Consider the following 72089-nt stretch of genomic DNA (forward strand, 5'->3'; position numbering starts at 1 on the left):
CAACTATACTTAACAACCCCTTGGTGAATTAAGATTATACGAGCAAGTGCCGGCAGTGATGTTGCTGTGCTGGCCGTGATGCTTCGTTTCTCTCAGTCTTTGCACCTCTGTGGCTGCATCTTTCAATGGAGTTTAGGTATAATTTGTTCATTCTTTATTCTTATTTCTTGTTAATTATGACTTTTAAATTTTACAAGCCTTAGAATTTTTATTTATTGAATTCTGTTTATAAATTGTGTTTACTTGTTGAAACTTGTAAAGTTTTTGTTCTGGTTTCTTAGGATTTTTTTTAGTTTTGTTTGTAAAATTTTTTTATTTGTTGAAATTTGTTGTTATATCATGAAATATTGTATCCTCAAGTTTTGAAATAAGATGTTTAATATGCATGAATTATATATTAGTTTTTAAACAATGTTTTTAAAAAATTAAATTTAAGTTTATTGTCAGATTTACTATCGATTAAATCCGTCAATAGTTATTAATTTAATTATTAATAATATATTACCGTCGGATTTACCGAGAAAAATTTGATGGTAAAAACTACAAGCGAAAATATTCTGACGATAATTAGCGGCAGACGAAAGAATTCGCCATCAGTAAATAATTACTAGCGAGATTTATACCGTCGGATTTATTCCGATGATAAACATATTACCAAAATTTTTTTTGGTAAATTCACTGACAAATCCGACGATATTCAACGTTTTTCTTGTAGTGATATATTAAAAGAGAGACCAAGATCATTTTAGGATTATTCTCTAATAGTTATTTTTTTTCTAAGATGGCATAACCTAGTTTCATTCTTCGTATTACAACTTAGGATTCTTCTTTATTTTTCTTTTCACTCTCGTGACATTTATTTTTCTTTAGATTATTCTTTGATTTTTATATTCTCTTACTCTTTACTTGTTTATAGGGTACTATGTATATGCCTTCAATGTTAATATTATTTTTCTTTTAATAGATATAAATTGAATAATAAAACATAAATAATGCATCTTCTCTTTTCATACTTACTGACTTACTCTCTTTTATATTTACTATATAAAAGTATAACTTAAAATGCTTCTTCATTTTTCTTCTCATGCTCATGACATTTATTTTTTTTAGGTTACTCTATATTTTTTATATTTTTTTACTCTTTACTTTTATATAAGACAATATTAATATTATTTCTCTTTAATAGATATAAACCAAATATTAAAACATAATACATCCTCTCATTTCATATATATTTACTATATAAAACAACATTTACTTCACGCTTATTTTTTATCTTCTCTTTTTTTTCTCTCTATCTATTCTTACTAATACTTATGTGAAGAATATGGTTGATGACTATAGTTTTTCTTTTAATTGGTTAAACTTGTATATTAGATGATAAATTTCTAAAATACTAAAATATATGATGTCTTTTATTCTTTTTTTTAATTCTTATTATATTTTTTTATTTAATTGTATTCATTAGTTATATAATAATCTATATATCACATTTTTTTCTTTTAACAATCTATATTGTTTAATTGTAATATTATTAAAAATATATGATATTATTGTAATTCATGAAAAATAAAATGAAAAAATTGAATATTAATTTTAACTATTGAAAGATTATATTCAAACTTGTATTTTATCTAATAATTTATATTTGTACTATAGTATTTAAATATAATCTAAAAAAATAAAAATAACTACTTAAAGAACAAAAATAAAAAAAATATAATATGAAGTCAAATAAATAAATTTAAATGGATTATTTTTTAAATTTTATTTAAAGTTCAATTTTTATGTATAATTTTTTTAATTTTATAATTATTAAATTTAAAATTAATTTATATATTTTATAAAGTATATCTCGTCTAAATCTAGTACTATTTGTTTTAAAATACATCAATCAATTCACTAATAGAGTAAGTTAACTTATCCGAAAATTCAAACAAAATTTTCAAAACAATTAGATATTTATATAACTTTTTTTAATCTTACTTTCGCAAAACCCAGCATTGCTTATCTAAAACAGAATTTTTTTAATTTTGAATTAAAAAAAATTAAAATTTATATCCAAGCCAGTTAATTTCAAAAATAAAAAAGTAAATAATAATTAGTACCGCCAAATTTAATATGTGATATTCATTTTTTTTAAAGATATATAATTGCATTGCTTTGTAAAAAAAAAGAATATGGATCTTCTCAATTTTGGATTTTTACTTTAAAAAATAAAGTGTGATCTCTTACTTTTTAAATGTTCTCTTTTTTTTTTTCTTTTGGCCTTACCTATAAAATAGATGATAAGAGATCACACTTTATTTTCTAAAGTGAAATTCAAAATTTAGAAAATCTAAATTCAAAAAAAAAAATACATTGTTTATTATAAGAACAAAGACAAAAAAAAAAAAATCTTCCACTTTAGTAAACACCAAATACTAGTAAAAGAAAAATTAACCAAAGAGATTGAAGATTCACAAAATACGATACTCTATAACTTAGTCATCTTTTGTTAGAATTTTCTTGCTATTTCCATAATTATTGTTACTGCTAGTTTTTCACTTTCAATAACCTCTAAATTTCTTGCCTTCTACAATGTCCAATACAAAAATACAAAGATTCCCGTATAACAAATTTTTCGCATTCCACAACGTCCAACAGAGAATTACTTTGATTTTAGAAAAATGTGAAAATTCAGGTGCAGTCAATTTTAAATGAAGTTGATAGTTAAAAACTGTTAGAAGAAATTAAATCATTTAACTCTTGGTCCATGTGGAATTGGTGCCAGAACTTTGTGTTGTTATCTCAATAAAGAATCATCAGAATATGGCTCAACAACAACAACGGCCACATTCAATAACTTGAACTTAATTAGGTTTATATCATTGGAGGATGAACTAGAAGAAGAACATAATTACTCATTGTTTTCGGTGTTTATATTTATTGTTTGTTTCTGTGTTTTAGCGTTGTCTTGCAAAATACTCCTAGCTAGAATATCGGTGTGCTGTCTTGAGGGTGTTATACTCTTATTTAGATTTCAATTATTTTGTCATTTTTATGCCAAACAATTTATCCTAGCTTCATGCTGTACGTTTGTTATTAATTAATATAGTTTGATGCAAGTTTTTTTTATCTGTTACTCGGCCAGACAATGACTCAATGAGAACAATGGAAGATAGAAAGAAAGAATGCTTTTAAGAAAAACGGTAAATTGGATATTTCACACGAGGCAAGTGTGATCTGTCATGTCAAAATTAGGAGTGTTATGTTGTCGGATATTAGAGAAGGTAGGTGTAATTTCCTCTAACATTTATGAATGACTAATTTAGGAAAAGTATAGGTAACCAACAAGATTTTTGAACAATGGATAAACAATGTGAATTAATAAGGTTAAAAGAGTAAATTTAATTAGTAGCATTAAATTAGAGTGTAGTGTATTTTCATTTAATTTGTGGTTGTTCACATTGTTCAAACTTTTCATTGAAAACCAAAGTATGTATGAATGATTTTACATGAACTCACCCTTATTCATTGGACGTAAAACTGTGACAAGTGCTTAGGACTGTTAGTTTTATCTGCAGTCATGAGGGACATGTAAGCGCATTCGTCATGTTGAGTTGTGAACTCATAAGGTAGAGTTATGAACTTGTGTCTATATAAAGAACCCAAGTGTATTCGACTCATCATCCAACGCATATAACAAAACAGATCAAGAAAATCAAGACTCAAGTGTTAAATAATTGGTTTTCTGTTAATTCAATTTTTTGAGTCTGTGACATAGTGTTAGTTAGTACCTTAGGCTATAAATAGCTTACACTATGTAAATGAGAGTGTGTTACATTTATTTTGGAATAGTTCTGTTTACTTCTATTGCAAGTCATTTGTTTTTCTCCTTCTGCACTCTGTTTTTCCTTTCTATTCTTTCTTTCTCCTTCCATTGTGCTTCTGGTTCTTGGTTCAAAGAGAATAGGAATGGATTCTCTCCATTTTTGTTCCTTAATTATTTTATCAAGCGTGATTTTTCACCATATATTTTTTAAGCAGGACTAAGAAAAATACGGGAGGATCCATTCCGAAAGAGAACCGATAAGTATAGCAAGCAACAAAGTAGCGAAGAGAATATTGAAGAATGAGCAGCAGCGACGGCAAGGTGGTGTGTGTCACCGGAGCTTCCGGTTACATCGCTTCATGGATCGTCAAGTTTCTTCTTAATCGCGGTTACACTGTCAGGGCCACTGTTCGTGACACAAGTCTGTTATTCTTACTCTACCATCACTTTTAATTTATTTATTTATTTATGTATTTATCTCTTCAAATGTGTTGCTCTTAACAACTTGCAGATGATCCGAGAAAGGTAGAGCACTTAACTAAGCTTGAAGGTGCCAAGGAGAGACTACAGCTGTTGAAGGCGAATCTTCTAGAAGAAGGTTCGTTCGACTCTGCTGTTCAAGGCTGTGATGGTGTCTTTCATACAGCATCTCCCTTTTATCGTGATGTCAACGATCCACAGGTTCGGTTCGGTTATACATTTCATTTGTATCTTTTATTCTTATCTCCTCTTCATGACGCTGCGTTTCTTTTTGTTTCTTCAGGCTGAGCTTTTGGATCCGGCAGTTAAAGGAACCCTCAATGTTCTTCAAGCATGTGTTAAATCTCAGTCGGTGAAGCGCGTAGTTTTAACTTCTTCAATGGCTGCTGTTACATTTAATGGAAGGCCTCTGACTCCTGAAGTAGTAGTTGATGAGACCTGGTTTTCCGATCCAGAACTCTGTAAGGAGTCGAAGGTATGTGCCCTGTCCCTAAAATTGTTATCATATTCGCCTAATTAGGTCAAATTAGCGGAAGTGGAATTAGTTTTATGTGTTGTTGACTTGATTTTGATTCATATGAATAAGCTCAATCCCTTGTAAATTTGAGACTCTGGCACCACCAATTTTATTTCCCATTTTTTTTTTTCTTTTTCAGTCATGGTACTGGTATGTGCTTTCAAAGACATTGGCTGAAGATGCTGCCTGGAAATTTGCAAAAGAAAACAACATCCGGTTGGTCACTATTAACCCAGCAATGGTGATTGGACCTCTTCTGCAACCAGTACTTAACACAAGTGCTGGTGGTGTTTTGAATGTAATTAATGGTAATTTTTAAAATTCTGTTTTTCGCATGTGGAATGAAAATTGAAATAGTAAATGAGGGTTATAAAAGTACAATATAAATGTGTGAATTTAACCGAAATATTTGTTGACAATATATTCTCTCTTATGATTGTCTAATTGATCTAATTAGATGCATAGCAACCAGAAGATGCAGAATAAGACAACAAAAATATTGAAAAAAAAAAAAAGTATCTATATATTTTGAGTTGTTTGTTTATTTAGTTATTTTATGAATATTAGTTGTTTTTGTGTGATCCAAATATTTTTGGTTTTCCAATTGATAAGACCTCTCCTCGTGCTTAATAGAAGAAAATCATTGACATCCTTGATGCAGGTGCACAAACATTTCCAAATGCTACTTTTGGATGGGTCAATGTGAAAGATGTTGCAAATGCTCATATCCAGGCTTATGAAATTCTTTCAGCTAGTGGGAGATATTGCATGGTAGAAAGAGTAGAACATTTCTCAGGGATTGTGAAACTTTTACGTGATTTATACCCAACATTACCCCTTCCAGAGAAGTAAGTTTCATTATTTGATTACCTTCAAGAATTCATACGAATCCCTATTTGCTGAATCAATTTCTTTTGATACTTCCATTATTTGATTAAAAACTCAATCTACTTAAAAGATTCATCATTGATTTGAATATAGTATTTATTACTTTATTTATTGTCTATCTAAAATGCAATTGGAAATGTCTAGAAAATTTGGTGCAGAAGTTTTACAACTAGACAACTAGTACAACTCTTAGTTCTTATAATGATAATTTCATTGAATTTCTCAGTCCAAACCAAGAGCTGTGTTCTGAAGGGCCTTTGTATTTCCAGATAAGGATTAATCTTGGAAATTAAAATATTGCTAGATTTAGGTTTTATGAACTTTGGATGTGAGAATGATGAAGTTAGTTGTCAAGCATGGGCATAAGAATACTTGTAATATTAGTAGGATACCTCATAAATTTCATTCTAATCTGATCTATTTATCTCTAAGTTTTTGTGATATGGTAATGCACATGTACTTTTTAATTTACTTATAGCTGATTTTTTTTTTCTTCATCTAGGGTTTAGTACTCTTGTTTAATTCAATATTGCTTCAAAATTAAATTTACAATTTGTAGGTCAAGTGATTTATGATATTATTGTTAGCCATTCAGCATGCAGAGTCTCACTCTCAATAGTGGTGTTATAAGTTATAACTCTAATCTCTAAGCATTCAGTTATTTCCTTTTCTTAGCGTGTTCTTTATTATGCAAGCTGAAGGATCTGTATCTCAATTGTCTTCTTCCTTAAAGAAAAACAGACCTTAGTAATGAGTTTATATTTAAAAGAATTTTCTAATTTGTAGACTATTCATACAAAATTCCTTAAGTCGTTACATATATGTTTTATATGATATTTTTTACCACTTTTATTGTTTCACATTTACAAAATTTAAACAATTCTAGTTTTTCTTGTGTTGATTTTTCTTATACCACTTTCATATTGTCATCATTGTTATTAGGTCCGCCGATGATAAGCCGTATGTGCCAACATATCAAGTTTCGAAAGAAAAGACAGAGAGCTTGATACTTGAATTTATTCCTTTGGAAGTGAGCCTCAAGGAGACTGTGGAAAGTTTGAAAGAAAAGAAGTTCACCAACTTTTAATTCATCATATATTAGTAGAGGAGAAAATGTTTAGTCATGAACTTGATTTTTCTTGCTGATGCTACAGAATGAATGTACTGTTAAATAAAACTTGAAATAAAAATTGATTATTGCGTGAATAGTAATTGTAATCGGAGGAGTGCTAGGGGCCAGCAACTTTTGTATTTTGTAATCATCAATTGGCCATCAATAATGTTTTTAATGGTGTGAGATTAAATTCAATGGTGTGGAATCATTCAATTTTTTTTATGGTTAAATGCTGACCAACTTTTAAAAAAGTTGCTGACCCCTAGACTTTCCCAAGTGGAAGTTGTAGTTGAAATATAAATTGGAATGAAGGTTTATGAGTTTGGCAGGATGATGCTCACAATAACTCCCTTTGAATATAATACAATTTTGTGCCTTTTTTAGAGTTGTGCTATATGTATAGCACGCTCTGCCGTCGTATTTGATACTGATTGAGCCTTCAGCAAAAAAATAAACATATTTATATAAATCAATATGAATTAAAAAAAAATCTCGTCGTGTGTTAATACAAAACAATAACTATGATATTCAATTCTGCACGGTGACAAAATTTGAAGAAGATTTTTGGGGATTTGTTTACCAATCTTAATTTATAAAATTAATAATTATTCCAAAGACTGGCTGAATTATCGGTCTCACGAACTTTAGAAAACTTTCTCTTCATCCGGTCTAAAATCAGATAGGGAGGACAATCTACAAAATTCTTTCTATACTAGTGTTTTTATATGTTCAGTGTTTTTTTTATTAATGGATAATAGCTGACCTTTTCCTTAGTTTTTCATCCCCACTTTATACCGATCACCATTGTTATGGTAATAACGGTTTTAGATTAGATTTATATGTAACCTCTTTCTTTATTTGGAGTGGAGAAAGGATACATGGATGAACACTAACTGCTTTCATGTTTTCAAATTGATAAGGAGATGATTTTCAATGCAGCAAATAAAATATGATTTTGCTTTACAAGAGTAGAAGTGCGTTATTTTCTCTTATTGTATGAGTCTGTTGTCATTTTACAATAAAATAATGAGTAAAACTTTAATTTAATCAGGTCTTTTATTGTTTTAGATAACTGTGTTTAGCTGCACTCACACAAATGTTTTCATCTAATTGTGTGCGTATATGTATGTCTGCATTTGTAAATTTGGCATTTGGTCAGTGTTTATCATAAACTATGATGCACGGACACTGACACGGACACGGGACACGACACGACACGGGATACGCCGACACGCAAATTTTAAAATCTTACATGACACGGGGACACGCATATATATAAAATATAAAGTATTTTTTAGATAAACTGTAATGATATTTTAATATTTTATTGATAATAAAATATAAATTAATTTTTTAAATTATTTTTAATGTCTTATTTTATTATATCAAGTATTTAAAATATTTTTTGTTTTAATAAATAATAATATATACTATATCTAAATTTATTTTAAGAATATATATTAAGAATAAGACCGGACACGCAGACACGTGATGGTATTTAGGTGTGTCCAAGTGTGTCCGGAGAAGAATTTTTTATTTTTTATTGAGACACGGTTTGGACACAGCAAACACGCGTGTCGAACGAGTGTCGGTGAGTGTCGTGTTCGAAATGTGTCCGACACGCAGACACGACAACTCAGCAAAGTATTTGTGCTTCATAGATCATAAATCATTGTCATTTCATTCTCGGGTTTAGTTGCCAAACCTTATTGAATCATGACAATAGCCTAAAAGTTTTCCAATGTGAATCTGATGATAAACAATCATGGCCATTTTGTTCTTACTACAATTACTATATGTAGGGAACTTGGTACTTTCAGTGTCAATGAGCTACTTGATCTTCTTTTATATTGGTTTTTGGGACAATATAGATTAGGGTTAGCAATACATACTCTATCTGCAACCCGACCTGGTAAGATAGAGATCGGTCCAGGTATGCCTGCGGGTAGGGTAGAATAGGGTACGGGTTTAGGATGTACTTTACCTTACCCTACCCGCACCCCATTTTATAAAAATTTAGATATATATTGAAGGAGGTGAGAGTTGAAGTCACAATCTCCCTCCTACTCGCAACCCATATATAATACATATTTTATAAAAATTAGGTATATAAATTGAAGGAGGCGAAAGTGAACCCACAACCTCCCTCATGTAATGAATTGCAATAAGTGAGCAACCACTAAACTAGTTAAGGCAATTATATATTTATAAAATTAATATAAAATAAAGAGATAATACTCAATTTGGTCCCTTAACTTGTATCCAATCCACAATTTAGTCCTTGAACATAACTCATGTTAGTCCTTGAAACAATTTTCAACGTACAAACGTTAACGGAACACTGTCGTGAACAGCCGGATGCCACACTAAACCTTGTAAAATGATGTCGTTTTAATTTTGGCACTCAAATAACCTAAAAACAGCATCGTAAATGGTGTTTATTAAAATTTTACCTAACAAAATAAGTGATATGATGCCGTTTTGAACTATTTAAATGCCAAAACCAAAACTGCATCAATTTACAAGTTTTAATGTGACATCTGATAGTCTATAACAGCACTCCATTAACATTTTTATACTAAAAATCGTCTCAGGGACTAATATGAGGCACGTTTATAAACTTTGGGGACTAAATAGAGGCAATTGAAACCTCAAAGACTAAATTGAGACTCACGTGTAAGGTAAGATTAAAGTTGAGAGATTCTCAACTCACAGGTAGAATAGGGTAAAGTTTTAATGAAATTTTCAACCCGCGGATAGGGTTAGGATATGGTCCAAACCCTACACTACCCTACTCATTGCCAGCCCTAATGTAGATAGTGTTAGTGGGAATAGATTGGTTTGGTAAAGCACATTATCTCCTTATTAATATAAGCTACTTTTGAAAAATAAAAGTTTTATCAAACTAAATCATTTGCTTGACCAATCAATTTAATAACTTTGGGTCAATATTTGCTCAATGAACTTTTAGTTTTCAGCATTGAATATCATTTGGTCACTATAATTTTCTTCTATTTTTCAGTGGAAGGGAAATCTGAGCAAGTGATAAGTATTGTATCTTCAGGTCAATCTGAGAACTAGGATATTCAACAGAAACAGTAAAATTTGTATATATCTAAGGCAACATCATTCCTATAAATAAACAATGCTTATAGAGTGGGAAAAGAGGAGGGGGGAGGGGCTAGAAAAGATTACAAAAATGAAAAGCATAAGTATTAGAACATGTAGCATGGATCTCAATGTTGTCCTGCTGGGGATTAGTTGAATCCTGCGCTGATAAATATGTGTTTTGCTGTCAAGATTCAAGAACTTCCTTTCATTATCAAACTATGAAGAGCAGCATCCAGCCTTTTTAACAGCCGAGACATCATCCTTACCACCGACATTGATCGTTTGCCCCTTTGGCAAGGCAGTAGGGTCATCTCCAATCTCAAGAGTTTTCCGACTAACAACGCGATAGATCTGAGTGAGCACTTCTGTGAAAGCATTGTCAACATTCAAGGATTCGAGTGCAGACGTTTCCATGAAGAATGTGCTTTCTCTCTCGGCAAATGCCTTGGCGTCATCAGTGTTCACGGCACGCAGGTGCCGAAGATCCGCCTTGTTTCCTACAAGCATGATTACAATGTTGGCATCTGTGTGATCCCTAAGTTCCTTTAACCATCTTTCCACATTTTCAAAGGTCACGTGTCTGGTAACATCGTACACAAGCAATGCGCCAACAGCTCCTCGATAATATGCACTAGTGATTGCGCGATATCTATGGCAAAGAACAAGAATGAGACTAATGTATACGACATTATGCAATACATCAAACATACCAGATTTACTCAGAAAGGCAATCATGTCAGAGATGAAACGATTGCAACTTCAAAAGCAGGAACTAATTTGTATGCACAATCAGTGTAAGAAAAATTTTACAAAGACATTCAATCCCGTATTACTACATCAGTTAAAGTGTTTGATTCAACCATCTATTAACTTGAAAGCCTTACAATCACGTGCAGTATAAAGCTCTCATAGTATCAATGCATAGCAATCAGACTCAGACTTGCTCTAGTTAGACTCAAAAAATTAAAAGTACCCAAACTAGCTCCCTGTTCCCATTCTCAATGAAGTTGTTCATGCATGTGTCTTCCATTCACGTTGATAGATGAAATAAACCAAAATATCACATTAAAATTAAATCCTGAAATTGAAATGGTCATCCTAATCCTACATTAACTTGTTTCTGATTCAATCATTTGCCTCATTACATTCAAAATAATTCTCTACACCTGAGCAATATAAAAGCAAGCCAAATATTTCTGGAACAACAAACTATCACCCCGGAAAAATAAAAGTAGAAGAAAGAAGTCACGTTCAAAAGATTAAAAGTTTTGCAAAAGTCAATATACATGGAAGAAACAGGCAGTGATCATACTCATTATACATTATTTCACAAGAACAAATATCCTACACTTTGCCCCATTATTCACAAATAGTCTTTACAGAACCATTTCAGCTTCCAAGGCTTGAAAAAGGGAAGAAATTAACATTGGCATTTAACAGGAACATTCTTCAATGTTCAATCCACTGGCCATCTCACAAGTTCATCAATTTGATGAAATTAACAAACCTTCTTTTCATTATGCATGCCTCCATCAAGGTATCAAATAGCAAAATCACCATTGCACTAACCATCCCATCCCAAGAAAAAAAGAAAGAAAAAGTGGTAGATAATCCCCACGCTATGTGACAAAGTTTAGCTAGTTTCAGCAGTGGTAATTCTACTAGGTCAGGTATGCCTCTATTCTTACATATCATCTACCACAGTGGATCTCATATCGAGAGTGAAAATTGAACTTGCATCTTTGTAGGATATGAGGTAGTTCCTTATCAACTAGCATATACACAACCCTATCTACCCATTCTTTTATTTAGTGCTTGGCTTAAGAGACACAACAAGAATACAGGATTGGAACACAATTCTTTTATTTGTCCCTATGTATTGCCGGCTGATTTTTGGTGTGCACATAACATTTTTGTTCAACCATTAATATCAAACAAGATATGAAGACATTAATCTTTTTCTTTTCCCATTTTAATCTCTGTCTCCACTATATCAGTCTCTTTGTCTGTGTTCCTACATTATCCAAACACGACATCAAGGAAACCACTTAAAAAAAAAAAAAAAAAAAAGATTGCTTTTGCAGCATCCTCATCATACATATAAAAAATACTGGACAGCCAAATAAGATACAAAGGCTTTTTTTTTTCATGTCCACGTTCTCTACGGTACCTTATTCTCTGTCCCTACACTATCCAAACACTGTCTTAAGGAAAGGTAATATATATATATATATATATATATATATATATAATATACACACACAGTTACACACACAACGCACATGCACAAAAACATTGATTGGCTGATCAAACAAATCCAAAGAAAGAACCACCAACAGACCAATCCAACCAAGGCAGAGAAAATCGAAGTGAAAACATGAAATCGTAACAAAATTTAAAACGTAAATTCGTCTGACTTAGTATCGGTGAACTCATTTAAAATTGAGATTCTAGCTATTACGAATCCAACACAAAAATGGAAGCAATTAGCACTAAAAAGGGAGCATCTAGAATGAGATCAGAAGAAAAAAGAGTGAGGAATGACCTTTCTTGTCCAGCAGTGTCCCAAATTTGGGCCTTAACGATCTTATCATCGACGTGGATGCTGCGAGTGGCGAATTCAACGCCAATGGTGGATTTGGATTCCAAGCTGAATTCATTTTTTGTGAATCGAGACAAAAGATTCGACTTTCCGACGCCGGAGTCTCCGATCAGCACCACCTTGAACAAGTAATCGTAATCATCGTCCGCTCTGTATGCTCCCATTTTTCTGATTGGAGGAGGGGGAGAAGGGCGTGTTTTGTTCTATCTAGATCCGAATACAATAGAAATTGGGGGTTTTGTTTGAATATGAATTGGTTTTAAGGATTTGAATTTGGAAACTGCGTTTAATGGCTGCAACTTTCGGCATTGGAAGAAGAGAGACGAGTTGTTGCAGAAAGGAGGGAGAAGCATTCAAAGCTCAAAGTGTCTTATTCTATTCTCTTTTTTATTTTATTTTTTTGTTAATTGAATTGCTTATATTATAGTAACTACTTTACTTCACTTTTGGCTTTTAAATACATAAATTTAATTAAATGATCATCTAAAAATTCTTCGTATGGAAATTAAACTTTTTAGATAATTATCTATTTTTTTTTATGTTTTATCTGTTTATAAAAATAAATGACTATTTGAAATTTTAGACATTTATAAAAGGGATAAGTATTGTTTTGGTCCCTCACGTTGAGGGACCCGTCCCTGATCTAATTTTCGATTTAGAATCGTCCTTAATGTTTTTTTTCGTATTAAAATCGTCTTTTTTATTTTTTTGGACAAAAATACCCTTCCCCCCAAAAAAAACCCGGTCTCCCTTTCCCGCCTCCCCCTCCCCTCCCCTCCCCCACCCCCGGTCTTCCCTCACCCTCCCCCTCCCCCTTCTCGCCACCCCCACCCCCACTCCACCCCCGGTCTCCCCTTCCCCCCTCCCCCACCCTCCGGTCTCCCCTTCCCACCACCATCCACCCCCACCCCCACCCCCACCCTCACCCCACCCCCGGTCTCCCCCTCCCTGTCTCCCCCTCCCCTCCCCCCACCCCCACCCCCACCCCCACCCTGTCTCCCCTCCCGCCTCCCGCGCGTTTTATTTATTTATTTTTTTTAAATTTTATTAAAGTAAGGGTAGTTTAGGAATAAAATTAAAAATTTTATTAAAAATGATGATTTTAATACGAAAAAAAACGTTAAGGATGATTCTAAATCGAAAATTAGATCAGGGACGGGTTCGATTCCGACCCTCAACGTGAGAGACCAAAACAATACTTATCCCTTTATAAAACATCTTATTTTAATTACACTCTTAGTTAATAATATGATAGAAAAAGTGAAGAGAGATATTTATAAAATTAATATTTTAAAGAAAATTAAAGTTTAATCTAATTCGGATATTTTTTATCTTCACTTTAATTTTTTTATTTAATTGTTTATAAAATTAATATTTTAAAGAAAATTAAAGTTTAATCTAATTCGGATATTTTTTATCTCCATTTTAATTTTATATATTTTTTCTTCATTTCTATTTTTTATATTAATTTCTTTCGTTCTTTTAAAATTCATAGGAATTTTTTAAAGAAAAAGTTTAAGGGATCAGCAGATTTTATGGCTTTTAGCCATCAATTAACTATCAATAATGTTTTTAATAGTGTGAGATTGCATCTAATGATGTAGAATCATTCAATTTCCTTTTGATGGTTAAGTGCGGACCAGAATTTAACAAAAATGATACCCCTAGCACTCCTCTTTTTTAAATAAGCAAATGTGACCAAAAAAAAAAGTTAGAATGCACGAATTTCCATTTCTCTTATTTCTTTTTTTTTTAAACACAAACACCGATCCCTTTATATAGTAATATAAAACGATAGATTATTCAAATAAATAAAAGAAAGCCTTCATTATCTTTTGGAGGAGCAAGGGAAAAAAGACAACGTATAATTGTTCTATTCCATGCATGTTTTAGTTTGTTTATTAATTGGTGAAGTTATTTTAAACCATACCTTGTGTGAAGTTATTTACAAGGCTAACTAACCCAAGGAAAAGAAAAATAAATAAATAAAGCTGGAAGGTGAGAAGTGGAAAAAGAAAATTACCATACTGTTCATACCCTGGCCCAATAAATAGGACCCAGGATCCAAGCAAAGAAGCCCAACCCAAAGGGGTTGGCCCTCCCTCAGTACCGGCCTTCGTCCCCAGAAGTCGGTACTGAACACGACCTACTCCAAAGAAGTCGGATACGAGGGTTAGCTGGCAGATAACACTCATTCGAATGAGTAACCGCCCCTAGAAACTCTCTAACCACTTCATAGAGCCATATCTTAACCTCCCTAAGATATGGGAACGGTTATCCACCTAAAAAGGTGGCACTACTTCAGCGGTGGTTATTGGTTCACCTCCATAAATACCCTGACATCCCTCAGGTATCACTAAGTCCCAATACATTCTCAACTTGCTCACACTCTTGCTAACTTAGGCATCGGAGTGTCATTGCAGGTACCACCCCCATTCTCCCAGACGCGCAAGTCGAACGGAGGAACACTGAGTTTCAGGTGCACCAGCTGGCCACCTCCCTCACACGTTTGGGTCCATCAACTTCATCCGGCCCACTAATCTCCGGTTACCCATCGTAACATTGGCACCGTTGCCGGGGACCCGAGAGATTGACCAGTGATGGCGGAAAGATCCCCTGAAGAAGGTCATGTGGAGACAGATTCTGATCAAGAGAATTTGAACACCGGAAACAATGAAGCAGATCAGAACCTCCACCAGGAAGCTAATGATCAAAATAAGGAAGGTAAAAATCCGAAGGCAAACTCCTCGGAGGGGCGCGAGTCAGAAAAAGAAGGACCCCCTCTCGCTAGTGAGCTTATGGGGCTAATTCACAGCCGCCTCGAGCAGCTAGAGCAGGAGCGGGAACGACAAAGGGAAGCTGAAAAGAACCTAAAAGAGGAGATGGAGCGACGAAAAGAGTTAGAAAGAAAACTCTTAAAGTTAGAATCCTCCCTCAAGGGTCGGAATTCCCAAGGCGATAGAGAAGACTCTCCCATAGGAGAGAAAGATCCGTTTAGCGAGGACATAATGAGGGCAAAAGTTCCGAGAAACTTTAGAAGCCCCGATATGGACCTCTACGATGGAACCACCGATCCAAAGCATCATCTGAGCAACTTTAAAAGTCGGATGTATCTGACCGACGCTTCAGACGCTACGCGATGCAAAGCTTTCCCGACAACCTTGTCCAAAGCAGCGATGAAGTGGTTCGACAGTCTCCCTCCGAGGTCAATTACCAGTTTTGAAGACCTCTCAAGAAAATTCTTGATGAGGTTCTCCATCCAGAAGGACAAAGTAAAACATGCACCAAGCCTCCTGGGAATAAAACAGGAGGTCGGGGAGTCCTTACGGGCCTATATGGAAAGATTCAACAAAGCATGTTTGGAGATTCAAGACCTGCCCACCGAAGCGGTCATCATGGGGCTAGTCAATGGTCTTAGAGAAGGTCCCTTCTCACAGTCCATATCAAAAAGACACCCCGCCTCTTTAAATGATGTACAGGAAAGAGCTGAAAAGTACATCAATATGGAAGAAAACGCTAGGCTAAGAGACCCGAGTTTGCGAATCGGACCCCCTCCCTCAACGAAAGAAAGGGAGAGGGAAGCGAAGAAGAAGGAAGAGCTCGGCCTTGATAGGCCAAGAAAATATCACTCTTATACTCCATTGAAAGTTCCTGTAGTAGACGTATACAGAGAAATTTGCAATACTGAAAGGCTGCCTTCCCCCAGACCCATCAAGAATAAAAAAGGGGGGAGCCGCAGTGATTACTGCGAGTACCATAAGATATATGGACACTCCACAAACGACTGTTACGACCTTAAAAATGTGATAGAAAAGCTAGCCAGAGAAGGTCGGCTTGACAGATATCTCATAGAAAGGTCGGATGGTCATGGAAAAAGAAAGCGAGAAGATGTGGATAGAAGAGACCCACCGCCACAAACTCCGGAGAGACATATCCATATGATCTCAGGAGGATTCGCGGGAGGGGGACTCACAAAATCCTCCCGAAAAAGACACCTCAAGAGAGTCTACCAGGTCGAAGAGGGGTCCCCCGATCTTCCGACCATTTCATTCACAAAGGAAGACGGGCGAGGAGTAATCCCTGGGCACGATGACCCAGTGGTAATTACTATGATCCTGGCAAATGCCCATCTACACAGAACCCTAGTAGACCAAGGAAGCTCAGCAGACATCCTCTTTAAGCCCGCTTTCGACAAGCTAGGTTTAGATGAGAAAGAGTTAAGAGCCTACCCCGACACCTTATACGGATTAGGCGACACACCGATAAAGCCACTAGGATTTTTACCCCTCCACACCACCTTTGGAAAGGGGGAAAGGTCAAAGACTCTGAGCATAGACTTCATAGTCATCGATGTGGGGTCGGCTTATAATGCTTTAATCGGCAGGGCTACCCTTAACCGACTTGGAGTGGTGGTATCGACGCCCCATCTGTGCATGAAGTTCCCGACCTCGTCGGGAATAGCGACGGTGAGGGGAGATCAGAAGCTGGCAAGGAAGTGCTACAATGAAAGCCTAAACCTGAGAGGAAAAGGCAGAGAAGTCCACACAATAGAACTCGGGGGAGCAAGGGTTAAATAAGAGCTACGACCACAGCCCGGGGGAAAAACTGAGGAAATTCAGGTCGGCGAAGAGGAAGGAAAAAACACTCACATAGGAGCCAACCTAGGGGAAACCCTAAGACAAGGGTTGACTAGGCTCCTAAGAGATAACTCCGATCTCTTCGCCTGGAAGGCCTCCGACATGCCTGGGATAGATCCCGAGCTCATGTCTCACAAGCTCTCGGTCAACTCAGGGTCTCGACCTGTACAGCAAAGAAGACGCAAGCTCGGCCCAGAGCGAGCCCTAGTAGTAGAAGAACAAGTGCAGGCGCTCCTAGAAGCCGGCTTCATCAGAGAAGTCAAATACCCAACATGGCTAGCCAATGTAGTGCTAGTCAAAAAACAAAATGGTAAATGGAGAATGTGCGTCGACTACACCGACTTAAATAAGGCATGTCCCAAGGACCCCTATCCACTACCAAGCATTGACGCCCTAGTGGACTCTAGTTCGGGGTATCAATACCTGTCATTCATGGACGCCTACTCAGGATATAACCAAATCCCGATGTACGAACCAGACCAGGAAAAAATATCATTCATCACGCCCAGAGCCAACTATTGCTACGTGGTCATGCCATTTGGATTGAAAAATGCAGGGGCCACATACCAGAGGCTGATGAATAAGGTGTTTGCCCCCCACTTAGGGAGCTTAATGGAAGCCTATGTCGACGATATGCTGGTAAAAACCAAGGAAGAAGTGGACCTCCTATCCGACCTCTCACAAGTCTTCGATACCATAAGGTTGCACGGGATGAGACTAAACCCTGCAAAGTGCGCCTTCGCAGTAGAGGCAGGAAAATTTCTAGGATTCATGCTAACACAAAGAGGGATCGAAGCCAATCCCGACAAGTGTAGAGCTATCCTAGAGATGAAAAGCCCGACTTGTTTGAGAGAAGTCCAACAGCTGAATGGCCGACTAGCAGCTCTCTCCAGATTTCTGGCAGGATCAGCATTAAGATCCCTTCCACTATTCTTCCTACTAAAAAAGGGGCACCAGTTTGAGTGGACCCCCGAATGCGAGGAGGCGTTCCAGGAGTTCAAAAAGTTTTTGAGCCAGCCTCCTATTTTGACCCGACCTATAGCCGGAAAAGACCTCGTCCTATACCTATCCGTGGCAGACAAAGCTGTCTCAGCAGCCTTGATAAGGGAAGACGAGGTCGGTCAACACCCAATCTACTTCATCAGTAAAGTTCTACAGGGCCCTGAGCTAAGGTATCACAAATTAGAAAAGTTTGCCTACTCCTTAGTAATAGCCTCTCGAAGGCTACGGCCTTACTTCCAAGCTCACACAATAAGAGTCCGCACGAACCAACCCATGAAGCAAATCCTCCAAAAGACGGATGTTGCAGGAAGAATGGTTCAATGGGCAATAGAGCTCTCCGAGTTCGACTTGAAGTACGAAACTCGGACGGCGATTAAAGCCCAATGCCTCGCCGACTTCATTGCAGAATATGCAGGGGATCAAGAGGATAAACCAACCACCTGGGAACTCTACGTGGATGGATCCTCCAATAAAACAGGAAGCGGCGCAGGCATAATATTGGTAGATGAAAGGGGAACCCAGATAGAAGTTTCCCTCAAGTTCGAATTCCCAGCTTCAAATAATCAGGCAGAATACGAAGCCTTGATCGCAGGATTGAAGCTCGCTGAAGAAGTCGGTGCTACGAAAGTGATGGTATACAGCGACTCCCAGGTGGTGACCTCTCAAATAAGTGGGGAGTACCAGGCAAAAGACCCAACTATGAAAAGGTACTTGGAGACAGCCTCGGAGCTCTTGGGGCGCTTTGCAGACACCGAGGTGAAGCACATAACTCGGGATCTAAACAGCAGAGCAGACGCCCTATCCAAGCTAGCAAGTACCAAGCCCGGAGGAAATAACAGAAGCTTGATTCAAGAGACCCTCCAGGAACCCTCAGTGTTAAAAACAGAAGACACACTAGAAGTCTTTGAAGTGGTCGGATTAAACCTCGGATGGATGAACCCCTTAGTCGAATACCTAAAATTCGACATCCTCCCTAAGGAGGAAAAAGAAGCCCAGAAAATCCGAAGGGAAGCACAACATTATACTTTGGTGAAAAATGTTCTCTACAGAAGGGGGATATCAACACCATTGTTAAAGTGTGTACCGACCTTAAAAACCACCGAGGTGTTGGAAGAGGTACATAGCGGAATCTGCGGGAACCATCTCGGAGCCAGGTCATTGGCCAGGAAAGTAATCCGAGCTGGATTTTACTGGCCAACCTTACAGAAAGATGCCACAGAATTTGTGAAAAAGTGCCAGCCATGCCAAATGCATGCAAATTTCCACGTGGCTCCCCCAGAAGAGCTCATTAGTATCACTTCTCCATGGCCCTTTGCAAAATGGGGAATGGGTTTGTTAGGTCCTTTTCCCCAAGCGCCAGGACAAGTTAAATACCTAATAGTGGGAATAGATTACTTCACAAAGTGGATAGAAGCAGAACCACTGGCCACCATCACTGCACAGAGGAGTCGGAGGTTCCTCTACAAAAATATAATCACAAGGTATGGGATACCTTATTCCATTACCACAGATAACGGAACCCAGTTCACCGACTCCACCTTTAGAAGCCTGGTAGCCAGTATGAAAATTAAACACCAGTTCACCTCGGTGGAACACCCACAAGCCAATGGGCAAGCCGAAGCAGCCAACAAAGTCATTCTGGCAGGACTGAAGAAAAGGTTACAAGACGCGAAAGGGGCTTGGGCTGAAGAGCTCCAACAAGTACTATGGGCTTACAGAACAACTCCCCAATCCGCCACTGGAGAAACACCCTTCCGACTAGTCTATGGCGTAGAAGCCATGATCCCAATAGAGGTCAATGAGCAAAGCCCAAGAGTAATTTTCCACGATGAGATCAAGAATATACAGGGACATAAAGAAGAACTCGACTTGCTCCCTGAAGTTCGAGAAGAAGCTCAGATAAGAGAAGCAGCATTGAAACAAAGGATGACTACAAGGTACAACAAAAAAGTCATTCGAAGGAGTTTCACCCCAGGTGACTTAGTCTTAATCAGAAACGACATTGGGGTCAACAAATCTGGGGAGGGAAAGCTCGCCGCCAATTGGAAAGGACCATACAAAATCAAGGAGGTCTTAGGAAAAGGCTATTATAAGGTGACCGACTTAGGCGGCACCGAGTTACCAAGGTCATGGCATGCTTGTAATATGAAAAGGTACTACAGTTAAAAGCAAACCCTACTCCCTGATGTACTCTTTTCCCAGCTTCATGATTTTTTCCCAGAATCAAAGGGTTTTTTCTGAAGAAGGGTTTTTAACGAGGCATCACAGTAGGGGCTAAGGGAAATAAATTAGCAAAAGCCCTTAGTAGCAATAAGGTACCTCCTCAATTAATAAAGAACTCTTCCATTTTAAAAAATCTCTTTCAAAATTCCCTTTTAAATTTTCTTTCTACGAAACGCGCCGATTTAAGCTCGACAAAACGTAAAAATCCCATGAACCGACCTAGATGGTCGTCAGGATAAAACGACGAGGTACAAGTCGGTGTAAAGAGGCTATAGAAGTCGATCATGATAAACTCGGGATCGGTCCGACTCACAGGGCGGAATGCGAAACCGAGTACAATTAAAGTGAATCGCAAAAGTAGCCTAAGTCACGAAAAACTCAATAAAACAAAATTGAGTACTAGGAATACCAAAAGAGATAAGGAAAAACTAAGAAAAAAAAAAAAGGCTGCTTTGAGAATCAAGGGAATTCGGAAAAGCAAGCAGGTCCCAAAGAAAAGGTTTTCTCCACAAAAGATCAAAGAGTCAAATAAACCACGAAAAGCATGCGCGCATAAGGTAACTCAAAACCCTTATCCAAAAAGGGCATTTATTTAACGCTAAATTAAACCCCTATTAAAAGGGGGCATCACTGTTTTGTTTACGGCCTTAAAAGGCCAAAATTGTTCAAAACACCAAACAAATAAATATAAAGAGTTCAAAGAAGAGGGGCCCACAAGCCGGGCCCCGATAGCCAAAAATCACTTTTTTAGATCACCACCAGCAGGATCAGGGGGAACGCCAGGGGTAGGAGTTGAAGAGGAAGTCGGAGGAACGGTAGAAGAACTCGGAGCGTCCTTAGAGCGAGGAGGGGACTCTACGATCCTCTGCCCCCGAGTCTTTAAATCAGACTCAGATTCCACTATGGGGACAGGAGGATCCACGATGGCACCATTAATAACAACCTTATCAGGGTCCAAAGGAGAAAGGTCCAAGTCAGGAGCAATAACCCCGACCTGTTCCTTGAAAATCCTCCAGGCTTCATCAGCACCATCCGCAATAGAGTCCTCCAACTCGGTGTAGGTCTTCCGAGCGTTCAGTAAGTCGTTCTTTACAGACACAAGATCAGCAAATAAACTATTGTAGCTGGCTTGCGCTGCCTTCCTCAACTCCACCTCCATGTTGCATTGGGCTTGCAACTTCTGCCCCTTCTCTCGGAGGCTGTTCCTCTCCCCCTCCAGTTTGGCGACTTTCCCCTCCAACTCCTTCTCATGCTCCTGATATATACAGAGCCTACCCTCCAGCTCCTCGACCCTCGAGGTCGTCCCTAAAGAGCTGATGGGAGTCTTCTCAAATATATCCAAGAGTTTGCCACAAACCCCCGCCGTCTTGAGACTCTCCTCAACCACAGTGGTGAGGTAGTGCCGAACAGAAACATCATCCATACTCATACGAGCATGAGGATAGATGTTCTTTCGGACGAACGCAAGAGCGTCCGCCTCACCAGAAGCGCCAGACTCTAAGGTCTTGCGCTTCTTTGGCTCTGGTTCGGGAGTAGGTCGGACGGAAGGAGGTGGCAGAGAGGAAGCAGAGGAAGAAATTACGATAGGCTGAGAAGGAGTCCCAACGTTCCGAGGAGGAGGAGGAGGAGAGACAACCATCCTAACACCCCCAGACCTGGCTCGAGACTTTGCCTTGGCTTCCTGAACCCTCTGGTAAGACTCTTGAGCGTTTTTCTTTGCCATCTCTGCAAAAAAACAAATTGGTAGCCGAAATCAGACAAAGTCGGTAAAAGAAATTGCAAGTCGGAAACAAGCAAGAAACACAAAAAGCTACCTAATTGTGACTGGACAAAGGACGGCGACCCCTGGAGAAATTTTTTAGTATCCAAGTATGGGGCCCTCCCCCACGCTTCTCGGAGGAACCCCACAATGGCTGCTTCTACCTCAGTTAAATCATCCAGACCATATTTCTCGCAAGGGGAGGCCTCCAGCCAATATAAAGGAAATCGGGGAGAAGAATGATCATCCAGGAAAAAGGGGTGGTGACCCTCTACAGCTTGCACTTTGAAAAAGTAGTTCTTGAAGTCATGAAAGGACTCGTCAAAAAGGGTAAAAAGTCTCCGACCTTGTATGGCTCGGAACGACACCCACTGTTGTTTATTGTTTAGCCCACTGAAGGGTTTTGTCATATGGAAAAGATGGAAGAAAATCTTTAAAGAAGTCGGGAACTCTAAAGCCTGGCTGACAAATTGATAAATTTTCAAAAAACCCCAAGAGTTGGGGTGAAGCTGGGTGGGAGCGACTCGACAGTGACGCAAAACAGATATCTCAAAATCCGAAAAAGGAAGAAAAACACCCAAACGGGTGATCATGCACTCGTACATAAAGAAAAAATGAGGGGCCGCCTCATCGACTCTTCCAAAACAAACCCGGTCTTCAGGACCCGGGACTACCAATTCGTATTTTGGTTCGTCATCCTCAGAAGTACAAATTCTGTGATGAGTGCGAAGGTTGGTAATGAACTCAGAATCGACTGAGGGCTCCTCCCCTAAGACCGTGACATCAACCCAGTGAGAGAGAGCATCTACAGAAGCCATTTCTTTTTATAAAAAAGGGGGGTAACAAACCTACAAGGGGAAAAGAAACGTCACCAACACGGTCTCTAAAGGGAGGAGGATGCGAAACTAAAGTCTACAAATCAAATTTATCTACAAAGGCATATTAAAGAACTAACCTTTATCCGGAAATAAGGGTTGGAAGCAAAAAGCCTTTGAAGACGCAAGAACGCAGCACGAACGAAGGCAAGAAAAATTTGAAAGATCGCAGAAACGAAACAACGAAAGAGAGGGAAAATATTTATAAGAACGTTAGGGGCATAACGGTAAAATCGGGGCAATCATTAATAAGGATGCACCGTTACCAAGGCTATTAAATCCCTACGCACACCCCTAACGGACACGACGCTTGATTAGACATAACTGTCAGAACCAAAAAGTCACGAAAAATCACGTCGGTTTTCAAACCATCACATCGGTCCTCTCACAAATCGGCTACGACCCCGAGTTGAATACTCGAACCCAACTCTTAAAAATAAATTGGGCTCGAGTAGGGGCACTGTTCATACCCTGGCCCAATAAATAGGACCCAGGATCCAAGCAAAGAAGCCCAACCCAAAGGGGTTGGCCCTCCCCCAGTACCGGCCTTCGTCCCCAGAAGTCGGTACTGAACACGACCTACTCCAAAGAAGTCGGATACGAGGGTTAGCTGGCAGATAACACTCATTCGAATGAGTAACCGCCCCTAGAAACTCTCTAACCACTTCATAGAGCCATATCTTAACCTCCCTAAGATATGGGAACGGTTATCCACCTAAAAAGGTGGCACTACTTCAGCGGTGGTTATTGGTTCACCTCCATAAATACCCTGACATCCCTCAGGTATCACTAAGTCCCAATACATTCTCAACTTGCTCACACTCTTGCTAACTTAGGCATCGGAGTGTCATTGCAGGTACCACCCCCATTCTCCCAGACGCGCAAGTCGAACGGAGGAACACTGAGTTTCAGGTGCACCAGCTGGCCACCTCCCTCACACGTTTGGGTCCATCAACTTCATCCGGTCCACTAATCTCCGGTTACCCATCGTAACACATACCTTGTGATATAATTAATATAATATAACTGCACCTCCCTTCTTCATTGGGTAGTTGGCTGGAATAAAAATTCTATTATTCAATTATGATTTATCACGAGGGTTTAGTTTCTCTCTAGACGGCAAAGACGCTCAAGTCATTGATCCCAATGATGTGAACTTGGAAACCACTTGCAATTTATATTACTACTCAACATCACTTGTTCTAAGTAGTTAAGCCTATTTGCACAAGGTCCCCATCACCTATTTGGCTATTTGAACAAACAGCTGATTGGATAAGAGCAACCTCGGTGTATGAGAGTTTAATTCTTATCAAAACGAAAGCTTATAGACTTTGAGATGCCATCAGATAGGATGAGAGATTTACTATGATAATTTCTATCCAAGTTGTATTTCCCATCTACGTCAGCATGATTTGATTCCTGGTTAAACTAAATAATAATTTGAATAGCAAGAACGATTAAAATAATTTGAACTTATTGTGAAATCTTTACCACATTATTATACTTACATGACCGAGGAGTTTAGCTCTCCTCCATATTAAATTCCGACAGTATAAATACATGGACATTGCATTAATCCTAGGAGAAGGAGCAGCGTGACGAATGACACTCACGCACGACGGCACGACTACATTAAAAAATAATATCTCAATATTTAAGAAATTTTAGTAAAATATTTTAATACTTAACAAATTTTAATCGTTAAATTAATTTTTAAATTTTTATTTATTAGACAAATCAATTATCACATCAAATTATTCGTCTATGTAAAAAAAAATCTAAAAACTTATAAAATTTTAACAACTGTTATATCTTTATAAAATAATGACAAATTAATTTATCTAATTTTATACTAAAATTTAACAAAAAAAAATTGATTTGTACAACGAAATAAAAAAATTTAAAAACTAATTCAATGATTAAAATTTGTTAAAAATTAAAATATTCAACTAAAAATTTCTTAAAAATTGATTTACAGTATTACTAAATAAAAAAATAGAGCCCACATACTATAGCATCAAACACACACCACCAACGGCCTAAATGTATATACCCCCAAAAAATAAATAAATAAACATAAATGTCAAGCAAAACCATTAACAAAATATTAAGTAAATAAACTCTCATCTCTGACCACTTCGTATTCATGGCTTTTACACTAACGTATTTTGCTATTACATAACAATTGGCAACTTGTTTTTTGCCAATTATTTGCCTTTTTTATAAAGAAATACAAAATTGAGTTACCTTATCACTAACCATAGAATTTTTCTTTTTGCAGTTCCTGCACTACATTACTTGAATTTAGGTGGAACCTTATATGGTTTGGGGGGGCGGGAGTTTGTAATGACTATACCATACACCGAATAAATTAAATCTTACAAAATTTGATGGAGAGTGAAACTCCTCAATCCTCATTCCTTTGGCTTTTTGCTCATGGCCTTACGCTTGTTAACGTCAAGATATTTCTTCCGTAAACGGATGGCCTTTGGGGTAACCTTCGCAAAAACAAAAGAAAACGCAAGAAAAAATGAACATAAACAAATTCATTTATGAAATTGGAAGAATCAGTGGAATTATAGACACAATTCATCGGACATCGTTGTGAATGAGGTTCAAGGAAAGGGACTTGAGAAAGAAGGACATGCATCTTTTCATAACAAAATACAAGTGAATGGTTTTATGGAAGAGTGAATCACAAGCTAAAACTAACCTCAATAAGCTCATCTGAAGCCACATAACCTATAGCTTCTTCAAGTGTCATCTGCAGCAGCATAAACACAAGATAAGAACAAACATGAAAGGAAATACTTCATATTGCAGCTTTTCCACTAAATACTTCATGTCATGCAGACTCTAAGGAGGTGTGTGGTTCAAGTATTACTTTGTTACTTGGATTCCATTCCCATGGGAATCAAATATACCCAGGGGAAAGGTAGGAATTGAAATGATGGTATTTTGATTCCCTGGAATCAAACTTACTTAGGAATAGCTTTTCAAACTTTGAACCAAACATAGGAATATGATATTCCCATCTTAAAATTTCTAGAAATTATTTATAATTCTCCCAACCACACACCCCCTAAAGGAAACATGAAAGCTGCCGGGTTCCTTGAAACATTCTGGGATAACCAGAACATATTGATAGTTCACTACTTCACCATTTGACATACTCAAAACTAACCCATACAAATAGCACCTTAACAAAATTCTTCACCATTCAGTGGGAATATGAATACCGATTTGAATTTTAAAGTTCCCCATTATTCAGGTCGACACAAGTTCATAAATTCAGCTGTTTATGAGTTGAGAAATTGATGCTTAGGAACATGGAATGAGGAAAGCTATAACTCATTGCCAGACATCTAATGTATGAATGCACAGGAATCCATGCACCCTACAAGGTTATATACTATCAAAATTCTCATTTGTCTTGAAGACATGAGCATAAATTTCTGGCACATAAATACATACGAGACGTGGGGGAGACAGCTTCACATTCTCATCCTTGGTAGCAGCACGAATATTTGTAAGCTCTTTAGCTCTCACCGGATTGATCTGCAATATCAAGTCTGTAAGTGAGTCACTGACTTTGAAATAACACTTAAACTCAGGATAAGAATACTTACATCAAGATCTGTGTCTCGTGAATGTTCTCCCACAATCATCCCATCATATGCCTGTAAAACCAAGAACAATAATTACAGGCAGCATATACAATGAACTTATGGATGCACTACAAGCAAAAGCTAGACTACATCATTAAGCAATGAAAAATCAAGAACCCTTGTATTTTGCAGGAAAAGTAACTGCTAGATTGTTGTCCCAAAACTAAAAATATATAATAACTAACAAGTGAAACTTCTTGTTTAAAGTATACTTATTTGGCTTCCCCAAGCTCCCTTGCGGAATAAAAAGGAGAATGCAGTATAAATTTCTCGCAAGACCATGAACACGAGTAATTACAACAATCCATCTTAGAAATGATACAATTCTGTGTTCAGATAAGTGGGTATCCTAAGTGTAGCTACAGTGAAAACATGGACTCAATGCTTACTCATACTGATATAAAAATAAAATCACATCTCAAATAAACATGCGTAGTGAGCAGATTTCATGATCAGCCCTAGTGGGAAAAACAAAATGACAATAAAGATTGTCATGAACTATCGCTCCCAACAGGTTAAAATGTTAGCCTGTCAGGTGAAATCATTGAATGGTTATTATTATTTTCACAAAAATATGAATGTTTTTATGACACAAGCTCATGCAAGAATCCTTTATAATTCGGACTTAAAAAGTGAACAAGGCATAAGCCAGCCTTATCTTGTGCTAAATATGAACTGTAGAAGAATGAGCATTTAAGGAATGAAACTCAATACCACCTGGTTACAAAGGATCTTGTACCATTTTGTGAAATAACTCTCCCGAAAATCTAAGCTTAGGCAATGGGCACATGAATAATTTATGCATAATAACAAATGTAAACAAAGATAGTTTGTGAGTGAGGGGGGGCATATGTAGTAAGGACCAAGAACATAGCCATAATACATGAAAAACATGGAAAATTCTAACCTCCATTCCAGGAGTTACAAAAAGAATCCCCCGTGCTTCTAAGCTCATCAATGCATGAGCTGTGATTGTACCAAAACCCATTGAGACCTATACAAAAGGCAAAAGACACATGATAAGTGCAGTGTTAAAAATTGGGGCCATACTACCCTCATGAAATGCAGAAGTAGGACAGCAGTAGACAAACTTACCAGTACTCCTTTTCTAACATTGCCAAGAGGTCCTCGAAATTTTTCATATGCTGCAAAATAACAATGAAACATACATAAATAAGCCTGATGCTAAACTAGGCTGCATTATAAACATGGAAATTCTCAACAACAACAAAAAAAAAAAGATATAAGGAGTTAGCAAGATAATCAAGCATATGGAGAATGCTTACAAAGGAAAGCTCGATGCATGAATCCAGTTCCACGAGTGTCACTACTGAACACACTCCTGTAACCAACCAAGCCCCTGAACAAGCAACAATGAAGAAGTTACTTGTTAGACTTGTTGAATGCTGCACATGATTTGATTTCACTATAAGTGTGTTGTGAAAAAACTTATGTCTCAATTGATCACAATGTAAAAATATTTTATTACCAGCCATGGGGCTAAACTCCATGAGCTCAAATTACTCAGTTACATCAATAGGCTGTGATAAAGTTCTAGCCCTCTACCAAAAATATGGACTTCGTTAGTAAGATACGTCCAAGCCTTGTTTGAATCACTGGCAAAAACTATATTTGAGTGGAAATTATAAAAATTAGGTCAGACTATTTAACTGATGTTTAATTATTTAAGAGGCAATTAATAAGAGATTTCTCCCTTACAATATTCTTTCCTGGTCATTTTAGAGCAATATTTAAAAGAAAACCACAAGGATTGCAACATGTTATCCTTATCCGAAGAAAAAGCACAATGGATAAAAAAGAAAGAAAAATGATAGACCAATGTGATTCTATCAAAACCAGGTATGTACAGTCTGATGGACAAAATATTTAGTAAGAGGTGTAGTTTATTATGAATCAGAAGAGTAAACATGGCAAGTATTACCATATATGGATGGTGAATATTAGAAGTCAAATAGTCACTATAGAAAGCCACACAACCCCCTCCCCCCCTTCCTTTCTCCCTTGACCATTGATATAAGATCCAACAATGCAAATTTACTCTTCTCAATCACAATTAACTACTGCTTCTCACTCAATCCTCTCCCCATGGGCTATGGGATAGGGCTAAATACTAAATAAAAATAATTTAAGATATAGATGGATAGATAGAAACAACTGTTCTAACCTTGATGGACAAGTCAAAGTCAGTCTAGTCCGACCAACAGCTCCTGACACAGGACCCATGTCTGTGACCTCGCCTCGCCTGTGAGACAAGCCTTCCATTACCAATCCAACATGCTCATCATTTACCTGTGATAGATCCAACATGAATTTAGCCAACCAAACTCTCGGACTAGAATAATGTGAAAATCAAATTGCTATTACCTCAATTGTGACTTCTTCTATTGGCTCAAGTTTCTGACCATTTTCACTTTTATACCTAATAAAGTAATAGAAAAGAACCTCAACTATTAAGCATGAGAAAATGAAAAACGTGAGCCCTAAAAAATGTATATATTCAGGAAATCAAAATCAGTGGACCACCAACAAGTATACAACATTTGGACAGATAAAATATTTTACATTGGTAGACCCCTCAAGATCAATTTGATGACAAGAAAAAGTTTCATGCATTATGACTGGAGAATACATAAATAAAAGACAAGTTTAAGATAAAAGCAAGGGTGTGTGTAAAGCCTCATGGCACCAAACATTGACCAGCACCAGATCCACCCAAAGACACAAGCACCATGCTAATTCGTTGTTATTCGTGGTGTGGGTTGTTTTGGGACTTACTATGTTAGTCATGTTATTGGGATGGACTTGTACTTGACTTCTTGATCTCAAATACCATTGCAAAAAGGAGTGTTAGGTTAGTGTTTTGCACTTCTCAGGATATGACCACATTAATTACATTTATCTGACATCCTGTTCCATGTTTTCCCTATAATTTCTGATAGGAGATATGAAAAATCATTTGTGAGCATCCTACTTGTGACATCCCAAAAAATGTTGGTCTTTGGTGTGTATTACTCTAATGATCAAGTGCATGTGAGTTTGATTCTAACGGGCCATTAACTTCAGTCTATCATAACCAGACTTGTGTCTTGTTAGTTCAAGGCAAACAAAATCTTGAATGAGGAATTGTATTTGTGATGTCAACCATTACTAGGCATCTACCAAGTAGCTTAAATATTCACAAGAGTTGTTCAACAGTTAAAATCAAAATATCTGAAAGTGCAAGAAAGACTACAGAATTTAGTTGGTTTTTAAACAGCTTGCCAAACCCATATGCGTGTTAAACATGCTAAGTCACACTTGGTCAAGACTGAAAATTAAGGAGGAGGAAAAAGAAAGAAGGTGAATGTTACAGTGGTCCCAAGATATTTGGAGTTTCAAACATCCATATTGAATTGTAAAAATTGTTGAAATATCTATTATATCCTTAGTTATATAGTTATGAATTCCCTATTTTATCCTCCATTTATCCACTACCACTCTTCATCTCTTTCTCCACTAATCCAACACACTGTTTCTGCCTCCACCATTTTCATTCTTCTCTCCTTCATCTTCCAACTTTTTCCAACAACACCATTCACCCTCCACTACCACCACCACTACCACCACCACCGAGCATCATCATCCATCATTCTCCATCATTAACCACCACACACCAAACCATTATCATTTCCCTTGTCAAAGACATCCACCACATCCTAATTTCTTCTCCTTTAGTTTCAATGTTGACTGCTTCAAAGAATGTCAAACTTCTCCAAATCTTAGACATAAAGTTCACTTTCAGCAGTAGCCACACCCTTAAAAGTCTCAGATCAACTACAATAACTCACGCATCAAAAAGGACAAGGGCAGCCATCCTCCTCCCCAAATCGAGTTCTGCCATTGAAGGCCTGATTTGAACTCCATTTTGCACCCATTTTACAGTGTTCTCTATCCATAACCAAAGAGTGCTTCAACAACGAATAAAACCTAGCCTTCAATTCGTGGCTTCTTTATACCTCAAAGACACTATGAACTACTACAATTGGAGTTTTGATTTCACCCAATTTCTCAAATTTCTCGATCGAATTTGGTGTTCTTTCAGTTCATTAGTCTCAATTGATAATAAGCACAAAATAGCCCATGCAAATTTGTATGAATCAGCCAAGAAAAATTTTGCGTTTTTATTGGAGTGGAGTTAGGGCTCCTGTTCTTATTGCTCGTGTTGTTAATGGAGTATTTGTTGGTGTTGGTATTAAGGTCAATGGCAGTGTTGTGTCATGGACGTGTAAAAAAATGTGGATAAATAACAAACAAAAGAAAATAATAGAAAAGAAAAATAACAAACAAATTTTAAAAGAAAACATAAAATAAGTATAAATTAATAACTTTTCTTCAATGTCTTATTTGGAGTTTCAGGGATCCAAACAACTTTGGACCATTTAATCAGGCACCAAGAAAGAAAAAGGAGCATTATTAATAACTTCAATACTCACATGACTTTAGGTGGAGACACAGATAATTCAAATCCCTCGCGTCTCATGTTCTCAATCAGGATACCTGTTAACATACATGCCATCAGAATACAATTGAAACCACAGTAAGGATCACCCCAGTTTAAGAGAAAGGAACAAACCCAGCTGTAGCTCTCCTCTTCCCTGAACCTCAAATGATTCTGATAAGCCAGGAAGCACATTTATGGCAAGGTTGGTTTCAGCTTCAGCCATCAGTCGGTCACCAATTCTTCCTCCAGTCAACTACAAAAATTTCAGCATTAACCTATCTGCTTGATAGACTGATTAACAACTATAAGAACATAAGAACTTATAGCAAAAAACTATAGAATGCTGCTCCAAAGACAATAGAAGGTCTGCTGCATACACTGATCAACAACTACAAGAACATAAGAACTTAGGGCAAAAAACTATAGAATCCTGCTCCAAAGACAATAGAAGGCCAGGTATGCGTTTGGAAACCTCCTCCTTAATAAAACACATTAAACTAAAGGCCACAAAGAAGTTAAAAGTAAAATTACTTACATGAGTACCATCTCGACCGGCCAATGGGGAGTCATTTACACCAAAAGTCATGGAAATTGTAGGAGGATCCAATTCAACTGTGGGTAATACAGACATAACCTAGGACATAAAATCATGATGTTACTCAAGTCATCAATTTCAAGCTAGTAGGATTCTCAAAATGCAGCATACAAAGTTGATGTATAAATCAAATACAAACATAATAAAATATATAAAGCTGATCATTCTTCTCAACCAGTAAAACAAATGGATAGTTAGTTTAAATCATTAAGTTAGTATTTTCATTTGAGAGATCATCCAAAAATAAAGAGCAGATTTTAACATCAAGTAAATTTCCAGTAACATGTTAAAATAAAATGTAAAAATTAAAACTTCAAATTGGTGAAACTAGCATATCTAAAACATTTTCAAAAAAATAACTAGGTTTTTTAATGAATAAACCGATTAATTTAAAATAAAACAATGGCGATTTATGTTTGATGTTCAGTTACATGTTTAGGTCCTTTATATTAAATCTCTTTTGATAATTTCCTCTTGTGTTTTCTTAGGTCTTCCTCTATTGTGAGCCATAGAACTAACTTCCATCTGATCAACTCCCCTAATTGGAACCTCCGCATGCCTTCTCTGAACATGTTCATACCACCTAAAGTGAGATTATACCATCTTCTCTACAATTGGCAGCACCCCAACTCCAGTTGATTTTCAAAAAGATGATGCATTGTCACAAGGTTTATCATTTAGGTTGTAGATGTTGTATCAATCTGAGGATATCTTATCCTCTTTTTCTACATTATCTTCTCATTTAGTAAAACTTCTTTAGGGCCATCAACAACCAATGGCCCTTTTCACACAAAGTTAAATGGTCCTATAAGAAGACATAAGTATAAAAAAAGGGCAATCCAGTGTAAAGCATATGTAGGGTTCGGAGAAGGGATAAGTATGATGAGAACAAAAAAAATATATACCTCTGCTGTTGCCACTGTGTGGCCTATTGATGGACTTGCCAAGCCAGCTATTGAAATTATATCACCAGCTCCAGCACATTCTGTTAGAACCATGTTTGTACCCTTCTTTTTCATCAGTTTCACCACCTAAAAGATGGAAAACAATATAAAACTAAAGCTGGCCTGTTCTGATTCAATGCCAGTAATGTTTCTTTTCATGGAAATACTATTAGACTTATAAAACGTAAATCCGCTTGCTTATATGCAATTGAATTTACAGAAACAATAAAGAAATAAGGAGAATATAAGTGGTACCAGAAGACACCCTAAAAGGAATAAAACATTCCACACTCACATTGTAGCATTAATGCTACTCTAAACAAGATGTAAGTTCTCTTGTTGATAGGTTAGAAGCAACAATAAGAAAACAAGGAGAAGAAGAAAGAACACATTTCTATTTCTAGGAATACACTAACGGAACTGGAAAATAAAATGCTTTCATAGGATGATTTAATAAATTACCCATTAGATGAAAAATAGCTAAGAGAATTTAGATCTTATAATTTACCAATCATAATACCATAACCAATCTAAGAACATCCATCTACAACTATAACTATAGAGATGTAATTCACTCATAGTTGCACAAACCTTTCCATCTTCAATCTTTTCAGCAACAGAGTCCTTATTACGTAATCCATGAATCCTGTCACCAACACGAACAACCCCAGTATATACGCGTCCGGTTAAAATTCGACCAAGATAGAAGTCCTTTTCCATCATTGAAACCTGAAAAACACTATTAAGCATGGTTTTTCACTGATCCCTAGTAAACATCACCAAAGCAACTAGTTCAAAGAGGGTACAAAAGAAAGAAACTGAAACCAAAATTTACTAAAGCTACTGTTCTTTTAACTTGTGGAACCTTGTAATTATTTGTGACTTGTGATGATTTAGACAGGGAATTGAAATTTAACTTTAATAAATTAACAAAATGCAAGGGTAAATCAAATTGAATAGTATGAACCCTCAATAAAATTTCACTTAATGATGAGGAAAGTTCATTGCCAACAAAAAGAAAAGAAAAACCGCATTGTTGAAGATGATAACACCCCAAAAGGAAACTTATCAGTACACAGCCTATAACAATAAACTCGACAAATTTTTTAAAACACCAACCAGCATCTGGAAAGGTGCATCAATGTTTGCATTTGGTGGTGGGACATGTGAAACAATGGCATCAAGCAATTGTGACATATTTTTTGCCTCATCAGGAGGATCCTTGGTAAACGTGGTAGATGCCCATCCTTCTTTAGCAGAAGCATAAAGAACTGGAAAGTCTAGTTGCTCCTCTATAAAAATACAGTAACAATAATAAAATTCAGAAAATGGATTTGAAGTTACAGAACAACCAAGCATCAAAACATCAGATATTTCCATTTACCTGTAGCACCCAAGTTGGCAAATAGATCAAACACCAGGCTCTCAACTTCATCGCACATCTCCTCAGTAACTACAAAATATATGACTTAAAAGAATTAGATCACAAATATAGAGTACCAAAATGGTGCAAATAATAACATATTGGTGAGACAGAAAAAAGATTTCTTGTTTTCCAGTGATAACCAAGATAACAACTGTTTCTGGCTGCTGATGACAATAGGAATCTGAGACTGTCTTAGGGTAACTTGACTGTTTCAGTGTGAAAAATGTGGCATGTGGGAATGCCTACCATTGAACATAGGGCTGACCAAACAAAGAGAAATAGGAAGAGGATGTATGCCACCTCAGAGGAATTCAAAAACAGAGAGAAATATCAAGAGGGATGGATTGCCAAATCAGATGGCATTCAAAATGACAGAAAAATATCTTAGTTCTTTTTCCTTCAACTTTTCTTACTTTATGTATATGCACAGCATCATTACCACATTTAATGATACATAAACTCTACTGGATGTAATGTGACAGCAGAGAACTAGAGGAGTACCTGCAGGGCGGTCTACTTTGTTTAGCAGAAGAATAGGTCGCAACCCATACTTTAAGGCTTTTGCAAGAACGAATTTTGTTTGAGCAAGTGGACCTTCACCAGCATCAACAACCAAAACAGCCCCTTCAACCATACCAACAACACGTTCAACCTACTCATCAAAACAAGAAAATGAGAGAACAGCGCAAGCCCTACAACCAGTATATAGTTTTCAGTGAGATGTTTCACATTCAATAAGAAAGAAAAAAGTTACAAAAAGATTATCTTATTAAATCAGGATGTAAAGGATAATCTTCAGAAACAGAAATGTTTGTCACTCTCATTTTTTCCATGGAATTTATTATTGAATTATCAATTATACCCTTAAATATGTAAAAAGTTGTTAAAATTTATTCTACTATTCTCTTTCGTCATTAATTGAGGATTGTTTATTCCAAGTTTCTTAACAACTGCGGATTCAAGCAAAATGAAAGATAAGAAGGAACCCAGGAGTACCATCTTTACAATGAAAGAAACACTTCAATGACCAAGCAGGTTATATACTAATTGATCACACTCCAAATTCCCATTGCATAAAAACACTTGCTAATTGATTTGGTGAACTATTATAATGTTTAGAACAGTAACCTTTCTAAAAGCCAATTGAATGAAACTAGAGACTTACTTCGCCACCAAAATCAGCATGTCCTGGAGTATCAACCATGTTCAGTTCATTCTCCTTCCACGAAATGGACGTAACCTTCAAAAATAAAAGAAGTTACATTGAAATCAACATAACCTATTCAAACATTGAAAGTGAGAATAGTTCTCACATAACAAGTGAAATCTGCGAAAATGGGAAGTTTCAACTCGACAGTGAAACGAAAATGGCGCCAACCTTGGAAGCGATAGTGATTCCACGCTCGCGCTCAAGCGTGATGGAATCCATGGCGCGCTCGTGGGGGATATCGGCGCCGCACTGGCGGAGAAGGCGATCCATGAGCGTAGTCTTGCCATGGTCGACGTGCGCAATAACGGCGACGTTGCGGAGGCGGCTGGGGTCAAGTGCGCCGCCGGGGGTAGATGCAGATGTGGCGGCGGAAGAGGCCGGTGCGGCGGCAGAGAAGGCGCGTGAGAAGTGATTGAATCGGTAGAGGAAGGATCTAGAAGAAGAAAAGGAAGGAGAAGAGGAACAGTTGAAAGAAGATGCGGATTTTCTTGTGGAGGACCAGAGAGAACGAAGAAGGATAGGACCTGCCATGAGTACCCAGAGTTAAAGTGTGTTGTTCTCTCTGAACTCGGTGGTTTTGGTGTCACTTACTCTGAGACATGGAATAGTGATGAAAGAGGTTTTGCTGAGAGAGGGTTTTAGGAAGCCTTAGTTTTTTAGAGTTGCATCACTAACAATTGGAGATGGATATCTCGTAAGGTAGCCTCTTAAAAAAAAAAAGTTAAAACATCGCGCCAGGTAGGGGTCGAACCTACGACTTTCTGCTTAGGAAACAGACGCTCTATCCACTGAGCTACAGGCGCTAATAATTTTCCGATTGTGTTTTTCTTATATCAGAGAAATGTTAAGTTGTTTGTCGTAACCCTTCCCGTTTCCGGATTTCAATTTTCAACGGCATTTTTGCCTCTTCGGCGTACTTAACGAAACTGAACCGTAATCAATCTAGTCAGATTACGGAATTTGGTGATTGATGGATCCAATTATAATTAAATAGTTATACAAAATTTTAATTTTTATTCTCAAAAAAATATTTTTTATTTTATTTTTGTATTAAATTATATTTTTCATATTTCAATAATTTATTAATTAATTTATATCCATTATATTTTTTAAGTATTTATTAAAAAATATTAATAAATATCTTTTTTTTCTTTTAATAAGAGAGCTCAACACAACACAGTGGAGAGACAAAAACTAACAAACATGTAAATCCAAAATAGAAAACTATCCTTAATGTCATTTCTGGCATTGCCATCAAGAAGGAATCCAAACTACTCCACTCTCTATAACTGATTACAGATTTCTGGAACACCTACTCTGACCCCTTCTTTTTTGTTGAAAATCCACCCGTTTTTCTCTAGTCACACGTTCCAAATAACAAAAAAAAAGCATATGAGCCACTTATTGCGCTCTCCCTTCTTGTTAGCAACACCTGTCCAGCTCTCAAAGTGTTCTTTTAATGAACCCGGAATAGATCACAATCTTCCAAAGTCAGATAGCCATTGACACCACACCTGCCAAGTAAACTCACAGCCCCAAAAACAAGTGGTGAATATGTTCAATGTCTTTTTTACACAAAACACATATGTTATAACCATGACTAATAATGTCTAGCCTATGCAGTCTTTCTTTTGTATTTACTCTTCCTATCAAAGTAAACCAAATAAATAACTCCACTCGTAGCGGAACCAAACCTTTAATTTTCAAATGGTTCTGGTGAAGCTGTTAACTGGTTATTTAGTCCGGGAGGGTTTCTGACTGCATCACATGCACAAAAGAGTTAGTTGAAAATATACCTTCCTTGTCGAACTTCCAAACAATTCTGTCTTGCTTATCATATGCTAGCTTAATAGGCCTCAAAGTCTCATGCAATTGATCCACTAATTCCATCTCTCATTGGTATAACTCTCGCCTCCATTGGAAGTTCCAGATCCACTCTACCCCGTCCCAAAACCCACAATCCCCTATGACAGATCCTTTTTTATTTGAAATGGAGAAAAGTCTCGAAAAACTCATCTTTAGCGAACCACTTTGTAGCCAAACATCCTCCTAGAATCGAGTCCTCCTTCCGTCACCCACCTTCATAGTCAACCCCGCAATCATCTTATCTCTCACATTACTATCCCTAATCTGTAGTTGATAGATATCCTTCCATGGACCCCCTCTAGTAGGTAATATCTGAGCCGATAACATCACATTTGGGTTAAAGTCATAGCAAGAGCACACGACCTTCTTCTATAATGGGCACTCTTCTCTTGAAAACCGCCACCACCACTTGAATAGAAGTGCAGTGTTTCTAATCACGGCATCACCTACCCCTAACCCACCCTCCTTTTTAGGGGCTTGAACCACCTCCCACTTAACTAGCGCCAACCCATTTCTACCTTCCTCCTTGCTCCACAGGAACCTCCTCTACAGCAATATCAACTTTTTTGCCACTGTCTTTGGCATCTTATACAGGCTCAAGTAGTACACCGGCAAGCTATTTAACACAGATTTAATAAGAACAAGCTTACCCGCTTCATTGAGCACTTTTGCTTTCCACAAGCTGAGCTTCTCCTCAACCTTGTCAATTATCGATTTCCAAGTCCTAACCAGTCTTAGGTTCACTCATAAAAAAATGCCAAGATATCTGACTAGAAGGCTGGCCTCCTTGCATCCCAATAAGTTGCACATGTTGTGAGTCCTCTACTGTTCACAGTTGATTGGGATTAAACTTAATTTATCAAAGTTAATAGATAACCCTGACATCATCTCAAAGCACCTTAGCAACCTGGCATAGTTTCTGATGGTTTCCTCCTCTGGTGTACAGAACAAAATAGTGTCATCTGCAAATTGTAGGTGTGATAACTCTATATTGTCCTTTCCAACCAGTAGTGGCAAAATACATTTGTTCCTGACTGCCTCCCTTATCATCCTATACAGAATATCAACAACCAGAACAAACAAAAATGGGGATAGAGGATCACCTTGTCTCAATCCCCTCTCCATCTTAAAAGGTTTATATGGTGAGCCATTTATCAGGATTGACATAGACGCTATACCAACACACTCCTTCACCCATGCCCTCCATCTCCAACCAAAGCCCATCTTCTGTAGGACAATATCTACAGAACTCCATTTCACCCGGTCATAAGCCTTCTGAAAGTCTAATTTAATGATTGCTGCTTTCTTCTTTCTCGTCTTTAACTAGTGCACTGTTTCGCATGGAATAAGAGCACCATCATGTATTTTTTGACCCTTCACAAATGCGCTTTGAGTCTCCCCAACTAGACCTGGCATGGCCGATCTCATTCTCCTAACCATCACTTTGGAGATTACCTTGTAAACACAACCTACTAAGCTGATCGGCCGAAGGTCCTTGATCTCCTTGGCTCTGGTGAACTTCGGTGCAAGGGCCACCCAAATAATATTGGAATCAGAAGGCAGCCTTAACGATCAAAAAAAATCCAGAACAGCTATCATGAACTCTGTGCCAATCTCATCCCAGCACTTGTTAATGAAATTCATGTTATACCCATCACTTCCTGGAGTTTTGGATGATTCACAATCCCAAATAGCTTCTCTTATCTCCTCCATTGTCGGTATTCTCTCCAGAGCTATCGAATCTTCTTTATCAATCCGATTTATTATATCGTCCCTAAAACCCACAACCGGAAATCTCTCCTGGTGAATAGAGAAAATATGCCATGATTAATAAAAATATTTCTGTTTTATTTTTAAAATTTAGATGCTCAATAAAATTTATGTTTATTATAATAATTTTATATAATTAAAAATATAATTAATTTAAAAAAAGGTGAGAGATGCTATTAAAATATAATTAATTTTAATTATAATTAATCAATCCCTAATCCATTACCACGACCACCCAAATCTTTCTTCATGATTTCTCATCCCCAACTACCATCATCATTGCCTTATTCTCTTTGTCGAATTGTCTAGGTTGTGGCTCTAAAATAATCGAGCAATGATTCAGACATGGACAAAATCATCCTCTTCAAGCTCACTATGTCACAGACCTTCCCCATCTATCTCAATACATCTCAACTATCCAAGCCACTTGAACCCCCTTGGATCACGAACCCTATTTCATTTTCATACTAATCAACACTATTATGCATCTCAATCCAATGTTGTTTTTTGCCCGATCGCCTACGACTTCTTTGGAACCTTTGCAACTCCTACCTCTCTCTTCATTTATCATCATGTCGGCCCCCTACAAGGAAGTCTTCTTCCATTTTCTTTGAGGTGCACATTGCCATTGTCACATGCAGGGTCCTGTGCTCTGGCCTTAACACCGTCATCAATGACTCTTTATTAGGTTCAATGGAAAGATCACTTGAGAGAGCACAAAGACAAATAAGGTGAAATTGTGAGTGATTGGTGAACTTAATTTTGAAGAACTGAGATGGTGGATTGATTATTGAAGAAGAATAAGTGAAGGAAAGTGAATGAGAGTGCGGAGATAGGTTAAATTTTGTTTGTGGGGGAGAAAAGTGTATGGAATAAAAAGGAGAGATGAATGTATTCAATGATTGCTCATTATAATGAATGGTAAAAGAGAAAAAAGTTTACGGCAAAAAAGAACAAATAAGAATGATGAAATATAGATTATAGAAGTGAGAGGGAGTGGAAGGAATGGTTAGAGATTCGGGATGGATAGATTAGGTTAGAATAAGTAATTTATAAATTTTGAATAATTTTTTAGGGTTTAGGTAATTTTGTCAATCAAAACCTATTTTCGATGCATACGATGGCAATTTTGTTTTCTATAAATAGATTTATCATTATTTTGAATATTTATGAGTACAAATAGGGATAGAAAACAAGCTAGGCCAGACTAGATTTTACTCTTAACAGGACAGACCTATCATATAGTTAATTGGCCTAAGTCTGACTTGCAATTTACTATAGATTTTTTTAAGTACTAAGTCTAGCCTGTTATTGAGTTTGACCTAGCTTAAAGCTTGTTAAAAGGCCTGAAAATTTTTGTTTTTCACAAAAAATAAAAAGCTAAAAATATTATTTATAAAAATTATTTTTAAATAAAAATTACTTATATGTAATATGTCAAATTTAATGTTTACAAGAATTTCTAAATTTTTAAAATATTTAAAATACACAAAAGTATTTATAATAAAATATAATAAATTTAAAATATCTAATAATTTTGTTAATAATAAAAATTATTTATATATTTATTTATGTATTAACATGTCCAAACAAGTTTGATAGGCCAATAAGACTAATTAGTAAGATCTGACCTATTAACATATTAAAACTTTATAATAATTTAAATTTGAGTCTATTTTATAAGAGGTCGGGCCATGCGGCGGCTAGGTGTGGCGTTGTTATTCGTTTGCCTTTTAGCGGCAGTTATGCTCTAATCGCCGCTAAATTAACCTGATTGTGAAAAAATAGTTGCTGATTCAATATTTACTTTTAGCGGCGGTTTCATCCCAACCGCCGCAATTTTTGTTAAAAACCTCAACTTTAATATTTCGATGTAGTCTCTTTTTGAAGACAAACAGAGTATAAATTACTTAAGTTCTTACTAATTTCTTCATTGTTGTAATAGAAAAATGTTATATTTCATAAAATTAGAATTTTTTATTAGTAATTAATTTGAGTTTGGCCGTATTTTAATTTTTGATACATTCTAATAAGTTTATTTTGACAAATATGTTTGAGTCGCTGTTATTTAAACCGTAACACTATTTTTGGATTTATTTTACGTAAAAAAATTAATCAATTTAAAAATATATTTATTTAATCACGTGAACAAATTTATAAATTAAATTTTCTCGTTTACTATAAGATTTTTTAAGTTTGCATTCAAGTATAAATCTAAAAGAAATATATAAAATATGTATAAATTAATGCTAATTTCAATTGAGCATACATTAATAGTAGGCTTCTTCGAAGTTATACCTTACTAAACCTAAATCATAGAGGCCTGCTACACATACAAGCCTTTTTGGCTTACAAGTTATACAAGTTGCTCCAAGTCTAAGAAAAAAACACGCGCTCATTCAACAACACATTTACTCTTCGTCTTCTTCCTCAATCAAAACGCAAACCATAAAAAAAAAACACGCGCTCTTTCCACCCACGTTCACTCTTCCTCTTCTTCCTCAATCAAAACGCAAACCATCAAGATTCAAAACAAACTACTACAATTCTGCAGAAACGTTCCAACTCTTCGCGAAGAGTAGAAGAAATCAAGAAGAAAAGATACAAATCTCCATAAAAAATCACCAGAAAAAAGGAAGAAACATTATTCAAAGTACTATTTTACTGTTCTTCTAGGTTTTTCTTCTAGATTGTCTCTGTCATATGCCTCATCCTTAACCAGCAAAACATTAAAAAATTTCAAGAAGAAATATACTGTCTCCCCCTATTTTGGGTGTATTTCTTAAATCCTTTGGGTGTATTTCTGTAATCTTTTGGGTGTATTTCTGTGATACACCCAAACGATTACAGAAATACACCCAAATGGTTACAGGAATTCACCCAAACGATTATAGAAATACACCCAAAGGATTGCAGAAATACACCAAAACGATTACAGAAATACACCCAAAGGATTGCAGAAATTCACCCAAACGATTATAAAAATACACCCAAAGGATTACAGAAATACACCCAAAGGATTACAAAAATACACCTAAAGGATTTAAGAAATACATCCAAAATTCGTTGAAGTACACCTCATGCATATTTCAGAACTCTTTCTCTTTCTCCTCCTCATCTTCTGCTACTTCTTCTTCTTCAAAAACGATTTCAGAGCTTGATGTAAAAAAACAATGAAAATCGAGAATAACGAAGAAAGAAAACAGAGAGAAAAGCACGTAAATGAAAAAGAAGAACAGAAAGAGGAAGAAGAACGTGTAGCAAGAAGAAGAAGAAGGAGAAAGAGAAGGGAAGAAACGAGAAAAAAGAAGAAGAAGAGGAAGAGGAAGAAGAACGTGCAAGAAGAAGAAGAACAAGAAAGAGAAAGCAAGAAACGAAAGAGAAGAGGAAGAAGAATGTGCAGTAAGAAGAAGAAGGAGGAGAAAGAGAAGGCAAGAAACGAAAGAAAAGAAGAAGAAGAAGAGGAAGAGGAAGAAGAAGAAGAACGTACCTTGCATCGCGTTTTGGAGGGTTTATTCGTTAATTAACTTGTAAAGCATACAAGCCCTAATGACTTGTATGCAGAGCTTTTCTCAATCAATAAATTCTTAAAGTAGTGAAATATGTAATACCGCAACCCAAACTATTAAATTAAGGGAAATAATGTAAGTCTTAAAATAAAAGGTCAAATTTTCTCTTCAACATCGTATTGACCTGGCAAAAAATATTCTGTCAAGAATCTATTGGCTTCACGTGATAGAGGATCTAATATGTCATTTTCCAACCATAGTTTTTTGTTCAGATTGAAACCCCTTTTGCAACGTATACGTCATCTTCTCTTTGTTGGTCATCTAAAGTTTTATTGTCTTCTTCCGGAACCTTATTCAGATCAAACTACATAGAGATGTCAATTCCAACAGAGGAGATATCATCTAAATTGTCTTCTAAATCAGTCTTTGCCACATCTAGACTGTCATTAACTATTTCGCCTGAATATTCAGCTAACACTAAAATTATCAACCCGCATACAAAAATCTTAGTATAATTAGATGAAACCAACAATCCCCAAGTCATTAGATGGTAAATTAGAAAAAAAAAATAGGTACGTTAATATGGTAAGACAAGTTTCAAAAGTAAATAAAAATAAACAATGATTACCATCTCCCTTGTTGATAGTTTGGGCAGATTTCTCTGAAAGGATCTCTGTAATGGGTAATTCTATAAATTTTATTTCCTCATGTGATGCAATATCCAACTCAATCGCATGCTTGTTTGTAAAGCGCATCTATATAATAAAAAATATAGTTCATCATCCTTTTTGTAAAACACTGTTTCTTTATGATGAACTTTCTATGTTATATATATTTTTTTAGTTATGATACGTCTACACCAAAATCAGCCACTAAAATTAGCCACCAATATAAAATACATGCTGAAATACAAATACACATTGAAAATAAATTAAACCACACATATATTTATATACAAATACATTGGTGGCTGATTTTAGTGTACAAATAGCATTTTTGATTTTTTTTACCTTTAATTCAGCGAGTATGTCTTTAGAGCTCTTCCCAAATGCATATATCATAAAAATATATCCAAATTTCTTCTCATACATTGATCCCTATTCATAAAGCAAATATTATTGCAGCAAGTATGTTCGCATATGACAACTTAAAATATGTACTAATCAAATATAGTTTAAGACAAGTTTAATAGGGTATGCTTGATAAACAAACCTGCATGATAGATTCGTTAGCCGTATCCAAGTATTGGTTGAAACAAGAGTGTCCTGATATAGCCTCCAACCAACACCTAACATTCACTTTATGAAACCATATGTCTCTAGCAACAGAAATTGCATATTCCAATGAAGAGAATAGAGAGACCATAGCCATCGCTTTCGTGAATGTTGTGCTTGCACAGCATGATGAAAAGTCTTCCGTTTTCATTTTCCATGTTAAGCAATTATTTTACGTTCTCTAATATTTATTACTGATAACAATTTTAGCGTCGATTATAACAAATAGATAGCATGATTATCATAACAACGATATTAAGAACATCAACAATAATAACGAAATTAATACTTCATTGTAAGCTAACTATTTCTAAAAAAAATCATATAAAAAATAGGACACGACTTTTATTTATTAAAACCAACAATTTAGTAAAGATTTAATTGAATTTTGAAACTACCAATCGTGATATAACTATCAAACTACATACACCATTAACATTATTAAACACATTAATTATAAAAAGACCCTTGTTAACAATCATTAACTTTAATCCTGCTTCCATTATGCAACCTCGTCGATATTTTCAGATGCATTGTCGGCAGGGTCTTCTATATCATCATCTCTTGTCAACTGTGTATGTCTAAATAACCTTGATTGTAAATTGAACTGAGGGAATGATCCTTCGGTAAGGGAAGGAGACCCCAAAGACAAGATATCAATATGATCCTTCGGTAAGGGAAGGTGATTGCCAAAACATTTGGGATAAGAACCTTCTGTAAGGGAAGGGGACTCCCACCTTTTATACCGGTTTGAGCTCAATACCTTCCATAAAAGTTACGAGAAAAAGTAATGAAAAGTACAATGAAAAGAGTGATTATGATTGTTCTTCTTTTATCTTTTTTTTTTTATTTATGATTATGTTTATTATTGCATTTAAAGATCCTTCTTTTTCCAAAGTTCCTTTTTGTATGATGTATGATATTATTTAAGATCTTTATTTTATTCAGATCTATTCTGTTTGACTTATCTATGGCAATGTTACTATTCTTCTCTTATTTATTATTTATTTCGTCTTGTTTTATGGCCTATGAGAACATCATACCAAGGTTTATGAGTTACCTTTATATGTTTTAACGCTATAGGCATTTTGTATGCATTACACATGTCATGACATAAGTAAATGAGAAGCATCTAAAAGTCACACCACTCCGACTAATCAAGACTTTTGAAAATAATAATTGAACAACATTGCATCATCACTATTTTTATTTTAAAACTCGGAATGGCTGGGGATGGATACGATGACACCATATAGATAAACTACTGAGAAACTTTTGTTTCTCACCCCTCTCTTCGTACCATCTTCAGGAACGATGCAGTACGAAGCAATACAGTTGAGGTGAAAAGACAGGTGCACTAATGGGAGCAAGCTATCGAGGACATAGATACAAAACATTAAACGTTTACCTTAAGAAGGAAGAATATGCAATTGCTTTAGCCATAGTTAAACAAATTAAGAGAATTAGGATTTCCTATGTGTCTTGTTTTATCCTTATTGACTGATTGCAATTGTAACTATTATGTTTCCTTTTTTATTTGGTATGAGTAAAGCTTGTCATTATTGTGCCTTCATAGTTTAGCACACCGGTTTTTCATGTTAGTATTTTCAAATCCACTTATATTTTTCAACTAGTAACTATTCTAATAAAAACTAATTATTCAATATTTTTATCTATAAATTATTTTATATAAATATTTCACATTTGTTTAAAAGAAAAATTTCGCAAGGTTTTGAATATCAGCTACTAAATATAATCCGAATAAAGCTTAACTCAGTTTAAAAGTATTAGGGTGTTACATTATCATTTAGTTATAATTAGTTATAATTAGTGTACAAATAGCATTTTTGATTTTTTTTACCTTTAATTCAGCGAGTATGTCTTCAGAGCTCTTCCCAAATGCATATATCATAAAAACATATCCAAATTTCTTCTCATACATTGATCCCTATTCATAAAATTCCTACAAATATGAATATTGACATTGCAAATATTATTGCAGCAAGTATGTTCGCATATGACAACTTAAAATATGTATTAATCAAATATAGTTTAAGACAAGTTTAATAGGGTATGCTTGATAAACAAACCTGCATGATAGATTCGTTAGCCGTATCCAAGTATTGGTTGAAACAAGAGTGTCCTGATATAGCCTCCAACCAACACCTAACATTCACTTTATGAAACCATATGTCTCTAGCAACAGAAATTGCATATTCCAATGAAGAGAATAGAGAGACCATAGCCATCGCTTTCGTGAATGTTGTGCTTGCACAGCATGATGAAAAGTCTTCCGTTTTTATTTTCCATGTTAAGCAATTATTTTACGTTCTCTAATATTTATTACTGATAACAATTTTAGCATCGATTATAACAAATAGATAGCATGATTATCATAACAATGATATTAAGAATATCAACAATAATAACGAAATTAATACTTCATTGTAAGCTAACTATTTCTAAAAAAATCATATAAAAAAATAGGACACGACTTTTATTTATTAAAACCAACAATTCAGTAAAGATTTAATTGAGTTTTGAAACTACCAATCGTGATATAACTATCAAACTACATACACCATTAACATTATTAAACACATTAATTATAAAAAGACCCTTGTTAACAATCATTAACTTTAATCCTGTTTCCATTATGCAACCTCGTCGATATTTTCAGATGCATTGTCGGCAGGGTCTTCTATAACATCATCTCTTGTCAACTGCAAGTCTCCAAAGTCATTTGCCGCTGAGATGTTCAACCCTAGCTATGGAGAAAAACTAACTTCAACTTCTTCATTATCTTCTCCCATATCATACAAGTCTCGTGGCTTGACATGAACCACTACACTCCAATCTTTATCTACTTCATCATCCACATAGTATTCGAGATGAGCCTTTGATGTCAATATGTACGGTTCATGGTCTTCTCGAACATCGGTGTGTATCGAATGAGAGAAGTTATCACTAGTAAGACCCAAATGATCTTGTTTTATACCTTTACTAGTAGTCGTGTCCTCCCAAACACACTTGAACAACACGACTGAGAACCGACAACTGTAATTCAATTCAATTATGTCTACTATTTTGTCATAGTATGGGACGTTACCAACAACCACTTTTTTGCCATGCATGCTTGCATAACTTCGTGTATTAGACAAGACATATACTCCACTATTTTCGGTTTTCATCTCTTCCTCCTTCGTCATAGTTCTAAACTTATACCCATTGATATTGTATGCCTCATAACATGTTGCTTGAAGTATGGGTCCACATGCAAGTCATTTAAGTTCATTTGAATACTGAGTGCTATCCATTAGAACCTGCTACCATATAACAACTATTCTTAATTTCATAAAAAGTAGAATATCGTAGTATATGTTTTATGCTATCAAAGCAATTGGTATAACGCCATACTCTATGCTAACCTCTTGCTTGAACCACTAAACAAATTCCTTGTGCACAATGTTGTCTATTTTCGATGCTGACCTTGTTTGATCTCGTAACCTTCTCTTTGTTTTTTGAACTATATGAAATAGTAGAACGTTATTCGCAAATAGTGACCGGGTGTAAAGATTTATATTTGAGATTTGAAATATAACATAAGATTACTTACTCAATAAATTCAGAAACAGCCTCGTAGTTGACTAGCACGTGATAATATGCTTGATGTCATTCCATTTGAGTTAGCTTAAAATGTGTTGCAACCCCTAACGCATTTCCAACTTTTGGGAACATAGTTTCACATGCATTAAGGATTACTCCACTAGGTTGATCGTCAACTTGCACCGGCCGATTCATTTTAGTCTCAATGTTATTCATATATCTAGGGCAGAAAGTTAGAATTTCCTCTGATAAGTAGCCCTCCGCAATTGAGCCTTCTGTTTGAGCCCTGTTGCGCACATATTGCTTCATACAACCCATATATCTTTAAAAAAAACAATTCATACACTTAGCATAAATTAATTATTGAACCGCATGTTGTAAACAGGGTTGTATAAAAACTAATCTCTCTATTGGATACATTCACCGATAATGTGCTGGGCCACCAAGTTTTACTTCAACAAGATGCACGATAAGGTGTACCATGACTATGAAGAACGATGGAAGAAAAATCATTTCCATACGACATAGGGTATGAACATGATTTTGGAGTTCATCAAGCTATAGAGGGTTAATGGCTTTCCCGCACAGTGCTCGAAAAAATGATGACAGATCGGCAATTACGCTAGCCATGGGGGCAAGCAGTTCATTCTTGACCAGAATTAGAAGTAAATGTTCGATCAAAATGTGACAATCATGACTTTTCAACCCAGTTAACTTACGCTGTTGCAAGTCAACACAACGCGTAATATTGCTGGAATAACCATCTAGAAAGACAACTTTTTGAAGAGTCTTTAGAAATATATCATTCTGTGAATTTGACATGGTAAATATTGAAGAATATTTTCCACCATCGCACGGCCACAACTCTGGCCTTATGCTCATGCATTGTAAATCCTTTCGCGGTTTCAGATTGTCCTTTGACTTTCCACTATCATTTAATATAGTGAACACTACGTTATCGCATAAATTTTTCTATGTGCATTACATCAATGTTATGACGCATCATACTTTCTTCCCAATATGGGAGATCAAAGAAAACACTCTTCTTCTTCCAATTTGAGTCACACTGGTTGTCATCTTCACCACTGCGTCTTTTTTGTCCTATCACATTTGTCATCTTTACGAATGACACGTGAAAATTTGATTATTGCCTCAAGATATCTGTTCTAGACAACGTCTTTGGGGGATCCATGTTCTCTACTTGGCCATCAAATCTCACCTGGTCCAGTCTAAATTTATGTCCCTGACTTAGAAAACGACAATGACCCATAAAACACCATTTTTTACTAAACGTGAGTCGCTATGCCTTATCATCCAAATTATAGGTAGGACATGCCAACCTGCTATGCATATTCCACCCATATAAGTTTTCCAATTCTGGAAAATTGCTAATAGTCCACATCAATGCTACAAACATCTTGAAAGTGCATTTCTTATTAGCATTGTACGTTTCAACGCCATCCCATAATTGCTTCAACTCAACAACCAAGGGCTGCAGATAAATATCTATGTCATTACCTGAAATTTTAGGCTCAGGAATAATCTTAGGTAGAATGAAAGAGGTATGATTCATACAAAGCCATGGAGGAAAGTTGTACAGGATAAGAATCACCAGCTAAATGGAATACTTTGTGCTCATGTTCCCGAAAGTATTAAATCCATTAGCGAACACTACGCGGATCCAATGAAAAATAATTATTCTTCGCATCAAACTTTTTCCATGCTTCAGCATCCCTTGGATGCCTTAAAAAATCGTCGTTGTTGTGACCCTCTTTATGCCATAACATGTCTTTAGATGTTTTGTTACACATGAATAACCGTTGCAATCGCGAGATGAGAGGAAAGTACCGAAGAGTCTTTGCTGGTATTGGTTTTTCATTTCTCTTGACATGAGTTTTCAGCTTGAGAATAGAACATTCCCGCACCTTTTGTTTTCATCTTGAAGTCCCGCATTGTTTGCACTTGGTCAAGTCTTCATCATCACTCCGATATAACATGCAATCATTTGGACAAGCATATATTTTTTTGTATTCAATTCCCAGTTTCCTAATCGTCTTCTTAGCCTCATAGAATGTCCTCGAAAGTTTAGTGTGGTCAAATGTATCTCGCAACAAATCTAGGATCATTGACATTGCCTTGTCACTAACACCACATATACACTTTATATGGTAAAGCTTCACTAGAAATGATAGCTTTGAGTATTTTGAGCATCCGGGATATAATTTTTGTTCTCCATCAGCAACTAAATCATTAAAATCCCTTGCCACACGACTTGCCCGCCGTATAAATTCGAAAATTCTTGTTCATCATCCTCAACATGTTCATCTATTGCGGTGTCATCGCCCCCCTCTTGCACTAAGAGATCGAATGCCTCATTAACCATTTGCGTTATTGGATTTGGTTGGGATTTCGGATTATCAGTTATGCGCTTAAACCTTGTGCCCTCGTCACAAGGTTTCTTACCATGCTGAATCCAAATAGTGTACTCGGGGGGAAACGACCTCAGCAATAGGTGGTCGTACACATCTTCTCTTATTTATATAAGTTGGAACCCACACTTTGGACATAGACATTTAATCATTCCATCTGACCATGCATTAACAAATGCAAAGTCTAAGAAATTATTCAATTCTTGCTTATATTCTGTACTACCTCATGTCTCTAAAATCTATCTTTTATCCATATCTAATATAAAATTAAAATATTTTACAGTAATTAACAATTACATACCAATTATTGAAGAAATAAATATTTACTTAAATAATGACAACACATTATACATGCACATAATGTTTTTCCAAATATAATGTTTATTTTTAATATTTGACAAACTAATTGTGAAAAATATCTACATTATATTATTATTATTGTAAATAATAATCTAAAAATCTAATTATATAATATTTATTTCCAAACGTAAAAAATATAATAATAAAAGAATCTAAATTACATTAATATTCAAAATAAATACCTATTAAAAATTTTTAATTATAACATTATATTATTTAATATATTATTAATATTAAAATTTATTCACTAATGAAACTCCTAACTACTTTTTTTATACAAAATACTTACATTGCGTATTAACATCACTTTCTTACATAGGACGTTCTATTTAATTTCCTCCTCCCATGATTCTTGTCATTTTTTATTTTTGATAAATTATTTAGAATTTTATTTTTAAAATATTAAAATGAATTAAATTAATTTTTTAATTGACCTTATTTAATTAGGACTTTCATATAATTTTTTAATAATTAGTCGTTGTGTAAAATTAAAATTAAAATATCAGTAATTATAAAATAATAAAAATTAAAAAATTTAAATTAACAATGATTAAAATTTTGATTTAATTTAAACAAATAAAATTTTTAATTTAATTTTATCAATAAAACAACTTAATTACATAGAACAACGTTTTAAATAAGTTTTATTATATGTATATTAGTTTCACAATAACCCTAACTCTCCAGCGTCGCACGCTTACCCTCAATCACACTAGCCCACACCTCAGAGTTCCCCTCCCATTCCCCTGCACAACGTTGTCTCTGATATTGGAGCGTCGTCTGTTGGCTTCACAGGTTGCATGTTGCAGCGTCGTCTCCTGCAATCATTCTCCACTACTCTACCATTCGTCTCAGTCCAATTCAGGAGCGTTGTCGTTCGCCTAAGTCCAACCCCGTCACCTCCTTAGCAGCCGCCGACCTGCCGTGTCTCACGAACCAGCATCTCTATCGTCTCTCTTTTTTTTGTGTTGTTTCCCTTTTGTGACTGATGTAGTGCTCTGCGCTTCTACTATCCACCGCGCCATGCCGTACGCCACACACTATCGTTCGACACGCACTGCTGTTGTTTGCCACTGCTATTACTTCCGATCTGGTTTGCATCTTCATTTCTCAGTCTCTAACGCTCTTTTCTTCTTTGTGCCTTGATCTTTACTCCGCACGACTGTGTCACTGCTCTGTTTCTTGCCGTCATTCTCCGTTGCAGCTGGCTGTCGCTGGTTGATACCTGCGTCGGCATTGCTGTATTCAAGACCTTGAGCCCCCTGATTCGAGCTTGTAATTGGTAGCAGCAGCCAACATGTTTACACTCATTGAGCCCCAATTTCAAGCTACAATTTTGCCTCTCAAACTTCAAAGTTTAAGACTTCAGGTAACCTTCTTTAAGATTCTATTGCTTTCACCTTTAGCCTATTATAGATTTGGATTTTAGTATTTCCAATTTTTTGTTCAAGCAAATTTCTTGTGTTACTTATGGGAATTTTAATATTCGTTGGTTGGTGAGCTGATTGGAAATTAAATGGCAATGTTGAATTGAAAGGTTGAAATTTTGAAATAGTTGTATTGGTTTTGGAATGTTTTTTATTGAAGTTTGAATTAGTTTATAAATTACTGAATTACTAAATTTATGAGTTTGCTGAATTGCTGAAAATTTTGGGTTATTATTGTGGGTTTTATTGTTGATTGGTTTATAAGCTGTTTAGAAATAACTGTGATTAGAAATAACTATAGAAGTATTTGAATTTGTTGAAGGTATAAACAAAGATAATCAAACAATATATGTAGTATCATGTGGGTGATGACTTACCGTATTCGATAACGATGGATGAGCGGTCTATGCAAATATATCAATCTCTTTACTTTGTATCCCCAATTTTGAGTATTTTCACTCCTTCAAAAATAAAGATAAAATGTTACCTTTCATAAGCTGAAACATGTTTTTGTGTTTTTCAAAATGCGTAGTAAGTCAATTTCACGCCCTTGATTAGTTAATTCTGACTTTCTTATTGATGACTTCTGTAAAACCCCAAATAAACGAACATTAAATAAATAATAAATTAAATATGAGTGAATATGGTTAGAAAAATTAGCAATCAGAATTTGATAATTTAAATATGATATTTAGACTCAGTTGATTTTTCTGAGTCTGAAAACATAGTTTTCAGTATAAAAATGCGAAGTAGCATTTTTGCCGGCAGTATCAGCTTACGTCCGTCCGGTACTGTGTCTAAGAAAATTAATTTTGAGTAAAGAGGGTAAGAAGATAAAAGTTAGTTTGGGAAAGTAAAAATATTTAAGTATGGATTTAAGCTCTAACTTTAAAGGTTTTGGCCCAAAATTGGGCTAACGGGCTAAGTAAATAGACCTGGGCCACGATTGGGCCCAGGGCCCACTCACTCAACCCACAAAAGCACCAACATTCAACATTTCACCCCTCATTTGAGGTGAAACACGTTGAGAGGAAGAGAGAAAAGAAGATGAACACCAAACTCTAACTCACCAACATTCAAACCACCGTAACTTTAGCTACGGAGCTCTGATTGATGAGCCATTTGTGGCCACGCATCGCTCTTTTCCTCCTCTTCGATTCTATTTAAGTTTTGTGGTAAGTATTTCGAAACTCAAAGCCCAGTTTTATTTTTTCTTTTTGAATTCGAATTTGGTTAAGTGTATGTTGAGATATTGTGATTTTGGTTATTTAGGAGTGTTATAATATGAGCTACTGATGAGTTTCATTAACCAATTCCATAGGAAAAGGTAAGAAATTCCCAAACACCTAGTGATTTATCAATTTCATTAACCCTAGGTTGATTATAAGTGTGAAAACTGGTTATGTTAGAGTATTGGGTGATTTTGGTACACAATTGGGAGATTGATATTGCTTGTGGGGTTTTAGTAAGGCTTGGAGCTAAGGTTTGGTGGAGATTTTCAAAGAAGAGGCTCAATTATTTTAGCTCCAAGAGGTACGATTTAAGTTTCATTTAAGTACCGTGTGATATGATGTGAATTTCTAGCACTACAAGAAAAAGCAATATTTGTAACAAAAAAATTGTTACAAAAAATCAAAATTTTGAAACAAAAGGTTTTTGTAACAAAATAAGGTCCGTTGCAGTATGTCCCGTTACAAAATGTTTTTGTAACAAAAAATGGAACTGTTATAATTCAAAGTGGTATTTTGTAACAAATTTTTCTGATACAAAAAACCGGAAGCCATTACAAAAGTGGTAACAAATTTTGATCTTCAAGGTATTTTTGATGACAATCTTTTTTTTTCCTATCATAAAATTTTGTTACAAAATATTACTTGATTTTTTAACGTTATTTTTTTTAGTTACAAAAGCAAATTAATTATTTTGTAACAATTTTTTTTAGGTTTAATTACTCTGTTGGTCCCTATAGTTTCACCAAATTTTTAATTAGGTCCCTATACTTTTTTTCCTTTCAATTGGGTCCCTACACTGCTTTTAATTTTGTAATTACGTCCTTTTCATGTTAAAAATATTAAAATTAATATAATATTTTTACCAAAATACATGCGGTTAAAGATTTAATTAAGTTTTTAATTATAAATACCTTCAATTTGCTAAGAAATATTCAGTTAACTCTAATATTTTTTACACTAGGAAGAACTTAATTACAAAATTAAAGAAATATAGGGACCAAATTGAAAGAAAAAAAAGTATAGGGACCTAATTAAAAATTTGGTAAAACTATAAGGACCAATAGAGTAATTAAACCTTTTTTTTAATACAACTTGCATGCATAATTTACTAAATTATTTTTTAAATTAACTAATATATTAACTATTCTAATAAGCAAGTCTACATTCATATAATATGCAAAAATATACATAATTCAAACATGCCTCATTTAGCTAAAGTTGTTTTAAAACAAAATAACATTAGTGAGTACATTGATTAGTTCTACAAGTTATATGTCTTGCATAAGTTCAACCTAAAGTTAAAAGTTCTAACATAGATTAGTCTCTCTATGAATCAAATATTCTTCCCTCAAGGTAGCATGTGGTCACCATTTCAACACTCCTGTAGATAAGAAAAATCAAAACAAAAGATTAGAAACAAGATATAACACTAACTATAATTTTATCCATTAAGTTTTATCCAAAATGTTTAGAAAATTTTTGACAGAACCTCCCTAAAACTTGGATATTTCCACCGTCTACGGTTCCAACAAAAACAACCAATTCACAACTTATGTCCAGCCAATACACAACCAAATTTATCAAACCAAATAATAGGACATTTATCATTTTTCAACTATGACACAAGTAAAATGTGATAAATAGATCCATATACAAATTAAACTATACTAATAAAATAGGAATCATCTAGGAAAATGTATTAAAACCATAAGCAATTTTAAGAGTACCTTTAGGACCTAGTTTCCTTAGGGGCAACTTACATTCCTTTTCATTTTTTAAGTTTGTCTAATCTAAACCCATGTTGGTAAGGTAACTCTAGAGATATTAATCTTTAATTTAAGTTAGGTTTTACTGAATTTGGATTAGAATTGAATTTTATACAAACTTTAAAATTCTGCTGTTGCATGTACGAAAATTCGGAAAACAGACAGTAGCCATGTTTTTTTATAAATTCCATAATAATTTTAATTCTAATCCGTTGCTTCTAAATTTTGGTGAGATTACAGCCAACATCCCTAAGTTTCAGAATTCACAAGTTTTAGGTTCATATCACTTCATTTGATTAATTAATTATCAATTGGAAGTGGAGCCCTGTTTTCATAAACCAGTTCAGAGTTTCCAGCAAACAACCGACCTTCCAAGTGACTTATCTAAGTCTACAAAATATATATGAACATGAAAATTGTACTCAGTTAAAATAGACTGATAGATCTTTAAAATCCTTTTGAAATCAACTCTTAATTCTATTTAAATTAAAAGTTATAGCGTCTGAAAGTTGGTACTGCAGAACCAGAAAACCAGAAAAATCTGCAGCAACTACTAAACTTCAAAAAATCATATCTTCCAAACCATTTGGCCAAATTCCATGAAATTTTTATGGAATTTTTAGGACACACTAAAGTTTTACACAAAAATAATTTTATCTAAAAATTAGGTCTGGAATGCTCCCAAAAAGTCCTTCATTCTGCTGCCAATTATGCAGATTTCTACAGAAATTCTGCACAAAGTATTTCCAACAACCTCATATACCAAATCCTATATTCAAGCTAGGATTCATCTAAAACCACATTTCTAACTTTCTTTTGACTAACCAAAGTTGCCCAAGAACTCTTAATTCAATATATCACAATTTCATATCATAGGTGCAACGTAACCATATTATCACAACATCTATTCTTCAGCATCTCATCTATAACAACATATCTCAAATTCTGATTCATCAAATCAATTTCCAGCAGCCATAGCAACATTCCATACACAAAATCAACATCAACAAGTAGTAGCATGAGCTAACTTCAAAATACAGAACGTCGTCAATAATTACTACATTAAATCATTAAACCAATCACCAACTACAGCCATGATTCAACTCAATTCCAACAATTATTCACACAAAGCAACCATAAATCATTTGCAGTTACTCATTTAATTTTATTGGCATTCATAACTTAAAACATTTATTTTTCAAAACAAATCCCCTACCTCATCTAGTCGAACTCAGAAATTAAACATGACAAACCCTCTTTTGTTCTAAATTTGCAGCAGCGGCGGCATTCCAACATAACCAGAACAGCAGCAGTGTCAATTTCCTAAGGCAGCAACGATGGTTGCACCAGGACAAAGGATTCGAATTGAATAGAAATCAAGAGCAAACACAACTCTAGAAATTTAGGACAAGGAATATACTAAATCAAATCGTTCACAAGCATGGCAGTGACAAATTGAAGTGTGTAAATGAAACAGAATTAAATAAAAGAATAGACCAGAACCAGAACAGTAATAGTGCTACCGGCAACAACAGCAATGACGTCCTCCTTCAAGTTTGACGATGGCAGAACAACAACTCTAATAGCGGCTAACTCCGGCGGCAACAGGACATGACGGAGTCAAACCCTAGTAGTGGCGGTGGTGGTTTGACGGCGTGAAGGCATGGCGGCGCGGAACAGGGCCTCGCTCCTACCCTGGTCCTTCGCGTTCGTCTCTCTCTCTTCGCGAAGCCCGCACACCGCGACAACCACGGCGGCGACAATGAAGCTCCAGCGAGGATGGAGGCAAGGTGGCGGCGCAGGCAGCAACGCTTCCCTCCTCTGCGCTACCTCTTCTCCCTCGACGACTCCTCCCTCTCTCGCGCGCGGTTCCTTGCATCGATGGCGGCTCAGCAGCAGCAGTGACAAGCCCAATTCGACGGTGACAGCACGAACGGCTTCCCCTACGGCGGACCAGACGTGAGCAGAAGGAAGCTGAACGGCGGTGAGGCGCGACGCCGGTGTAGCAGCCTTCTCCTTCCTCTGTTCCCCTCACTCTCGTATCTCGCTGGTGGTGATGGAAGGCTGAACGTGGCTAATTGAAGATTGAACAACTAGTGGGCTGGGGGTGGGTTAGGTGTGTGTGGGTTGGGTAGAAGGGATTAGGGTTTCAATTCGGGAATTAGGGTTTCAGGTACGAAATTAGAAATTTCAGATAATTTAGTAATTTTAATAAAATTAGGGTAATAGAGTAATTGAAAATTAATTTTAATCTAATACTAATATTTACAAAAATATTTATTTAATTATGAACTTAATTTATTTTCAAATAAATACTTTAATTCAATAATTAGTAGGGGTGACAATGGGTAGGGTAGGGTAGGGTTTGAAGCCAATCCTAACCCTATCCGCAGATTGAGATTTTTATATAAACACAACCCTATTCTACTTGTGGGTTGAGAATATCTCAATCCTAACCCTATCCGTTTTTAACCCGCGGGTTACAAAAAAGATATAAAATTATTATATAACTTCATGATAATTTAAAATAGAATTGACTTTTATGTAAAACAAAAGTATTAAATTATCAATTAATGATTTTTTTTAGTGGCTAAGGATCTTTTATATTTAGTGAGAGGTCTTTGGTTTAATATCCACTTAAAACATATTTTTATATAAATATATAACATATACATATATAGGGTGTGGGTTGGTCGGGTAGGGTTGAGGCTCAACCTGCATCCTACCCGACCCGCACAAAAACCCAACCCACACCCTACCCTACCAGCTGCGGATCGGGTTGACAACCCTACCCGATCGGCTGGGGTCGGGTTGGATACCCGCGGGTAGGGTACATGTTGCCACCCCTAATAATTAAAGATAATTAAATTAATTTTTTTTTTAAATTATAAAATAATATTCAAAAGATAATTATTTAAATTAGCGCATATAAAATTCTCATTGTTTTTAAATCACTGAAGCTTTAAATCAATAATAAGAAAGTACTTAATTAATACAAAAATTTTTAAAAATATGCTCTCAAATAAATAAAATAAATCATAAATAATTTATTATTAATTTTTCAAAATCTAAGGTCTTACCACTGCACTACTAAGCTTCTTTTTACCTTCAGCATTGAGTAATGTAGTTTTTTTCTTTTATATTTATTTACTTTTATTTATATTTATAATTTAACTTAAAATTTCTTTAAGTTACATGAATTAAATTTTAATTAATTTTAAAATTTGATTATTAATAAAAATTGTATATTACTTTTTTAGAAGAATCTAAAATAATATTTATAATTTTTAAAATTTTATTTTTTGAAACAAAATGAAATTATTTTGAAAAAAAAATATATACACAATTTTTTTATTCTTAAAGTGTTTAACATTTTGAAAAAAATTGTCGTAAAATATACTTATATTTTGTGACAAATAATTAACTTGTTACAAATAATATTAAATTTTGTGACAAATTAAATTTTTGTTACAAAACAATTAAAGTTTTTGAAACAGAAAGTTGTTTTGTTACAAAACAATTGGAGTTTTTGAAACAAAAAAAATATTTTGTTACAAAATATTCTGAATTTTTGCAATTTGTTTTTTTTTTGTTACAAAATATTACAATATTTTGTAACAAAACACCATCTCGTTACAAAAACTAACATTATTTGTAACAAAATAAAACAGGTTGTTACAAAATATTATCATGTTTTGTAACAACTTGTTTCTTTTGTTACAAAACATTATCCTTTTGTAACAATCACTAATTATTGTTATAAAATACTATTTTTTTGTAATAATTTTAAATTTGATACAAATTTTTTGTTACAAATGTTTCATTTTAAGCTTGAATGGTATGATTGATTGGTATTATATGTGTATTAGATGTACGGATAAAGATTGATGTTGGTATGGATGATATTGATATTGGATAAGGATTGTGGAATTTTGCATAGTTGATGTGTGGATAGAAATTGGTATTGGATAGTGAATTATGTGGTTGTAAGTTTATTTGATGAAATATTGAGCCGGAGGCCGTGAATTTGGGCTGGAGGCCGGAAAGAGGTAAGAATGATAAGTGATGGTTAATGATTAGTGATTTGATGATGATTAATGAACATATGAGGTCTTGTTGTTAGTGTTATTGAGCTGAGTGGTTGGATTGTATGTTGTATGAATGATGCGTTTAATATTATATGTGAAGATTGGTAAATAATAATGATGATGTTATTGGAATGTCGATGAAGTGGATTGATGTAGTGATGATATTAATGATGTGTGAATTAGTATTGTTGGTATGTTGAAGAATAAGGTTGTAATGAGTGAAATAGTTGGTATTGGTGTTAATGATTTTGTGTAAAGGATGTCTTGATATGAGAATGAAGAATTGATGTGTAATTGATGTGCTTTGGGCTGTATATGGTTGAAGTAGTTTGTTAGGAAAGTGTAACTTTTGTGAAAAAAGAAGTTGAAGATGTTTTGTGAAAAAAATTTAATTTTTGGCCGAACTTCGGAGAGCCATAACTCAGCTTTCGGAGTTTACATCGTTAGAAGAACGAATGAAAAATGTTTTAAAACGAAAAAGTTATGCGCGTCGGAAGTTTGGAGTGCAAAACTGAAATTCTGCAGCATTCAGTATTTTTGCCACTATGCATATCTTGCGTACGCGACCACCTGCACGCGACATGACCAACCCTTTCGAGTTGGGCATCTTGCGTACGTGAGCAAGGTGCATGCGTACGCGAGCAAGAAAAACACGCCCACGCGCACGCGTGACTCTTGAAATCAGCAAAGTGAGTTTTGTGTTTTAAAAGGTAATTTTGAACTTCTAAACCTCTATTTTTACTCTCCAATGTCCTAAACTTAAATTTAATTATAGGGAGGGAGTTGAACATTGAAAGGATAATAACTTGCAAGTGAAGGAAGATTGTAAAGAGGTGATATAAGTTGAAAAATGTAACGGGAATGCTGGTTTGTAAATAAATGTGATTATGGCCCCAGGTAGTAGGCAGTGGCGATATTCACTTGCTCCGGGTATGAGATATAGAAGAAGAATTATGAAAAATGAGTTTAATTATAGAGAATAAATGGACGTAATGATGGTATTGATGTGTTGGATGTGGGGAAGGCGGTAGGGCGCTAATTCCTCGATCTTTTTCCCCTACATTCTCTGTGATTGTGAGGTGTTGGATGTGGAGAAGGTAGTAGGGCACTAATCCCTCGATTCTTTTCCCCCGCATTCACTTTGATTGGATTATGTTAGAAACTATCACGATGATTAAAATGAGATTATGATTTTTGGATGTGGGGAAGGCAGTAGGGCGCTAATCCCTCGATTCTTTTCCCCCGTATTCCTTGTGGTTGTGTTTTGTGGGATGTAAGGAAGGTAGTAGGTCACTAATCCCCCAATGTTTTTTCCTCACATTCTTTCTCTCTCTGTCAGCAAGGTGGTAGGGTACTAATTCCTCGATTGATATGGCACGACCTCACTAGGGGAAGGTGGTAGGGCACTAATCTCCCGATTTATTTCTCCCTGGTGTATGCCTCCAAGAGAAGGTGGTAGGGAACTAATCCCCCGATTTTATGCCTCCTGGAGATGCGTAGTTGAGTGATGATATCCAGGCAAGATTAGACATACATCATATGCATATGTTTGAATTGTTTGGGTTTGCTTAATTGCTTTGGTTTGCCTAATTGTACATGTTTCATGATTATTTGCTAATTGTCTTACTTGCCTTACTTGCGCATTACTTGTTTGTATTGTTTGTCTTTGTAAAAAAGTTGAATTACGATGAAGGATGGTTCGGTTCTCGGATTATTCGGATGGAAGATAGTGAACGTTTGAAGGATATTGTGTTAGAATTAGAATCCCCTATGATGGTTACCAAGTTATGGATTAGCGAGGACTTAGGATGAATATGACGAGGTAAGAAGTTTAAGATGCTTAGGGAATTTATGTTATAGTGCATTGTATTTATTTGGCACTTTTACCGTACTGAGAACCCATGGGTCGGAGTTCTCATTCCGTATATATTCTCTATTTTTTAGATGCAAGTCCTGGTGCTCAGTAGTGAGCTGGATTCGTCTGGAAGGCGGCAAAGTTCATTTGATTCTGTTTTGTACTTTTAGAATCTCTCCTGTTTATTTTGATAAACCTTCAATATGATGTACGTAAATGTTTATTTTGCAACTTGCCTATAGATGCAATGATGTATCTTGAGAGAGATAGGAAATACTGTTGTAAAACTAGTTTTAAATTCTGTACCCTAGTCGGCCTAAACTTCACAGGTCGTGACTAGTGACTATTTACTTATGTTACTTATATATATATATCTACGTCTTGTCCTTATCTTATTCTTATTGCTTTCCGAAGCGCACTTTACTTTTCGTCGGTTATCTATATACGAGAGTGTTGTTCGTTCGTGATTTTATTTTATTCCTTTCAGGCTTCTCGTTTACTAATTCTTTCATTTAAATACATATATATTTACTTACTATTATTCCACCTTGATTCGTACCACCGTAATATTGATTCTGATAAATTTTTTTATTATTGGAAAAATGAAAAAATACCTTCGTGGGTGTTATTGATGTTCTTAATAAAACTTCCTCTCCTAACAGAATATCAAAACAATCCAATAGTCGGTTAAATTATAAAATTAATAGCACAATTTAATCTTAAAAAGGAGTGTAAACATAAATAAAAGAAAAAAATCATAAAATTAATCACACAGTATAATCTTGAAAAGGATTGTCAACATAAATAAACGGAAAAAAAATGTAAGTGTGTAGTAAATATCATTTTACACATTCAGTGTCGAACTACTTGAATCATTTTATCCGATAGCTAATTAATTCAACAACTAAAAATTAAAATCAATCATCGAATAAAGACTAAAACGTGTTATACAGTAATTATAGTTTACAAGAACGATACATGCAGAGCATGAAATTAAATTCCGTTGGATGTAATTAAATCTTAATAGCATAAAAAATAAATGGGATTATTTATGTGTATAGTAAAATTAAATAAATCCTCTCGCCAGCATGTAATACTTACATAAATTAAATAGGAAAAATACAAACAAAATTTATAAATTTTTGCATTATGAATTGTAAAAAAGTATAGAATTAATGTCCACATTAATCATTTAAATAACATTATTAAATCCAAAGAAAGTTTTTATATAGAACACTAACATAACAGAAAGAGAAGGATAAAGGAGAAAATAAAAAATTCAATACATTAATTTTTGTGTTAGTAATAATCGTGATGGGAATAAACTTACCTGACACATTTCTTCACATTGGAAATTGAGAATTTTGAAAAATGGCAAAATACAAGTCTTTATATTAGCCTTAAGAAATGCAAAATTTTCTAACCGTTGAAAGTCAAATTTGAATAATAGATAGGTACTATTTTAACCGCATGTTAATATCATGATAACAAAATATAGGAAAATTAGTTTGTGCAAAATTAAGATAATAGTTTGGTAGCGAAATTAACTATTTAAAATTTAAATTGGGTTCTTATCAGATATGAATTGTTAGAAAAAGTAGCAATGTTATCGTATACAAATTTTAATTTAAAATTTAAAAACATTTTCATCAAATATGGTTTGTTATGCAATTTTCAAAATATAAAACTTAATTAATTTAAAAATTAAAATTTTAAATATTTAGTTAAATATTAAATAAAGTTATACTGGCTTCACTTAATAAATTGACCTAAACACAATAATCAAAAAGTATTTTGTTTAGAATCATTATTTAGACCATAAAAGATTTAGACCACCAATTTTCACAAGGAAACCTCAACAAAGGCCAATGAGAAATGCATAATTCAACCATGCATAACGTCGTTTCACAACGACCTAACAAAAATAAGTGGAAGGAAAATTATAATATCCTCTTATATTATGGGTTTTTAATTATTTTCTCTTCTTTTAATTTACTTGAACCGTTACACTAGATTTCAATTACCTTAAAAAAATCAAATTAATCAGAATTTGAAAATTTTTTGTCTAACGATGTCAACAAAGTATTGTAATTAGATTACCTCGTGTACTATAAGATCTTCTATATTTGCATTCAATCATAAATATACAAGAAAAGACAATGATACGGGTGAATTAGGAAAATTAAAAACAACTTCGATCTTAGAATTCTTTATATTCCTCTGAGACTTTGTTGAGATCAGAATGCATGGCAAAGTTAATTCTTTGGTTGGTGACCTCAACTAAGTCGGATTCCGGTTTTAAGAGCTTTTCTTCCAATCCCATTTGTCGTTGTACCTCCCTTCTCAGGGTTTTTTCGGATTCTCGTTATCGTTTTAGTACTTGTTCGAGTTCTTCCAACTGGCCTTGATGTCCGTAGACAAGTCCCATGATCTTTGTGGAATTTCTTGGCCTGGATGCTTCAAGTCAGTGTACTTGTGAGCTTATTCTGTGTCTTTTTGGAATCGAAAGGATGCGCATCTCTGACCGCACTTTTTTTCCTATCAGCTCGGGAACGTATGACTAATGCACACTCGTTGATATGTCACTCATCTTCTACGGCTTAAGAGTTAGAAACTATGTACAAACCTTTAGGGATGTCGTCCACCATGGTACGGTTTTGACTTCAAAGACTTCGGCAAAGGCACCAATGTTTATTTTAAATGTAGGGTGCACATTTGCAAAATTTAGTTAAACAAATGATAATTTATTAAGCACGAGAATCATTATTAAACATTGACCTCATAAACATTGTTTTATAATTAAGATTTATATTCATTAAGAGGGAATAAATAGATCAATCTCCTAATTAAAATTAAAATAATAATAATGTGGTCTGCCAAATAAGGTTTAACTTTATTTTTGAAAAACTTTTTTATTTTCAAAAATTGAAATTCAGGGTTCATAATTCTAAATTAAAAACAGATACATTAGTATTCATTCAATTTTTTAAATACAACATAAATAATTGAAAAATAAGTTAAAACAATAATTATGTGTTAAATAATATATTAGTGACTATCGTTTATCAAATTTAATTATACTTTATGTCATGGTGGTAAAGTAGTAATTGTAAGTACACTACAAGAAACATCGTTAAAATCGATGGCCAAATCGACGGCTAAGCCGTCGATAACATTGAAATTCGACGGCAAAATAGACGGCGCAGTTGGTCGCTATAAAGCTTGTTGATTTTTCAAAATGCTAATAAAATCGACGGCTTTCATGGCCGTCGATAATAATTTAATAAAATCGACGTTCGTTCCGTCTGTAATATGGGTGTGAGAATTTTACATTCTTAATAAAATCGACAACATTGCCGTCGATATTATAATTTAAAATTGACGTCTTCTTTGTCGATAATTGATTCAATAAAATCGACAGCCTTTGTGTCGATATTTAACATAATAAAATCCACAATACTTTTGTCTATAATATGTTTAATAAAATCGACGACAGCGCCGTTGATATGTGATTGAATAAAAGCGACACAGTTGCCGTCGATTTAATTATTTAGATTTGTCTATTTTCTTATAAAAGCGACAACTTTGCCGTCGATTTTAATAGTTATATGTTTTCATTATTTTTTATTTGAAAAATAGTAAACCGTTAATACAAATAAACTTTTAAATATAAAAATAAATTTTATACAGAATATTAGATAACAAGACAAATAAATTTTTAAATATAAAAATAAAATTTATACTAAATATTAAATAATGAGTTTACAAACTTATCAAAATAATAAATAACCCTCTAACATAAAGATTTAAGACAAATAAATTTTCACAGTAGCCCTTTTTTATTAGTCAACTTAATTCTTAATGAAAGCACTAAAATATTAAACTACAAAACTTTAAAAGAATCATTATTACAAAAATTAACTATTATAGTTGAAGGATCAAATTCCTCTAAAGTAAAAAGGTTAATAAAATGATAAAATAATACTTTAATTATCTTGGAATACCCTTTGCTGGCATCATTTACTTGTCCAAGTAACTCAAATAGATAACAGCGGTAAATCCTGTATAATAGACTACAGTCACACAATGCCAGTTACAAACACCAACCCAAAAGTAAGTCAACTAATTAACTGAATTATCAAATTCTAACCATGAAAAACTACCGTTCCATTGCAAGAAAATTGGTACAAACTAAGAACTGTTACCCTCCATGAAAATGATCCTATCAAACCATGTTAGGTCTTTGTAGTAGAAGGAGATTATAAAACTTATCATGCAAGAAGAAATTCTTTCCCTTGCTATCAACAGCTTTCTTCCACCCACACCATACACCATTAACGATCTTTTTCAGCCTTCTTTGCCTAGGGCTCAGCATATGTTGTCCAGTTAGAACAGAAAAACCAAAGGTTAACGTTTAATCAATTAGCATTTAATTAACCTAAAGGTTAATGTTACAAAATACGGAACATAGTGAAAATTGAATGGTAAAGGATGACTTGCCTTGTAACCTTGAAGGCCCTCTAAGCTGCTTGGCTTAAGTTTTGCATCATACCAATCACCTTTTTTATTAGCAATGAGTGGCCACATGACACCCCATGAGAGAATTCCACCAATCAGCAGGGATACATTGATTATATATGGGCAAATCATCCCAATCCCAACATAAGTAGCGGAAAAATCAAAGTAGAACCTGTTATGCACAAGAAAATAACAAATAGATAAGCAAGTGGTTAAAGGAAATGAAAAACAAAGTACAAATCTATTATTATATAACAATAAACAATTAATAAAAAAAGGCATTATTTCATTGAGGATCAATAAGTGCTACCCCATCAAGCTAAGACTAACACTAGAAGGTGAAATGCTTCATCTTAGTTTTTCTTTTATTGGTTTATTATTATTACAATACAAAGTTGGCTAATATTTGACATTCAAGAAGCATATTTTTTAGAGGATAGAGGTTTTGCGAATATATTTACATGTCCTTTATTGAAATAAGTGTTTTAAACACTTCTTCTGTTTGATACTTTGATTCATCAACAAGATATAGAGTGAGTCACATACTTGTTCTTATAGGCCTGTAGACCAACTGTAGGGAAGCTTGAAAATCCGCAATCATCACCAGCAGTGAAAAACCATTGGAAGAAACTCCATAAGAAGCTAATGGAGAAAATCTTCCCAGCTTTGATACTTGCTTCCTAAAAATGAAAAGATCAAGAAGAAATTAGGAGAAAATATGCCAATAAAAGTGGAAACTCTGCTGTTCAAAGCCCTGAATGCTCACTTAGCTAGCTCTGCGCCTTCTGAAGTATGGAAACCATTGATAAGATTGGCTGTAAATCTGAAGAGAAAATACAGAAATAAGCTAAGATTAAATTACTTCTAAGAAATATTAAAATGAAATGACATATCCCCTAGTAACAAAATCCATCCTTAAGATGAGGCAAACTGAAAATACCTATGAGAAGAAACCTCTATAGATGAGTAGTTTTGGAGTCTGAACCATGAAATGATAGTCTGGAGAGAGCGATAAGCACAACCCCATCCCTATAAGATCAAAGTAAGTGATTTAATTTGTGATACTACAAAGAAATAGAGTTAAGAGCCATTTTGCTTTAATTATATTCAATTTCAAGAAGTGATTTACAACTGCATAAAACCAGATTATCTTTGTCTGATAATTTAAAACCAGTTACTCAGTAATTGTTTTCTTTAGTGCAAGACATTATTAGTTGTAACTTGTAACAATTGTGTCTGTGTTATGATGTGTTAAGAAGAATAAAAGATGAAGAAACTACCGTTGGAATGATGAACTTTCCAGAGAGAAGGCAAATTGCTGGCAAGGAACAATAAGCAACAAGAAACTACCGTTGGAATGATAATGACCCTTTGAATGCTGGCCTTAATGGCATGCACTAAATTGATCTCCATCCTCTACAGTGCATCTTGAATCCAGTTAAGATATCCTCTATCACTGATCTATAAATCCAACCAATCTGAATGAATACACAACAAGAACAACACATTTTAGTTAGTAAACAAGTCAACAACACATGAATGAAACGTTTAAGCCTCACCTCTTTTCCCCATTCAGTATTCTCTTCATATCCATAGCCAATTACATGAATGGCCTCCTTGATCAATCCATTAACCAATATATGAATGCATTGCCTCACCTGCGGGTGTTGTCCCAAAAGGTTAGGCAACATTGAATCTGCAATGCATTTAACTGATCAGCTAAACCAGGGATGGTTAATCTTGAAACTGCATGCCTCAAGGGGAGCTTCTTAGAAGCATAGCAGAGTACATCTAGTTTAATATCCACAACAAGGAGCCTGACTTCATCCTGGGCTGAAGGTAATAATTCAACTTCAGTTAAAAAAATACCCAAAAAAAATCATGCTAACATATAGGATTTAGGACATTAATTTGATCCTAACTCCTGATTCCTGACTTGGAATGTACTCTGCAACAGGCACAGCAGACGCTGATAATGGCCCTAAGCTGTTAAAGAGAACACTAACTTGGATGGTATCTGCATTCTAAGATGAAGAAAATATCACAAAATGGATGATTGAAGTCATTTCACAATTCACAATGCGCATGATTCATGGTAGCAGGCCAAAAAAATAAATAACCACTAAAAATAAATCACAAATACTATCATATAACATCAGCAGCAATTAAACAATTAAAATGAAGAATATCATAATCAACCATTTTACTTGGAGCTAAAGTTTTCATTGCATCTCATAAGTCCTGTGCTCTATAACTTTCATCATCAAAGTATTATCAATTAATGCTACTAGCTCACAAACCCTGATTTCCAATCCCTAGATTGCTTTATTACATGGCAATGCAAAAACAATGAATTGATTGAAGTTAATTTCAAAATACAACCCCAGCAGAACATACAAAGCAAAATTAACACCAATCCAAACTAACACTTAGAGATCAGAAGAAACAAAAATTGAATAAAACTAACCACTCGTATTCTTGAGAGGATAATATACTGGCAACTTGATCGGAAGCTCACAACGAATCAAGCAACCATCCATTTAATTTAAAAAGTACTACTTTTTTTAAAATATGGTAATGGCAATAGCAATGGGCATGCACTGAAATATTTATTTTTATTATTATAACAATATGAATACTATTTTTGTTTAGAAAAAAAAAGAGAGAATCAGAAATCACATAAGTATATTGCTAGCTATCCTATTAGCTATCCTATTAGTAGTGAATATAAGTAGTGAAATCTCTTTTTGTCTTTATTTCATTATTGCTAGCTATCCTATTAGCTGCCACACTCACTACTACTTAGCAAATAAATAGTAATGCTGTGACGTTGAGTAATGCTGATCCAGTCACGAGGAAGTTGTGAAGTTAGCATTAGCAGTATCACTTTTTGTTTTTACAAAGCAGCAGTAGCACTGTTTGTCGGTTCCCATTCCCTTTAAGTCATTAAAATATTTCTAACGTGCATATCAAAGAAACTTTGGCAAATTAAACTTTAATTCTTACAACTCAAGCAAGACACCATAAGCTAATTAAACTTGAAGACTTAAAGGGAGAGAAATCAACCTGAAAGTAGTAGCTAGCAAGAGGCTTTTATATTATGTACTTTTCTGTTCTGCCGAAAGTAGTAGTTGTAGTGTAGTGTGCTGTGTGGCAAAATAAGCTTTCGTAAGAGATTGTGTAGCATATTAGTTAATGTCAAAATAATAATTATCTTGATACTTTAATTAAGCTAAGTGTTCGATAATGTAAAGCCTATGCTGATCAGACATAGAAATTAAATCAAAAATTCCATTCAGGCATTTCTCCGAACATGTGGTGTGCAGAGTTCAAAACAGTAAATTTCAATTCAATATAAGCAGCATTCAACCCAGTAATTTCAGAAAGATACAGCCAACAACAATTTCAGTCCAGAAACACATGTTTTAACAAACCTAAGCCTAACCAAAATTTCTAAAAATAGAATTAAAAAGTAGTGAAAATAAAGAAAAGAAAGACAGGGAACAGGGGAAGGGAACCTGCATTCATGAAAGGAGGAAGAAGAACGGAGAGGCGGTGAGGTGGTGGTGATGTCGCGGTGGCACAGAAGGTCACTGCCGCTGGTGGTTTCTTGTCAGTGCTTGAAGACGCGGACAGAGGGTGACTCCACGAACAGGGGTGTCACACGCAGGAATGAAGAAATGGAGAAATGGGGAAGAAAGAGAAGAAGGAAGAAAGAGAGGGTAGGCGATGGTGGTCGCCGGTGGTGGTGTCGGACGGAGGCGGTGGGAAGAGAAAGCGAAGTCAATCAAAGGATACCTAACTTGAAGAATACCTAGCGAAGTCAACCAAAGAATACCTAGCTTGAATTTGGGGAAGTTTGCGTTTCTGAACTTTGGAAGCGGGAGTTGACGCAAGAACATGTGGTTTTAGTGAAAAAATCGACGGCATATTTGTCGATTTTATTTAAAAAAAACATCACATATAGCGTCTATTTTATAGATTAAATTTATATCGTCCATTCCATTTTAGAAAGCAATTAAGACTGTTCAAATTTATCGACGGCAAAGGTGTCGATATTTTAAATAATAAAATAGACGTCATATTCGTCGATTTTAATATAAAAAAAACAACACATATAACGTCTATTATATAGATTAAATTTAGACCGTCCATTCCATTTTAGAAAGTAATCTAGACTGTTCAAATTTATCGACAGCAAAATTGTCGATATTTAAAATAATAAAATCGACGCCATATTCGTCGATTTTATTTTCGACTTCTGGTTCGCCTATGATATGACGATAATAGGGAAATAAATTAATGCATTATAAAAATATCGACGACTAGGCCGTCGATTTTAATATTTTTATTTTTAATTATTTTTTTAGTGATATCGACAGCAGGCCGTCGAAAATTATCGACGGCAGAAATAGCCGTCGATTTTTGGCGTTGATAAACACGCTTTTTCTTGTAGTGGTATATATAATAAATTATATTTTTTTGATAGCGAAATAATTAAATTATAAAAATTATGAACTTTTAATTTTAAAATTAAAAGGAATTAGTTAAAAACAAAAAAACATTAAAATGGCACATAAAGTAAATAGACATGAACATAATCATTGGAGGTCTTTTGTTTATAATCATTAGTTAGAATGCAAAAAATTTGTACCACCAATGTTAACGAGAAATCCTGAAGAAGATAATCAAAACATTTTCAAATGGGTCAGTGAAATATAAAAAAATATTATGGCAAAAATTAATTTTTTCATAAAGATATTTGCATAAGTTAGGAGTGAAGATTATTGGATGCACATGCAGAAATGATTTTAGTATTGAGAACTAAAACAGAGACCTAGGGGAATATGATAATGAAACAAAAAATAAATAAATGAAAAGAAATAGATATTGATTTTAGAGAATAAAATTGGAGAAGAAGATTTCATAATAAGAATCCGTCTGTGTTAGTAGAAGAGAATAGGAGTATTTATATAGCCTTTCAATAACAAAAAATTATAACTATTCAAATTTGATTTGAAATTCAAATGAAATAATAATATATCTACTCCAACCGAATTATACTACACTATCACCGTTTAAGAACTAGTTTTAAATTTGTTGTTTAAGCAGAAAAAAATAATAAATATAACAAACGAACAATTCAATTCATATTAATAGAAGTTTAACGTTATATGCAGCTTAATTAACAACTTAAATTGCATTATTATGATTAAGGATCAATTTACACAAATATAATTTATAAAAGTTTGATTTAATTTAACGGTACAAATTAGGCCCAAAATTACATAGTAGATTTTTGAAATACAACCAAACTTTTAGCTTTTTGTTTCACCCATGTCTATATTCCTCATCAGCCACTATTTTACCCAAAACCCTAATCTAAGCCAAACACCTTCACATCACATTCAGACATCGTCTGTTGGGGCTACAAGCCTCCCACTCTTGCCGTACCTTTGCGTCACTCTCTCCTCTAAAGTCTCTGCTGCACGCTTCTGTTGTTTTTTTCTCCTATGCTGCAAGTTGGTTTCGTGTTGTGACCAGTTTCATACGCGGTTTGTGCTCGTGATCCCCTTGGTTGGAAGTTGTATACGGTCTTCCACTGTCTTTGGGTGGCTCTGGTCCTTGTTGAGATCACTGCTCTACTGTGTTTGTGGTGAGTTTTTCTATTTTATTAACTTGGTTATTAATTGTTTTTGCTTTCTTTCAATATCTTATATTATTTGCCTCTGATTTTGAACTCTTACTCTGCTCTACCACTTAAATATAAAATGAAAATAGGGGTGCATTGGTGCAAAGTGCTGCTGCTCTGGGTGTAGGTGCAAGGTGTTTCACTGTAGCTGGTGGTGGATTTTGGATAGCTAGTAGGTTACACTTAATTTTTTGTCTTTACTTTTCTCTTTTCTTTGTATTCTTCTCCGTTATTTAAACAATTATACAAATATGCAAAACAGAATTTTGATGAAATTAGGAATGATCTACTTCTGTTTGCACAATGAGCGGAGATTGTGAACTATATATTAGAAGGGACCAAACTAGCTAGTTCAAGAGTGCCAGAATAAAAATGTTATAAGCAGCACTTTTCAATTACACTTTGGATTTGGATTGCTAACATATTTGAGTCTAAATATTTCATAACAATAAGAATAAATATAAGGAATCAATTTTTAATTAGATAATATTAACTATTTTTTTGTAAATCCTTATTTTTAGGGGTTTTATGATTTAGAATTAGGACTTAAAGTTTCAAATCTGAAATTTAGAATTTAGAGTTTAAGATTTAGTATTTAGAATTTAAGATAAAATTAAAAGAAATTAAAAAAAATAATTAATATTGACTGAAAAATAATCAATTCATTAGATGTTCAAAAATAATTTATATTATTATAGGTAAAAGAAGTAGAAATTAACGGACCACAATAATTAGCTTGATATTGGAATTTTTGCTAATAAAATTATGCCTTGTAATTAATTAAATTTTTTATTATTAGTATATCTTTCATGATAAAAACTTTCTATGTGTGAGTTGTTTTTTGAGGTAGTGGCTACATAAAAATCTAATTGATCAAGAATTTTTAGTATTAGTATGTCTTCCAGCTCCTAATTAGTGATTTGTGAGCCAATTAGGTTAAGGGATGGTCCATAAAACTTAATGTCTCATGTGAACTTCTGTTATGTGAATTTATTTTTTGTAATTTCTAGTTTGTTATGGAAGAGTTATGCATGTTATGATTTATGTCAACCATTTATGTTTTGATTTATTGTAAAACTCATGTACAACTTAGATTTAATTTATTTTATTTAAGACTTATTTATGACTAGTAAAGACCTAATACAAGAAACAAGTTCAATGAAGACCTTAGTTATTTTTCTCAAAATGTGTCATGAAAATTGTGATGTGATATGTTATTATCCTTAATTTTTAACTATAACTTTGTTAAAACCTTATTCAAGTTTGATGGACTTTAATTATATTTTATTGAGTGATTAGTAAGCTTGTTAACCGTTGTAGTTGGGAGTAAC

At 34.9% G+C, this 72089-nt stretch overlaps 6 protein-coding genes and 1 non-coding gene across 7 annotated transcripts; 1 reads left to right on the top strand and 6 right to left on the bottom strand.

The window, feature by feature from the left end:
* The first annotated feature begins 3817 nt into the window (after window positions 1-3817).
* On the top strand, window positions 3818-7008 carry LOC107629800 (cinnamoyl-CoA reductase CAD2-like). Its single transcript, XM_016332693.3, has 6 exons — window positions 3818-4235; window positions 4326-4495; window positions 4578-4769; window positions 4951-5119; window positions 5473-5659; window positions 6642-7008. The coding sequence occupies exons 1-6, from the start codon at window positions 4115-4117 to the stop codon at window positions 6784-6786; spliced, it is 984 nt and encodes a 327-aa protein (XP_016188179.1). The 5' UTR covers window positions 3818-4114; the 3' UTR covers window positions 6787-7008.
* A 2855-nt stretch (window positions 7009-9863) lies between these two features.
* Window positions 9864-12941, bottom strand: LOC107629801 (ras-related protein RABA1f). The gene is made up of 2 exons (XM_016332694.3): window positions 12470-12941; window positions 9864-10573 (listed from the first exon to the last, which is right to left on the bottom strand). Exons 1-2 carry the CDS (start codon window positions 12688-12690, stop codon window positions 10141-10143), a joined length of 654 nt encoding a protein of 217 aa, XP_016188180.1. The 5' UTR covers window positions 12691-12941; the 3' UTR covers window positions 9864-10140.
* Window positions 12942-21127: 8186 nt separating this feature from the next.
* On the bottom strand, window positions 21128-22111 carry LOC148570073 (uncharacterized). The gene has a single exon (XM_088507976.1). It carries the CDS (start codon window positions 22109-22111, stop codon window positions 21128-21130), a length of 984 nt encoding a protein of 327 aa, XP_088364102.1.
* Window positions 22112-25103: 2992 nt separating this feature from the next.
* On the bottom strand, window positions 25104-36075 carry EMB2785 (elongation factor family protein). The gene is made up of 19 exons (XM_016332692.3): window positions 35535-36075; window positions 35322-35396; window positions 34658-34808; window positions 34115-34183; window positions 33850-34022; window positions 33322-33459; window positions 32692-32817; window positions 31727-31825; window positions 31324-31444; window positions 31184-31247; window positions 29076-29130; window positions 28876-29000; window positions 27977-28050; window positions 27786-27835; window positions 27598-27684; window positions 26652-26702; window positions 26497-26580; window positions 25736-25786; window positions 25104-25520 (listed from the first exon to the last, which is right to left on the bottom strand). The coding sequence occupies exons 1-19, from the start codon at window positions 35895-35897 to the stop codon at window positions 25437-25439; spliced, it is 2040 nt and encodes a 679-aa protein (XP_016188178.1). The 5' UTR covers window positions 35898-36075; the 3' UTR covers window positions 25104-25436.
* Window positions 36076-36096: 21 nt separating this feature from the next.
* On the bottom strand, window positions 36097-36169 carry TRNAR-CCU (transfer RNA arginine (anticodon CCU)). The gene has a single exon. It is a non-coding gene; the product is annotated as a tRNA-Arg (tRNA).
* Window positions 36170-42875: 6706 nt separating this feature from the next.
* On the bottom strand, window positions 42876-43882 carry LOC107632595 (uric acid degradation bifunctional protein TTL-like). Its single transcript, XM_016336261.1, has 4 exons — window positions 43724-43882; window positions 43522-43608; window positions 43140-43266; window positions 42876-42988 (listed from the first exon to the last, which is right to left on the bottom strand). The coding sequence occupies exons 1-4, from the start codon at window positions 43880-43882 to the stop codon at window positions 42876-42878; spliced, it is 486 nt and encodes a 161-aa protein (XP_016191747.1).
* Window positions 43883-44287: 405 nt separating this feature from the next.
* LOC148570074 (uric acid degradation bifunctional protein TTL-like) lies at window positions 44288-46034 on the bottom strand. The gene is made up of 3 exons (XM_088506822.1): window positions 45876-46034; window positions 45647-45733; window positions 44288-44356 (listed from the first exon to the last, which is right to left on the bottom strand). The coding sequence occupies exons 1-3, from the start codon at window positions 46032-46034 to the stop codon at window positions 44288-44290; spliced, it is 315 nt and encodes a 104-aa protein (XP_088362948.1).
* Between the last annotated feature and the right edge of the window lie 26055 nt (window positions 46035-72089).

The sequence above is a fragment of the Arachis ipaensis genome, chromosome B3 (genome assembly GCF_059453495.1).
Source record: "Arachis ipaensis isolate K30076 ecotype BB chromosome B3, ASM5945349v1, whole genome shotgun sequence".
In the NCBI taxonomy this organism is placed as follows: domain Eukaryota; kingdom Viridiplantae; phylum Streptophyta; class Magnoliopsida; order Fabales; family Fabaceae; genus Arachis; species Arachis ipaensis.

Coding starts and splice junctions, on each gene's coding strand:
- LOC107632595 (XM_016336261.1), bottom strand. CDS start 43,882: ATGGCTATGGTCTCTCTATTCTCTTCATTGGAATATGCAATTTCTGTT. Junction 43,267..43,521: donor ACATACTCGCTGAATTAAAG/GTAAAAAAAATC, acceptor TTTATTATATAG/ATGCGCTTTACAAACAAGCA. Junction 42,989..43,139: donor AACTATCAACAAGGGAGATG/GTAATCATTGTT, acceptor TGATAATTTTAG/TGTTAGCTGAATATTCAGGC.
- LOC148570074 (XM_088506822.1), bottom strand. CDS start 46,034: ATGGCTATGGTCTCTCTATTCTCTTCATTGGAATATGCAATTTCTGTT. Junction 45,734..45,875: donor CTAACGAATCTATCATGCAG/GTTTGTTTATCA, acceptor TTTTATGAATAG/GGATCAATGTATGAGAAGAA. Junction 44,357..45,646: donor ACATACTCGCTGAATTAAAG/GTAAAAAAAATC, acceptor AGACATACACAG/TTGACAAGAGATGATGATAT.
- LOC107629801 (XM_016332694.3), bottom strand. CDS start 12,690: ATGGGAGCATACAGAGCGGACGATGATTACGATTACTTGTTCAAGGTG. Junction 10,574..12,469: donor GACACTGCTGGACAAGAAAG/GTCATTCCTCAC, acceptor TCTTTGCCATAG/ATATCGCGCAATCACTAGTG.
- LOC148570073 (XM_088507976.1), bottom strand. CDS start 22,111: ATGGCAAAGAAAAACGCTCAAGAGTCTTACCAGAGGGTTCAGGAAGCC.
- LOC107629800 (XM_016332693.3), top strand. CDS start 4,115: ATGAGCAGCAGCGACGGCAAGGTGGTGTGTGTCACCGGAGCTTCCGGT. Junction 4,496..4,577: donor GTGATGTCAACGATCCACAG/GTTCGGTTCGGT, acceptor TTGTTTCTTCAG/GCTGAGCTTTTGGATCCGGC. Junction 4,770..4,950: donor AACTCTGTAAGGAGTCGAAG/GTATGTGCCCTG, acceptor TTTCTTTTTCAG/TCATGGTACTGGTATGTGCT.
- EMB2785 (XM_016332692.3), bottom strand. CDS start 35,897: ATGGCAGGTCCTATCCTTCTTCGTTCTCTCTGGTCCTCCACAAGAAAA. Junction 31,248..31,323: donor AAGAGGAGAGCTACAGCTGG/GTTTGTTCCTTT, acceptor GTATGTTAACAG/GTATCCTGATTGAGAACATG. Junction 26,703..27,597: donor TTGTAACTCCTGGAATGGAG/GTTAGAATTTTC, acceptor TTGGTTTTACAG/GCATATGATGGGATGATTGT.